The sequence below is a fragment of the Oncorhynchus mykiss genome, chromosome 10 (assembly GCF_013265735.2).
Source record: "Oncorhynchus mykiss isolate Arlee chromosome 10, USDA_OmykA_1.1, whole genome shotgun sequence".
Taxonomy (NCBI): domain Eukaryota; kingdom Metazoa; phylum Chordata; class Actinopteri; order Salmoniformes; family Salmonidae; genus Oncorhynchus; species Oncorhynchus mykiss.
In genome coordinates, this window is record NC_048574.1 from 52,068,090 (window position 1) to 52,126,524 (window position 58,435).

Consider the following 58,435-nt stretch of genomic DNA (forward strand, 5'->3'; position numbering starts at 1 on the left):
CCTAACGCTGAGGGCGTGTCCTGGAGCGAACCACACAAAACTCTATACTGTTTTAAGCAAGAATTTAGCTTACCTTTTTAAGTTGCCACTTTCTGTAGTTTGTCCAACACTGCAGATTTTCACAGTTTATGGTCCCTTTTTACCACTCCTAGCAAGCTCACCATTTATGTTGTGGAAATATTCGCTCAATCATATTTCTCAGATACCGGAACTTGTGAATTCAAATAGACTTTATTACAAAGCAACAAGCCGAGAGGGCCCATGGACCAACTCCCGGACTCAGTCTCAGTCCATTCCTTTTATACAGGTTCATGCTTATACAAGATTCATAGTCCCTCCACTTTATGCTAATTACCATATCCCCTTGGTTTTACTCCACCATTGTTTCTAAATCTAAATGATTTCCTATAGGAGGGGTTTCCCCTCCCCTCTAGTTCGTTGGATCAATTAAATTGGTGGCGCGGCTATACATTATTTCCAGAAAATAATATGTACAGATTACTATAGGCAATTATAATATTGCTACATGCCATTATCAGACTATTATATTACTACGGGCCATTATAGGATTAAGCACAGATAACTATAGGCCATTATAGAATTGTACCATTAAGTACACTTAATCCCAGGATTACACATGGTGCCTTTGCTTACTCCCTTTAATGCTATTTAGCCTTTTAACAAGAAACACATTCTCTTAACAGAAAACACCCATAGCCTACCTTGTTGCCTGCTTTGTCACCAAGAAGATATTTCTCATCAAATGCGGTGAGTGTTATGGCTTGGATAGGTTTTAGCCTGGTCGAGGCAGAGGATAATGAGAACAGGGTGGTGGACAAAGTCATGTAAGCAACAAAGTGAGTTAGTTTGTGCAGGCGATCAGATTGAATGGTACATGCGTGTAATCAGCTATATTGTATGCAGAGAACGTGGCATGAGTGAAGCGAGGTTGTAGATATAATGGGTTATCGTAAACTATGGAGCTAGACAGGATTATCTAGGTTTATGCTTTGGCGCCATCTATGTGCTGAATGTTACGTGGGTGGACCAGTTATCACTCTCCTTCCAAAACGTGGTTACATTTATATCAACTTCAGTCACCCACGTGGGTATAACCAATGAGGAGATGGCACATGGGTACCTGCTTCTATAAACCAATGAGGAGATGGGAGAGGCAGGCTTTGCAATGAAATCTGCGTCAGAAATAGAACTGTCTTCTATTTTAGCCCTTACTGATTTTTAGAACAGATTCTTTTTTAGCCCTTTTTTAGCAGACGCTCATTGGCGCCCGCGAGCATTGTGGGTGCAATAATTGAATAACATAGATTTCTAAATTTAGTTTGCAACGCTCGCGCACGCGATGCGAGAGGTGTGGTCAGCCTGTAATTGTGTCTTGACGTGACTTATTTCATCTAATGACTGTTATGTATCGAATCAACTAACTATGTTTAATTGTTACTCGATTAAATTAATCATGTAACAATTAACTCATTAGGAATTTGGTGCACCACAGAAAAGTTGGTTAACGAGTTACGGTCTCCCGAATTAAACTCAAGATTATATATATTGATATCAGTCATTGATTAATCATTACCTCATATCAGTCTCATTCTGATCATCGCAGACGTCTTGAATCCGCAAGAACACAAACACAAATACACTTCTCGTCGTCCGTCTGCTTGGGTCCAGCCTGCCTCTGACAATCCTCTATGCCTCACTGGACGCCACATTCCAAGTGATGTCCCTCAGACCACCCTGCAAGGAAAACGCACAAGGAGGCATTGCAAGGTCTGTCTATAATCTACCCGACAAAGAAATTTGACCAAGTATCTGTGTGAGCCATGTGACACAGCCTTGTGTGCAGTTACCACACCCTGAAGCACTACTAAGTGGAAAGTAGGCTGATACAATTGTTGCTTTATGCTGATATTTTTAAATATACAATTGTAAAATGTATTGAAATGTATGACTTGAGGTGTTTGATGGGGGGGATTGTGGAAATAAATAGGACAAATTAGCTAGTAAGTGCAAGCTAACTAGCTCAATTGCCATAAATGTTTAATGCTTTTCGTGCTGTCCCCAAACTAATATACAGTGCCTTGCGAAAGTATTCGACCCCCTTGAACTTTGCGACCTTTTGCCACATTTCAGGCTTCAAACATACAGATATAAAACTGTATTTTTTTGTGTAGAATCAACAACAAGTGGGACACAATCATGAAGTGGAACGACATTTATTAGATATTTCAAACTTTTTTAACAAATCAAAAACTGAAAAATTGGGCGTGCAAAATTAGTCAGCCCCCTTAAGTTAATACTTTGTAGCGCCACCTTTTGCTGCGATTACAGCTGTAAGTCGCTTGGGGTATGTCTCTATCAGTTTTGCACATCGAGAGACTGACATTTTTTCCCATTCCTCCTTGCAAAACAGCTCGAGCTCAGTGAGGTTGGATGGAGAGCATTTGTGAACAGCAGTTTTCAGTTCTTTCCACAGATTCTCGATTGGATTCAGGTCTGGACTTTGACTTGGCCATTCTAACACCTGGATATGTTTATTTTTGAACCATTCCATTGTAGATTTTGCTTTATGTTTTGGATCATTGTCTTGTTGGAAGACAAATCTCCGTCCCAGTCTCAGGTCTTTTGCAGACTCCATCAGGTTTTCTTCCAGAATGGTCCTGTATTTGGCTCCGTCCATCTTCCCATCAATTTAACCATCTTCCCTGTCCCTGCTGAAGAAAAGCAGGCCCAAACCATGATGCTGCCACCACCATGTTTGACAGTGGGGATGGTGTGTTCAGGGTGATGAGCTGTGTTGCTTTTACGCCAAACATAACGTTTTGCTTTGTTGCCAAAAAGTTCAATTTTGGTTTCATCTGACCAGAGCACCTTCTTCCACATGTTTGGTGTGTCTCCCAGGTGGCTTGTGGCAAACTTTAAACAACACTTTTTATGGATATCTTTAAGAAATGGCTTTCTTCTTGCCACTCTTCCATAAAGGCCAGATTTGTGCAATATACGACTGATTGTTGTCCTATGGACAGAGTCTCCCACCTCAGCTGTAGATCTCTGCAGTTCATCCAGAGTGATCATGGGCCTCTTGGCTGCATCTCTGATCAGTCTTCTCCTTGTATGAGCTGAAAGTTTAGAGGGACGGCCAGGTCTTGGTAGATTTGCAGTGGTCTGATACTCCTTCCATTTCAATATTATCGCTTGCACAGTGCTCCTTGGGATGTTTAAAGATTGGGAAATCTTTTTGTATCCAAATCCGGCTTTAAACTTCTTCACAACAGTATCTCGGACCTGCCTGGTGTGTTCCTTGTTCTTCATGATGCTCTCTGCGCCTTTAACGGACCTCTGAGACCATCACAGTGCAGGTGCATTTATACGAAGACTTGATTACACACAGGTGGATTGTATTTGTCATCATTAGTCATTTAGGTCAACATTGGATCATTCAGAGATCCTCACTGAACTTCTGGAGAGAGTTTGCTGCACTGAAAGTAAAGGGGCTGAATAATTTTGCACGCCCAATTGTTCAGTTTTTGATTTGTTAAAAAAGTTTGAAATATCCAATAAATGTCGTTCCACTTCATGATTGTGTCCCACTTGTTGTTGATTCTTCACAAAAAAATACAGTTTTATATCTTTATGTTTGAAGCCTGAAATGTGGCAAAAGGTCGCAAAGTTCAAGGGGGCAGAATACTTTCGCAAGGCACTGTATATGGTTCAGAGTTTGTTTTAATATTTTAACCTGCGTGTCATGATCGCGTTTGGTGTGGGTGAACAAAAAACACAAGCAAACAAATTAGCAGACGTGCATGAAACATGCAGGTTCAGCTGCCGTCTTGGTGGGAGGAGATCTGAACCTATGCTTCTTATAAAAAATGTTGTCCATGTTGCCTGTTGCCGAGCATTGCTCCAGTGACCCATACCCCGTAGCCTATGAAATTGCATGGCAATATTGGGACAACAATTTGGCATAATGAGCTATATTGAAAAGAGCCTGTGCTAAGCAGAATTGTGCATGAATGTCATAAAGAAAAGGAGTGCTGTTGCCGGTCTCCTACCTACAATTAAAGATTACATGCCATTTTGAGATCCCTGATTTTCACTACTTTCTTTCTACTTGACACTTTATTATGTCTGCCCATGAGGATATTGTATGTGTGGGATTGCAACCTTGTTCGCAGCAGCAAAAGTGTAACAGAGGACAGCAGAGCACTTCCAACACTGTTTTCAGTCAGTAGCTTTACTGAAACCTATCTACTATTGATACACTTTAATTGACTCCTAGCGTCATAACATGTTATGACACGGTCATAGCTATGTCAGAATTATGTCATAACAGCTTACATAAACTGTCATAATATGGTCATAACACTGTCATGACACCTAACACTGTCAAGACAGGTATATTGCGTTATTTTATGGCTAGTTATGACACCTACATAAGCATGTCAAAACCAGGGGCAGTTTTTTTTTTCGCATGTTGGCAACAGTTGTCATATATGCCATCTTTGTATTTGTATTTGCTATTATTATGGATCCCCTTCCTGGATACTCTTCCTGGAGTCCAGCAAAATTAAGGCAGTTTATACTATTTTAAAACACCACAATACATTCACAGATTTCACAACACACTGTGTGCCCTCAGGCCCCTACTCCACCAATACCACATCTACAGTACTAAATCTGTGTGTGTGTGTGTGTGTGTGTGTGTGTGTGTGTGTGTGTGTGTGTGTGTGTGTGTGTGTGTGTGTGTGTGTGTGTGTGTGTGTGTGTGTGTGTGTGTGTCTATGCCAATGTTAGTGTGTGTGTGCGCGTGTCTATGCCAATGTTAGTCCCCGCTGTTCCATAAGGTGGTTTTTTTTTTATCTCTTTTTAAATCAAATTTTACTGCTTGCGTCAGTTACTTGATGTGGAATAGAGTTCCATGTAGTCATGGCTCTATGTAGTACTGTGTGCCTCCCATAGTCTGTTCTGGACTTGGGGACTGTGAAGAGACCTCTTGTGGCATGTCTTGTGGTGTATGCATGGGTGTCTGAGCCGTGTGCCAGTAGTTTAGACAGACAACTCAGACAACAATACCTCTCATAAATAAAAGTAGTGATGAAGTCAATCTCTCCTCCACTTTCACTTGCCCCCTATCCCAAAAAGGTTAAGAAGGCAGAGCATCACTTAATTATAGACAGACTTCTCCACATCTTAGCTACTACTGCATCAATATGTTTAGACCATGAGAGTTTACAATCTAGTATTTCTCCAAGCAGTTTAGTCATATCAACTTGCTCAATTTCCACATTATTTATTACAAGATTTAGTTGAGGTTTAGGGTTTAGTGAGTGTTTTGTTCCAAATACAATGCTTTAAGTTTTAGAAATATTTAGGGCTAACTAATTCCGTGCCCCCCACTCTGAAACTAACTGCAGCTCTTTGTTGAGTGTTGCAGTCATTTCAGTCGCTGAAGTAACTGAGGTATATAGTGTTGAGTCATCCGCATTCATAGAAACTCTGGCTTTACTCAAAGTCAGCGGCATGTCATTAGTAAAAATTGAAAAAAGCAAGGGGCCTAAATAGCTACCCTGGGGAATTCCTGATTCTAACTGGATTATTTTTGACAGGCTTCAATTAAAGAACTGTGTTCTGTTAGACAAGTAACTCTTTGTCCATATTATAGCAGGGGGTGTAAAGCCATAACACAAGTTTTTCCAGCAGTAGACTATGATCAATAATGTCAAAAGCTGCACTGAAGTCTAACAAGACAGCACCCGCAGTCATTTCATCATAATTTTCTCTCAGAAAATCATTAGTCATTTGTGTAAGTGCTGTGCTTGTTGAGTGTCCTTCCCTATAAGCATGCCGAAATTTGGTTGTCAGTTTGTTTACTTTAAAATAGCATTGTATCTGGTCAAACACCATTTTTCCCAGAAGTTTACTAAGGGTCGGTAACAGGCTGATTGGTCGGCTATTTGACCCAGTAAAGGGGGCTTTACTATTCTTGGGTAGAGGAATGACTTAAGCTTCCCCCCAGGCCTGAGGGCACACGCTCTCTAGTAGGGTTAAATTCTTCGGGCTATGGGGCATTTGGGGGGAAAAAAAGGCAATTCGGCTCCTTCATTCATTCAATCAGATGGCTCAAATCACAAAGCCCACTGATATTGCAAACTACTCGGAAGTTTGGATGAATGAGGTGCCCAAAGTAAACTTCCTGTTACTCAGGCCCAGAAGCTAGGATATGCATATAATTGGTAGTATTGGATAGAAGACACTCTAACGTTTCCAAAACTGTTAAAATATTGTCGATGAATATAACAGAACTGATATGGCAGGTGAAAACCCGAGGACAATCCATCCATTTTCTTATTTTTTCAGCTCACCTCTGATTACAATGGCTGGGAATGAGAATATAAAAGGAAGTCCTCCCAGATTGCAGTTCCTAGGGCTTTCACTAGATGTCAACAGTCTTTGGAAAGAATTTCAGGCTTGTTTTTTGAAAAATGAGCTAGAATTTGTAGTTTTTCTAAGTGGCTCCCATTTTGGCTGTAGTGTTTGTAGCGAATGCGCGTACTTCGTTATTTATCTCCGATAATGGTCTCCGGTATTCTCCGTCTTAAATTGTAGCGTTTATTTACATAATAGGGTACCTGAGGATTGATTAGGAATGTTGTTTGACTTGTTTAGAAGAAGATTATTGGTAACTTACGGGATTCATTTTGTATGCATTTTGAACGAGGGAAACCGGTGGATTACGGAGTCAAGCGTGCCATTGAAACTTACTTTTTTGGGATATAAGAAGGACTTTATCAAATAAAAGGACAATTTCTTATGTAGCTGGCACCCTTGTGATTGTGACCAGATGAAGATCTTCAAATGTAAGTGATTTATTTAACTTTTGTGACGCATCTGCTTGGTTGGAATGTAATGTATGTAATGCTTTTGTGTGCGGGGCGCTGTCCACAGCGCATGGTGTGCTTTCGCCGTAAAGCCTTTTTGAAGTCAAACAATGTGGCTGGATTAACAAGACGTTGAGCTTTTAAATGATGTATGACACTTTTATTTTCATGAATGTTTAATGTTACAATTTCTGTAATTTGAATTTGGCGCTCTGCAATTTCACCGGATGTTGACCAGGTGGGACAGTCGCGTCCCACTGATCTGTAAGAAGTCAATTGAAGATGTGGCAAATAGGAGTGGAAATATCGTCTGCTACCATCCTCAGTAATTTTCCGTCTAGATTGTCAAACCCCGGTGGCTTGTCAGTGTTGATAGACAACTATTTTTTCACCTCTTCCACACTGACTTTACGGAATTCCAAAGTACAATTCTTGTCTTTCATTTGGTCCGATATACTTGGATGTGTAGTGTCAACATTTGTTGCTGGCATGACATCCCTAAGTTTGCTTATCTTGCCAATTAAAAAGTATTTCAAGTAGTTTGCAATATCAGTGGGCTTTTTGATTTGAGCCATCTGATTGAATGAATGAAGGAGCCGAGTTGGGTTTTTTCCCCAAAATGTCATTTAAGGTGCCCAAAAGCTTTTTAGTGTCATTCTTTACATAATTTATATTTGTTTCATAGTGTAGTTTATTTTTATTTAGTTTAGTCACATGATTTCTTAATTTGCAGTACGTTTGCAAATCAGTTGGGCTTACTAGACTTAATTGCCATACCTTTTGCCTCATCCCTCTCAACCATACAATTTTTAAATTCCTCATCAATCCAAGAGGATTTAACAGTTTTTACAGTCATTTTCGTGCTTATTAGTAACTGGAATAAGTAGTTTCATAAATGCATCAAGTGGAGCGTCTGGTTGCTCCTCATTACACACCACAGACCAGCAAATATTATTAACATCATCAACATATGAATCACTACAAAACTTCTTGTATGACCTCTTATACACTATATTAGCCCCAGCCTTTTGAACTTTGGTTTTGCTAGATATGGCTATTATATTAGGATCACTACATTCTACAAATTTTTAATAGGGCTTTAAAGCAAATATCTGCAGCGTTAGTAAAAATGTGATCAATACATGTTTATGATTTAATTCCTGTGCTGTTTGTAACTACCCTGGTAGGTTGACTGACAACCTGATCCAGGTTGCAGCCACTGGTTACAGTTTAATGTTTTTGATGATAGCCAGTCATTATTTAAATCACCTAGAAAATATGTTTCTCTGTTTATATCACATACGTTATCAAGCATTTCACACATGTTATCCAGATACTGACTGTTAGCACTTGGTGGTCTATAGCAGCTTCCCACAAGAATGGGCTTTAAGTGAGGCAGATGAACCTGTAGCCATATTATTTCAACAGTATTTAACATTAGATTGTCTCTAAGCTTTACAGGAATGTGGTTCTGAATATATCACTGCCTCCGTTGGCATTTCTGTCTTTTTGGTAGATGTTATAACCATGTATTGCTACCACTGTATCATCAAAGGGATTTTCAGAGATAGTCAGAATATGAATGTCATCTGTTACAAGCAAGTTATTGACTTAATGGACCTTGTTTCTTAGGCTACATATGCTAATGGGCTATTTTTAGCACTTTTCTGGGTTGCTTGTTATTAATGCTTTACTGGGAAGCTTATCAGAGGTAGACTTACTCATGTTATTTACATTGGAGCTGATAGTGCAGGGTGAGCTGGATAAAGTGGCCTTCCTACTATTGGCCACCGCCTCCAGGAAGGTATACTGATAGTAGTGTTCACCCATTTTGAGAGCTTCCCTTTTACGCCATGGGCAGTCTTCTCTTTCAGTTCATCAGAACATCCTACAAACAAATATGCATATTTAGTAGGCTAAAGGCATTCTGAATTTTGATACATTAGAAGAGAGCCTTGGATTTTCCTGTAATAGGATAATGGACATACCTGTTGGTTTCCTGCACGACAATCTCCATCAATTCCTCATCATGGAATCAAGGACCAGTTTAAAACATTCTGACACTGAGGGGGTAGGCAGGGTGCTTTGTACGCCAGACAGGGTGTCATTGAAGTCTATCTCTGATGGTGTGAAGTGACAGGATCTCCAGCAGCTGGGACAGTCCTCCTCAACTTCAACCTCTTCTCCCTCACAGCCTACAACATTGACAGCAGCACCAGCATCTTGGGGAAGTGAATGATGTTCATTGCCTGCAAGGTTGGGGTGGGCACCATTTACCTCACGCTCACAGTCCAGAAGGTTGGAGGGCAGATATCCCTCGTCACTATTGATACAACTCAATCTCAGACTCAGACTCCGTTTCCAGGGGGTTTAATTGTATTTAGTTTATAAACTTCTCCCGTGTTTGCCCATTTATTGATAAATCCCTCATGATAGTACTATTTCCTCCGTTATAGCCACCCCACGATACCTTCCCCCATTTCCCCCCATGTACCTGAAAACCCCCCACAAATTAAATTAACATTTCCACCCCACTAAAATGGTTTCAACTAAATCTGTCAACCCTGTTCGTGCTACGGCTAGGCAGTAGGCTTGTATTTTCGTGATGATCTGTGAGGTAATAACATTTTATTTGCTTTGTGATTGGTCAAAAACTGTAAATAACTTGTCAAGTCATGTGCTCCGGTTCTTGTATACAAGCTCATGCAGATTTGTAATATGCTGAAAAGTGACCAAACTAAGTTGATTTTTTCCGGGCAATGGGCACAGCCATCTTTGACTTTGTTTATTTGCGTCTTATGCCGCGTTCAAAACAACTTGGAAATATGAAAAATACATGGTAAAATATTTGACATCAGTGATCTTCATGTTGTAAAGCCAGAGCTCTAGAAAGAGGCCCCGAGTTGTATTTCCGAGTTGGACGACCTTTCAAATCTATTTTTCCAAGTCTGAGCTCATTATTTTCAGTTACCAGTGGTTTTCAAAACACTGAAGTCGGAAGTCAGAGATTTCTGAGTTCCACGCTGTTTTGAATGTGACATTATACTGAATTCGCATTCTGGGATTAGGTAGTTTTCGCAAAAGTATACAACCATGGCTGCCATTATAAAGACTTTAGCTGCTGTTAGCTTAGCTGACACGCATTTATTTTCTAAACCACATTACATTAGTTTCTTCTGCTCACCAGAGATGTGATACATTGTAAACTCGTCTAGCTGTTAGGTTGCTAACTTATGTTTTGTTTTTTGTCAGTGCAACCTGTTATTTAGACTGGTTTATTGAATGAGTTTGGCTGTGGATGCTTCTGTGTGATGCTTGGATGATGAAGTTTGCATTTATCTATTACAGTAAAAGGTCAAATTGAGGAATAAAGTTTAAGACCTTTTTTTCCATCCATACAAAAAATATTTAGATACTGTTCTGACAACACTGGTGTTTAGACGTGATTGTTGCGTCATACTTTCTGTTGCTACTGTTCCAATCACGTATTTGAGATCGTACGCAAATCATACGTGATCATTGTACGCAGATCGTACAATGATCACAAATATGTGATTGTACGCGTCAAAGGGTTAATATTAGGAATATTGAGAAATAAATATAGTAGGCCTAGCCTATAGAAAGCTGATGGCATCCTCCTCTTTTTAATAGAGGCCATCACTCTGTTTTCTCACACGGGCTCTCATGAAGTGTTTGATTAGATTTCAATTACACTTGCATTGGATGTCAGAGTGATTAGAGGGACAAAAGAATGCTGAGTACCAGGCAGTTAGCAAGTTTGGGAGGCTATTAATGACCAGCAGCAGCATCAGAGCTCAGAGAAGTCTAATTACCATGACTTAACGGTAACGTGGAATTTAACTGCCTTCATGGCTCGTGACCGCCGGTGTGGTGGTAATACGGTCACTGCAACAGCCCTAATTCAGACACGATACCCCATAATGACAAAGCAAAAACAGGTTTTTAGAAATGTTTGCTAATCAAAACAGAAATACCTTATTTACATAAGTATTCAAGTCCTTTGCTATGAGACTCGAAATTGAGCTCAGGTGCATCCTTTTTCTATTGATCATCCTTGAGATAGTTCTACAACTTATTTGAAGTCCACTTGTGTTAAATTCAATTCATTTAAGATGATTTGGGAAGGCATACACCTGTCAATATAAGGTCCCACAGTTGACAGCACATGTCAGATCAAAAACCAAGCCATTAGGGCGAAAGAATTGTCTGAAGAAAAAAATAAATGCCACTTATAGGTTAGCTATGTCAGTCAGGTGCAGGGGTGCAAGTAAGACGGTACAGTCTGGTACCGCGTGTCCGCAAAATAATAGTGGGGGTACGCTGTACTGGTAAAACATTAGCCAGATGGTGCGGGCCACTTGGTGCTTTGTGTCTCTTTCCAATCACCGCTGTTTTTGAGTCTGGAAATATGTTGTGAGTGGATGAACGTGTGAGGGTAGTCTAGTAAAGGAGCCCTTTGAAGTGATTGTTTGACAATCAGATGAAAACATCACGACTGGTTGTGTTAATGCCACAATAAAAGGTCATGCATTTTAAAAGTTAAATGACAAATCTTTACTTTTAGGTCCACAGAGATCCTATTGAATTAATAGGGATTCTATATGTAATTCTATGATTAGGCCCATACACATTTTTAGTGCACGCGCAAACATATAGTAGGTACTAAAATAATTACACTTTCACCCCTGGTCAGGTGACTAGCTACCGGCAGAGACTTTAAGCTAACGTTAACTGGAGCCAGAGAGTAGGCTACTGAAACAGACAGTGATGTGGTGCTCAGTGGTGAGGCTGAGGCAGGATACAATGCATGCTGACATAACTTGTCATAATATGGTCATAGCACTGTCATGACACATGCTGTGTATTTAGACCTGTTGTGACAGATATTGCATTATTTTATGGCTGGTTATGACACCTACATAAGCATATCAAAACCCATAAAACCTACCATGGTTAGTTATTTTATGGCTGGTTATGACACCTACATAAATAGTGCCAAAACCCACAAAACCTACCACACAAAGCAAAACATTCCATTACACCATAGCCTACTTGTCAAGAGTATGTTTATGTTATACAACATTTTCTGAAATTGACCATATAAAATTATAATTGTAATTGCGCACCAAATTAAGTCAGACATGCACCTTCTTCCAGCTCTGTTGCTGCTGATTGGGATGAATGCAGGAGCAGATTTCAGGACCAGGAAAAGACACCCTCTTTTTGATTTATGACTGACATAAGGGTATGTATGTGATAGGCCTGTCTGGGTTATATGATTATTATGGTCATAATGCTTCTTGACATTGTCATAAAGTGTATTTTTTCTTAGTCCAATTAAAGTGACGCAGGATGTTCATAATGCTTCTTGTCAGGGTCATAAATCTTATTTTCTGCAAGTTATTTAAAATATGATGCACAAAAAAAAGGAATAAAGAAACACATTTTCAAACGAAAGGAAACTTCCTTACAGGGAAAAAACACATTGAATAAATCTGGGTTTTGTCATAACCAGCCATAAAATGACATAATATATGTCGCAACAGGTGTAAATATATGGGTCATGACAGTGTTATGACAGGTTATGTAAGCTATTTTGACAAAATGACATAGTTATGACTGTCATAAAGTCTTATGACGATGGGTGTCAAGTAAAGTGTTACAATCTTATCAAACAAGTTAGGACAAGTTAGAAGATATGTTTCAATATGAACATATCCACATGCCCTATCTTCCCTATAGGCCTACATCCGAATGCAATCAAAATGCAAACAATGCAGTTCTAAAAATGTAATTTGTTTTGTTTTGTCGCTGATGCTATGTGTCAGTGTGAAACAGTTCTCATATTTCCCCCCTTTCAGGGGTAGAACGTTACAGTTGTATAGCTAATAGTGCTGAGTGATTAACCAACATTTCGGTTATGTTTCGGTTTTTAAACAACTAATGGACCATCTTCAGTTCAATTATTTTAATTCCATTTGGTTCAGTTTTTTTCTGGGCGCAATGTTCAGTGGAATTATTGTAATTCCATTTCGTTTTTTTCTGCATGCTCAATGAGCACATTTTGCAGTTTCTCTAGAGATAAATCAGATCAAGTTGTAGTTTCCAAAAGGCCAATATTCTACATAGTTTAGCACAGAAAATGTGGTAATTAATATAATGACCAAAATACATTGCACGCCTACTTGTCAGATCTGTGTTTTATGACTGCTACATAAGAGACAGAAGAATGTTAGATTGAGAGCAGTTGCTTCTCGGCGTATCTCTACCTGAAAATACATGATCTAAGTGATTGATAGTTGGTATTCAGCAGTACGCCTTTATTGACTTTGAAGAACTACTAAAATAGTGATTTTTTTATCAGACAGTATAGGCAGCAGCTGAGATGATGACTTTCAAATTCAATAATAAAGTAATCAAATAAAACCAATGTAATATACACAACTTTAAATAAATTAATTTATGTAAATAAATGATGGTTAATAAGTCATAAACAGTAATGGGAAGTTACTACGATCATTTGTTGTTTTTTTCTGTGTAGTTACAGCAAACAACCCACATAATTCAAAGTGCATTTAATGTTTTAAAAAATTATCAAAAGCAAAAAACGTGATATATTTTTTTTTAATATAACCGAAACTGAACCGATCTCAAAAACCAATAATGTGATTACGCTTTTTTGCCGACATTTACTGACGCTGGCCATATTGAGTGTTCATAAATTCATCAGTTATTCTGTGCTCTGGCACACTCAGACGAGAGTGCTCTGAAATAGTTGTTTATATATACTGTCTGCTATGTATTATAGGTATCTTTCTTACAGATCTTAACCTTATGACCCCCCAAGGGGTATATTTTGGCTATAAAAGACCTTTGTACTTTTGTCTTGGGGTACTCAACAAATCATCAGAGCGTGAATCGTCGACCAGCCATGACCAGCCATCATTATCGTAGAGCACTCAATCGATTCACTTTATATGTGTGCGTTGTATTGACCTGCTTCCTCATTTGATAGAAAAGAAATTAACCACCGCCTACTATACATTATGAGACTTTTGGAACTTTTGGAAAATATGCAGGGCTTGACCATTAACCTGTTCATCCACTTATCCTTCAGACAAGGAGATGACTGAAAATGTGTTGTTTGATACAAGAAACCACTTTACAAATTAAAGTTAATTATTATTCTCATTACATTATTACAGAGAATTAGACAAATGCACATGTTTTGAGCTCTTGTAGGAAGCAACCACTCCCCAATTGCTGACTAGAAATTAGCTATAACTGGGCTAATAACACACTTACTAGCAGAAAATATGAACAAATGTGCACAAGTGGCTACATGCAGCTCTCGCTTTGATCTCAAAACAGGCGTAACCACTCATGCTGTAAACGCAGTTCAGTTCAAAGTGAATGGCACAGATCCATATATGGCAATGGTCTATTTGCATTGATAAACTGGGTGGTTCGACCAGGGAATGCTGATTTGGCTGACAGCCATGGTATATCAGAGTGTATACCACAGGTATGATAAAACATTTATTTTTACTGTCCTAATAACGTTAGTAACCAGTTCATAATAGCAATAAGGCACCTCAGGTTTGTGGTATAAGGCCAATATACCATGGCTATGGGCTGTGTCCAGGCACTCCACAATGCGTCATGCCTAAGAACAGCCTTAGCCATGGTTTATTGGCCATATACCACACCACCTCGTGCCTTGTTGCTTAAATAGAGATGCTGCAGTTCTGAGTGGTTATGCCACACAGGTTTGTAGAGTATGGGCTGAGTTGTGCCTGTCATTGCAACAGAATCCTACTCCGGTGCATTCTGCCTACAAGAAAATCTCTTGCATAGTAAAAAAACACCTCTCTCCAGATTACATCTTCAAACTAAGGGCAACCATGGCACCCGACAGGAGATGCGTCCATCTATGATATGTACGGGTAAGAAAGTAGTTTAATTTGAAGTTAAAGTGTACTGTTAGCTAGCTAACGTTAGCTGGCTTGCTAGCTAACGTTACATTCATACAGGGTAGTAACAGGATTATGGTTCATTGTTTAGCTAGCTAGCTAGCTAGCTAAATATTTTAACAAAAGACTCCACTATGCAAGTATCCATTTCAATTGAATTTCACTGTGACAACTGTTGATAGACATTGGTTAGCTACCTGCAGATTCATGCAGGGTAGCAACATCATGAATTGTGATTGCGGTTCATTGCTTAGCTAGCTAGCTAGCTACATGTCTTAACAAAAGACTCCACTATGCAAGTAACCATTTCAGGTGCATTCGTAAATTCCGTCTGGCCATCTACTACGATTTCAGAGCAATCTCATCTGAGTGTGCCAGAGCGCAGAATAAGTGATGAATTTGTGAACACTCAACACCAGTTGAATATGGCTGGTGTCAGAAAATGTTGGCAAAAAAGCGTGATTAAATTGTTGCCAGCAGTACAGTTACAGTCACCAATGCTCTGGATAACATGAAACCAGCCTAACCAGCTCTGCTAGGGCGAGTAAAATGGTCAGAGTGGGGTTTTCTCTCATTATGTGTCTGGAAGTAGCTAGTAAGCTAGCCAATGTTAGCCAGTTAGCTTGGGTGCTTGACTGCCGTTTTGATGTCAGAATGTTCGGATCAGCCCTACTCATCGGCCAGAGGGTCCAGTGTGTGCTCTGAATGCTCGGAGAGCGGAATGCTCTGAATTTACGAAAGGACAATTTAACAGCACAGTTGTAGTCACCAACGCTCTGGATAACATAACAGCCTAACCAGCTCGGCTAGGGAGAGTAATGTTCAGTGAACATTCTGTTCTCTCATTTGTGCCTGGAAGTAGCTAGCAAGTTAGCTTGGGTGCTTGACTGCTATTTTTATTTATGTTTTATATATTTATTATTATTATTATGAACAAAACAAATAGAAAAACAGAAATATACATAAACCTACATATCGAGATACATTTTCATTTTGTCAAAACGTTTTATGGTACGTATTGCTTTTTTGTTTTTATACTTAATTTCAAAATAATATTTAAATCAATCTTAACAATGTGAAGAGGGGTTTGTTCTCCGCCCACTTCATTTTATGGATAAAGAATCGGCCATGAAAAATTAACAAATCAACAATGAACGTTAAATCAGGGTCCATATAATTTGATTCAAAATAAAACATAATATCAGAGTCTTTCAAATGAACATTAATAGGAACATAAAAATAAAAAAATATCTACTACGAAATCTTCTGAAATAAGAACAGTCTCAAAATAAATGGTCAGGGAGTCTCTGGGTCACAATCAACAAATACACATTTGTGTATCAAAGCAAAATTACTTTCCCATTGTTCCTCAAATAGAGTGTATGATATACCATTTTTGTAGCTCTGAGTCTCTAGATTTATCCAATGTAAAAAACACAATTTCAAATGTTGCTACTTAAGAACGATTTGATCCTGTCGTTCACAAATACTAAACGACCCTAAGGAATGACTCTTGTTGGAGCTACAATGTCATCAAGAGAGTGTTTTATAGGATATCCCACTTCTGACACCATGTATTGGTTAGAAGATACCATTATGTTATCCTTCATTAACATATTTACTCAGATAAAACAGCATTATGGGTATTGAAGTATTTCATCCTACAAGTGTGGCCTGAGGGGACTTTTGGGGAACTTTTGGCCTGTGTTTACTGACAGTTGAAGAAACTCCATCTATTCCGTAACACAGAGTGTATTAACAACAGACATTCAATTGAACAATCACTGAACCTTAGACACACAGAACCCCTTTGGGCCGAATGACTTCAAATGTTATATGCACTGGAGAAGAGGGGTGACATTTGTTGTTATGAGTAGTATAGCCTAGTCCCAGATCTGTTTGTGATGTCTTTCCAACTCCTATAGCCATTATCCAGACTCCTATAACCATTGGACCAGGCTACAGTAGACCCTTTCTCCAGGTCAGCAATATTGTTCCCAGATGTATCATATTCTATTCCCTGACTTAGCACCCAGCAGACCTCCTCAGAGTTGAGATGTGCTGATGTGGGCCCTAAGGGCTCTTCTGATAAGCCCTTTAATTTAACATTCACCATATAGGCCTACCCTCATTCAGTACCATATGATACTGGTACAAAGCACTTTTTATTCCACAGCGATTATCCTTTAAACTGTCTCCAGAGAGAGCAGTTTGTCTGATTCAGTGATTCCGTGTTCAACCACAAAAACAGGAATCTGTTGCTGATCAGACGGAACCCAGAGAGAGAGAAGAGAGAACTGAGTCATCTGCTGACTCTTCTCATTCTAATTAGCTCCAGAGTTCTAGAACGGTTAAAAAAAATGTCTGTGGTCGTTGAAGAAACTAAAAATGATGGGGGAAAGAAAAGAAAGAGGAGGAAAGAAAGAAAGAAAAAAGCTTGGATTTATGGGTCAGTTGGTTTAAACAGGAAATAAGGTGATGAGGTCGGATTTTCCTCCTCCTCCAAAGACTTCCCCCTCTTCCCATTCTATTGGGCCCAATAGATCCTAGGTTTAGATTCCAGGGCCTGTATTCAAAAAGCATCTCAGAGTAGCAGTGCTGATCTAGGATCAGTTCTGATTTGAGATCATAATGAATACGATTTTATGGACGCAGGGACCTAATCTTAGATTAGCACTCCTACTCTGAAGCAGAAGGTGGATGAGTTCATGATAAGAATGGCGCCGGAGGAGAAGGCTGCGATTTACGGGCTGCTGACCAACGAGTGGGTAAGCCGCCTCTACCATCCACCCTATTAGCCAACGTACAATCACTGGATAATAAACTGCATGAGCTGCGATCAAGACTATCCTACCATCGGGACATGAAGAACTGTAATATCTTATGTTTCACCGAGTCGTGGCTGAATGACGACATCGATATCATACAGCTGACTAGATTTTCAAATGGTTATGCTCACCTGAGGAAGAGTATCTCATGATAAGCTGTAGACCACACTATTTACCAAGAGATTTTCATCTATATTTTTCGTAGCTGTCTATTTACCACCACAAACCGATGCTCGCACTAAGACCGCACTCAATGAGCTGTATGCGGCCATAAGCAAACAAGAAAATACTCATCCAGATACAGCGATCTTAGTGGCCGGGGACTTTAATGCAGGGAAACTTAAATCAGTTTTCCTAATTTCTACAAGCATGTCACATATACCACCAGAGGAAAAAAAACTAAATTAAGCTAAAACTACATTAAAACTATTTTTAGCTACAGGGCTGTTTAACTAGCAGACTAGAATATGTTCCGGGATTCTTCCGAAGGCATTGAGGAGTACACCACATCAGTCACTGGCTTCATCAATAATTGCATCAATGATGTCCCCACAGTGGGGTACATACCCCAACCAGAAACCATGGATTACAGGCAACATCCGCATCAAGCTGAAGGGTAGAGCAGCAGCCTTCAAGGAGCGGGACTCTAACCTGGACGCTTATAGGAAATCCCACTATGCCCTTCGACGAACCATCAAACAGGCAAAGCGTCAATACAGGACCACGATTGAATCCTACTACACCGGCAACGACGCTTGTCGGATGTGGCAGGGCATTGAAACTTTTAAGGACTACAAAGGGAAGCATAGCCACGAGCTGCCCAGTTACACAAGACTACCAGATGAGCTAAATGACTTCTATGCGCGTGTCGAAGCAAGCAACAGTGAAGCATGCATGAGAGCACCAGCTGCTCTGGACGACTGTATGATCAAGCTCTCCATGGTCGATGTGAGTAAGACTTTTAAACAGGTCAACATTCACAAGGCCGCAGGGCCAGACGGATTACCGGGACGTGTATTCCGAGTATGCGCTAACCAACTGGCAAGTGTCTTCACTGACATTTTAAACCTGTCACTGACCGAGTTTGTAATACCAACGTGTTTCAAGCCGACCACCATAGTCCCTGTGCCCAAGAACCCCAAGGTAACCTGCATAAATGACCACCGACCCATTGCACTGTCTGTAGCCATGAAGTGCTTTCAAAGGCTGGTCATGGCTCACAACACCATTATCCCAGAAACCCCTAGTTTGCATACCGCCCCAACAGATCCACAGATGACGCGATCTCTATTGCACTCCACACTGCCTGTTCCCAACTAGAAAAAAGGAACATCTATGTGAGAACGCTATTCATTGACTATAGCTCAGCGTTCAACACCATAGTGCCCTCAAAGCTCATCACTAATGTAAGGGAATAGTATGTAAGGACCCTGGGACTAAACACTTCCCTCTGCAACTGGATCCTGGCCTTCCTGATGGGCCACCCCCAGGTGGTAAGGCTAGTTAACAACACATCTGCCACGCTGATCTTCAACACAGGGGCCCCTCAGGGGTGCGTGCCCAGTCCACACCTGTACTCCCTGTTCACCCATGACTGCATGGCCAAGCATGACTCCAACACCATCATTAAGTTTGCCGACGACACAACAGTGGTAGTCCTGATCACCGACAGCCTATAGGGGGGAGGCCAGAGACCTGGCAGTGTGGTGCCAGGATAACAACCTCTCCCTCACCGTGATCAAGACAAAGGAGATGATCGTGGACTACAGGGTTGTAGTGGAGCAGGTTGAGAACTTCAAGTTCCTTGGTGTCCACATCACCAACAAACTATCATGGTCCAAACACTAAGTGAGTCGTGAAGAGGGCACCCCCTCGGGAGACTAAAAAGATTTGGCATGGGTCCACATATAATCAAAAAGTTCTAAAGTTGTACCATCGAGAGCATGGTTGCATCACCGCCTGGTATGGCAGCTGCTCGGCATCTGACCGCAAGGATCTACAGAGGGTAGTGCGTACGGCCCAGTACATGACTTGGGCCAAGTATCCTGCCATCCAGGACATATATCCCAGGCGGTGTTAGAGGAAGGCCCTAAAAATGGCCAAAGACTCCAGCCACCCTAGTCATGAACTGTTCTTTCTGCTACCGCACGGCATGTGGTACCGGAACGCCAAGTCTAGGTCCAAAAGGCTTCTTAACAGCTCTTACGCCCAAGCCATAAGACTCCTGAACATCTAATCAAATGGCTACCCAGACCAGTCAAAAGTTTGGACAGACCTACTCATTCAAGGGTTTTTCTTTATTTCTACTATTGTTCTACATCAGAACTATGAAATAACACATATGGAATCATGTAGTATCCAGAAAAGGACCCTTGATAAAGAGCTCTGATGGAGTTGGGGCCCCCAAAAGAATGCCCCAGATTTATTGAGAAGATGTTGTTACTAAAGCATCTGTATCTCCCAAGATGTGTCTCCCTGGAACAAGCGGTTCTTCAAACTGCTCAACGTTTTTTTTATCTTCTGTGAAGTGCATGCTGCACTGCTCAGAATTTCTCTAGATACAGTTGAGAGTTATTTGGCTGTTCCAGAGGAGCCTTCAACCAAACTCCATCATCCTGGACTGAAGCTAAGAAGCCAAGAACAAAACAATTCCGTCAGGTTTTTCTATTCCCTTAGCTTTTTTTCTCTTTCTTTATTTCGATCTACTTTTATGTAGGTCAGTTTAATCAAACTTTCTTCCTACTGACATAACAATACCTTCAGCTTGATGTAATAGTCCTCTCTGCAGCCTGGAACAATACCTCCCTCCTGGCTGACTGGCTGTACTAGCTAGCCTCTGACCCCTTTCTCTGTTTCTCTTTCTCTCTCTTTCTCTCAGTGAGAGCCGAGAGCCTGCCTATATATAACAGAGTAATAATGAAGTCAAACTGCCATACATGGCTTTGCTTTGGGAGGCTCCAGATGTAACATTTTCCTGCTTGCAATTTGGTTCCTTCCACACTCCCTTTCTCTTCCTCTCTCTCTCTGTTTGCCCTCTTTTTTGGATGATGATCCATATTTTTGACTTGCCCCACATTTCTTAAACAATGCCTGGAAAATGATATGCTATAAACATATGACTAACAGACACAACTACAAGAGAGAGAGAGAAAAAAAAACTTTGTATATTGTATACATATCCCACTGGGCATATGTCATTTCAAAGTGGATAATATTTGACAGCAAAGTTCAAATGGGAATACAATGTCAGATCTTTGTTTATTTATAAAACAGATTCATGTGTTATCACTGTGCTTGGTCAGAACCAAATGACCTGGATTGGAGTTGAGATTACATTAAAAGTACATGGTGCAAGTGATCAATGCCGTTTGAGATTCTGCACAGATTATTACAACAATTGTAAAGATCTCCCTAGACCTGCAACGACCTATGCATGCTATCTTGAACATGCACGCTTTATATGATTCATAAGAAGAAATGCATAGTTAGACAGTAGCCTCAATGTGGCTATGAATGTGTTCATCATTTTAAGGTTGAATGTTACATTAGTTTGAAAGAGATGTATCTTCTGCTTGGATAGTTCCATCTGTGCCACTCGGTCTACACTTGGTCTACAAATTAATAATTTATATGTTGAATTCATGTCTCCATCTCAACCAAAAATCGAAGTTAAATAATATGACTAAATCAAATCAAACTTAAAATGCACTTTAAATGAAGTTTGATTTGATTTAGTCCCATTCTTTAACTTGTATTTTTGGTTGAGATGGATTTGTGTATGTTTACCATGATGACATAATCCTGTGGTTTAAATTTTACCCCCAAAACAACAGTTTACATTGATTACTTTTTCAAATCTAATGTATTTTTCACATAGATTCCATGTCACAAAACATTGACAAATTACATTGAGTCAACCAGTTTGTACCCAGTGGGAAGCTTTTTCATTTATCGTTGGCAACAAGCCTGAGGACGACTGTGAGAACCAAAGATATTTTGAAGAGGGGAAAAGGGGGAGTGAACAGATGTGTAAATGTTTTTATTTGGAATAAATATCTTGATGTCAAATACAATTTAAAAAATTGCCAGCGTAGATAAACCCCCCCCAAAAAAACATGAAAAAGTATTTACAATACTTATTTTGCGCAAAGCGGAATGGATGTATACATAGTATACAAAGACAGCCCATGCAAGGACATGACATTGCACTCTTTTGCTGTACAAAGTGCAAAAGATAAATGACAAATAAAATATTCCAAGTAATACAGGAACCATCGGGTAGATGGACAATGTGGTCCCTCTGAAGAACCAAAACAAGAAGCATATAATGGATTACAGGGGGTTTCATTAACTGTGTACAAAGAACAGCTTGCCTCTCGCCTTAGGGCTCCGGCTGTGGACAGGATGGAACAGAGAGCTCCAACAGAACACACATTCTGTCAGTCTCAGAAAGATTAGGACATTTTTCTATACCAGTTTGATGATTTAATTTCAACGATAATAACTTGGCTATTGCAACTAAGCCAAACACTTTGACAGGATTTCAGAAGCTGCACCGCTGGCTCAACAATTGGAATGATAAGGGCAACAATGAACACACAATCAAACCCAGTGATAAAGATGCTTACATGCTTGCTATGTCCTAGTACAAGTTCAAATACTGCATCTATACTAGCACACTACTTGGAAGAATGCATGCCCGACACCCACTGCTTAATTCCTGGTGGTCTGCCAGTGCAGATATTGGAACACACTGTCTGTCCATGTGCATGTGTGGAGGGGACGGTGGGGAAAGGGAGAATGAAAGGGGAAAGGTATCTGCAAGTTAGCATTTCGTTGGACGGTGTACACTGAGTGTACAAAACATCATGAACACCTGCTCTTTCCATGACATAGACTGGCCAGGGGAATCTAGGTGAAAGCTATGATCCCTTATTGATTTAACTTGTTAAATCCACTTCAATCCGTGTAGAGGGAGGGAGAATCAAACAGGCTTAGTCAACATCAGTCTCTGCTAAACTGAACTGAACAACGTGGTAACGGCCGGTGAAGTCAGGGGCTGGGGGCGCAGCCTAACGTAGAGGATGATGACATCGCTGAAAGCTCTCTCTCTCTCGCTAACACACTGGTGTGGTGGTGACAGAGTGCAGACTACTACAGAGGCGTCGGTAGCGAGTTTCCTTTTTCCTGTCCCAGTTCGCTTCTAGGGACTGACTACACTACTGTATGGGGCTTTTTCTAAAGCAGCCAATAGGACGATTTTTGCATCTATTTCTGTAACAGTTTCCGTTACTGAAGTTCTGCTGTCTGTCAAAGTTCTGTAGAAAGTTAATGTCTTATGCTGCATCCAAGGACAGGTTTATTTCTGCTCTTCTGTATTGTTTGCAAGAGGAACACAAGGGAAACAGATATGATATCCCCATTGCACTACCCCTTTTTGTCATTACTAAAAAAACGTGTAGGCATATTTTCATGTCGTGGAGGATCAGAACACCATAGGAAAACAATTATTTTCATGGATCACGGAACAGACATCCTATCATCACATTCTATGCTTCCCAAATTAATTCCTAATAAGAACATGTGAATTCTAGAACCAGGTGTGGAATAATTACCATGATACTGTATCTACTGGTAATATCCGGTGCAATAATACTCAGTACAATGCTCTGTATAGTACAACCATTTCTCCTGATTCTTATTCTACCTCTGGACGTAAAGGGGATACAATAAGTATTTTTGCAGTATAAAGTATTCTCATGCAGTACAAGGGCATTATGATCTTGGTCCAGTTAGCAGATGGTTTTTCCATACTGTATGTTTTCTTTATATTTTCCCACAATGTCTGGCTTCAGGATAAGTAGGTGAGAAAGCTGTGTGGACAGTTGGCTCGCAAGCAACTTAGAGTTCTGCTATGTCCCACAGAACCTGAACTTTACAACACCAGAGAGGGACAAGATGGTGCATTGGTTCCAGATTCATCAGGTCAACTGGATGGATTGCTGGTATATGGACATTCTAGAATACAATCTAGAATACATTGGGATTGTAACAAAAAATACAAACAACACCAACTGTTTCTGTAATATTGGCTCTTCAAAAGTGTTACCGGTAACCAACTAACCAATGACCTAAAGATTACAGCACAGTTCCCTCTCAGTCTCTCTGTCTTTCCAACAACATTGGGTCCTTCATTCTTCACATTTGTCCCATTCTGCAGGCAGATGCCAGATACACCAGAAACAAAGTTCAGGATCATTTTTGGGATTGTTTATTCTTGTTGGTTTTGTCTTTTCTTTGTCAAATGCATTTTTGAAAAACACACCAGTCCATTGAGGAGGGATAGTACTGTAGACTAGGAGGCAACAAAAGGAGGGTTCATGGTGTGTTAACAGGGCTTTAGGTGACAGAAGTCCAGTTCCTGTGGCTTACGTTTCCCCGCACTGCAGTGGTCCCGGGGCAGCTGCAACCCCGTCTGCGTGGTACAGCGCAGCGGCCGCCTCTTGAAGCCTTTCCCGCAACTCCTGGAGCAGGGCGACCACTCCCCAATCTCCCACACCGGACAAGGGTCCCCACACACCCTGGTAGCCGAGGGCCTCACGATGGAGTCACAGTCCAGCCCTGGCTCTCCGTCCTGCCCCAGGCACTGCACCAGCCTCCCTTGCACCCCTCTCCCACACGTCACCGAACACTCGTCCCACATGGCCGCAGACCACTTACCTGGAATGGGTCCCTCAATACTGTATGAGGACTTCTTCAGGAGATCCCCTCCTTCTCCTCCCTTCTGCCCCCCGCCCACGTCCTCTGCTAGAACACTGTTATGTGACCTCGCCCGTTCCTCTTTCTTCTTGTCCTTGCTCTCGCGGGCTAGGTAGAAGGAGTAGCGGATGCGGGGAGGGGTCATTTGACCGACAGACAGGACCTCCACAGTGAGGGCCTCGCGGAGCGGCTTCACAGCCAGCAAGGTCTCTGCCAGGCCGGCCGTACCGCTGTACCTCAGCAGGCTACCCTTCACGATGATGTCCCTCTCCACGGCAGAAACCACGTAGTTCCCGTTAAGCAGGTACTGACCCTGGCTGTTCTTCACCGCCAGGTAGTTGTCATCACTCACCAGGCCCTTGTAGCCGCGCTGCCGTACGTCTATGTTGGATGCCCCCACCGGAAGCATAACCACAAAGTTGTAACCGTGTCTTTGGGGGAAAATAGAATACATTCATAAATCAGTAAAACCACTGTTATTAAACTGTTACAGTAATGTTAACAAAACCATTCCTTTTACATGGAATTCATCCAATCCATTCCTGTTATAGGAATTTGTGTCACTTGTAAACAATGACGACTTCCATGCAATACAAGATGGTTCTCTAAACACCTATGAGAAATTGCATAAATGGTCCGAGAACTCACATGGGTTTGGTGAAGAGTCCTGACACCTTCTTGCAGCTCTTGTTGTCACCTCCACAGGTGCCACACTTGTCAAACTTCTTGTTGGAGCCCAGCTTGCCGTCACAACCAGCCTTGATACACTTCCCCTGGACACACACTGCTGAGGAGTCTGGAGAACATGGGGTCCCATCCACCACCTGGCATACAGAGATAGATATATTTTATTACTCAACAAATGTTATGCAACATCAATAGCGGCAGGTAGCCTAGTGGTTTGAGCGTTGGACTAGTAACCAAAAGGTTGCAAGATCGAATACCTAAGCTGACAAGGTAAAAATATGTCGTTTTGCCCCAGTCAACCCACTGTTCTTAGGCTGTCATGTTAATAAGAATTTGTTCTTAACTGAATTGCCTAGTTAAATAAAGGTAAAATAATAAATAAATAAAATTAAGTTCTGGGCTCTGAGATTAGTGTACATAACATACACAAACTATACATGCAAAATACCACACCTGAGGGGTATTTGAACGAAGCAGGTTTGAGGAGTTAGCGAGATAACTTTGGTCAACTCAGGATAACTGGTCATACGAAAGTGGAAAACCTTTTAGCCAGGTAAATTTCTATGCCCACGAATTCTTCAGAACTAACCTGCACCGGGCAGGCTAACTCCCGGAAAACTTACCCTGAGTGAAATGACTGAGCCGCGAGTTGAGGACCAAATGCAATCAGATTCTGTCCCTGTTGTAAAGATTGCGTCATCATTCCCTTCATTTGAGGAAGACGACTGATTAAATACTGTATTATTCAATAGTTTTTTTGCGTGTTAAAAAAAACAGTAATGTTAAAATATCACATTGCACATTTAGTAAGAACACAATTAATTTAAAACATCACGCAACGTAACCCTTTTGTATGACTTAATAAAGAAATAAAAAATATCGATAGGAGTGGGGGAAAAATGATTGTGTGTTGATAAATAAGCACACCAAAGCACACAAAAGACGGCATTAACAATAAGTAATACAAAATAAAAAGTCTATTTCACACCATCAAAAAATCATTTTGATTTCGGCACAAATGAAAATGTGGCACTGACTCGCACATAGATTGATATTTCAGCATTGTCTCAATGAAGAGTTTGTTGTTCGACTTGCCAAGTGCGACATGCACGTGCAGTTAAACGCCTGCTAGAGTTAGCGGCAGGCGGACGAGCAATATCCACTGTCATAGTATGGATGAACCCTGAGCTGGAAAGCGAAGCTAACTGAAGCTGGTTAGCTTTAGAAAACCCTAAGTAGATGTAGCTTGTTTTGTGGGATACCCCTCTGTTCTGTCCTACTGTGATCATTTTAGACACGCTTAGACTGAGCAAAATATGTAGTTTTACATACAGCCTTATAGTTGGTTCTCACACCCTGAACATGACCCTACTAACGCATGATCAGCCTGTCTGGAGTGGAAGCAGTCGACCAGGTCAGTATGCTCAACAGTCTGTGTCGGCAGAGTCGGGACCATGGTGGAATATGTAGCTGATAACTCAACATGGTGTCTGTGAGTACTGCCTCAACTGAACTCAACTGCCTTTTTCCCATGACCCGGTCAAAACTGGGACCCAATTGAAGTCCCAATTTTTTAACCCTCCTGGTGTGTTCCGATCGAATTGGACCGATTTACAAGTATTCTCTCTGACAAATATAGTTAATTTAATCTTGTTGTCATAAGATTCCATGACTTTGTCCACACAGGGCATCTGAACACACAAAATACATTTAGATAATTTTCATAACATTTTGGGTGTTTTATTTAACTTTTGTACACCTGTGGTGTTCCTAGTCAAAAATTACCGATCATTATAAATGAATGGGTGAGACTACAATTACTGTATAAAATTGAGTGGCAACCCCAACGGGAACCTTTCCCCAATAGAATCTTTCTGCCACTGGAACCACACCTGTTGGCATTCTCACAAACATTCACAACATTGTTTCAATAATATATATAACTTTTCTCGCAGCTCTAGTATATGAAACCTTTTTGAGGCCTTGCTCACAATTCATTCTGTGGCAGCACAATGACCAAACGATATACTGTATGTGAGGCTCTTGATCATATATTTGGTCATGACACTGGTGAGGAAGAGAGAGGCCTTGTTAAACTTTGACACAAAGTAGTCTGTGATAAATAGCACAATATGTTTCATCTGAGTATTTGTTAGAGTCAAAATAATCCATACATTATGCTTTTTTTACTCAAAAACTAGTTGTGTGAGCTCAGGTCAATGAGGCCTACAGGCCTTGTAATGTTCACAATAACTTAAGTTGATAAAAAGATCTAACACAACATTAGGTGATAACATTAGCTATAATGGGGTGGTCATTTTGGACAGGGAACACAGAATTAATTAACATGAAACGAACACAACAGGAGGGTTAAATAAACATACTTGTTCTCAGAAACTCTGTTCCAGTATTGACCAGTAAGAGCTCTTACCCCTTCATGTCTCTCTGCATATCTGAAAGCCTGATAGTGTGACGGCAATGTGAAGTGGAGTTTGTGGACTGTGGAACCCGCAACTCCATGCCGTGACTGAGGCTCCTGCTCTGTCTCACTCCACACCACTCTATCTGAACAAGATAAGCCTTGTCTCCATGCCCTCCTTCTCTCTCTACATTCCCTCCTCATTCCTTTCTTCTTAGACGCTGCTCTCTTAGGTCAGTTCATCTGCATGTACGTGTGTGTGTGTGTGGGGGGGGGGGGGGGGGGGGGGGGGGTTGTCACATCATCTCATAATGCTTGACTGCCTGCAATTGTTCTTTTCATGTCTTTACTACTGATACTGTACTGTAACATCTGCAATACCAGTAAAACATTATGCTTTAGTAATTCTGGACAAAAACATATCTCAGGTGGTCTGGCCATGTGTAGGAGAGGTCTTCACGGATATACCCTAACCCGATTACCCGAGATCCGACACGATATTCGAACAGGTCAGATATTCTGTAGTTGACCCTTGGATCCCGGGTTTGATCACGCTCGGTCGCCAGGGATTTCGGATCTGTCTGACAATATGTGAAATACCGACCAGATCCAAAACTGTATTTGAAGAAGAAAATATCCTGATGAAAATAAATATTCCCCATGAATCACGTTTGCTACACATGGCAGTTGTCAAAAGCATGAATCTCTCTCCTCTGCCTGTCTGCCTCTTTCTCTGACTGGCTTGATCTCTCACTGTAGAGGACATGCTACATTGTTTCAACTGGGCCCTCCCAAGGGGGAAGTGTTCAGGTAGCATATTCCATGATGTTTCCACTGGAGATATGAAATCAGCAATATGTTGTTATTTCATACCAAGGCGCAGTGGTTACTTACGCCTATCGAGAAGGAGAGTGTTGGAAAGATCTTTCAAACCCAGTGAGGAACTACTGCTTACATTTACACACAGACCAGGTACTTTTTTATGTGTTATTTTTATGCGTGGCTGCTAACTAACCTTGGGTGCAAGAACGTAGAAGTATCCAGTGCCGTTGGCCCTGCAAATGAGCTTGCACTTGTCCTTGGGGGAGACCCCGGAGTACTTGGGGACCCAGACCACCGAGGGGGTAAGCCGGTTGGTGTTGAGGCTGAACCCGTTAAATGCCTCACACTGCTCCTCGCGGTAGCTTTTACCTAAGACAGGGAGAGAGAGGTCAGATGTTAGAGGTGAGGAACAACCATACAGTCATGTTGATTTAATGTGTACTGTCCCAGTAAAACAAAATGTAACAAAGTAAAAGTAATAGAGTAAAGTAGTTATAGGTTTTGAGAGATGACCTGGCAGGGATCACCTCTCTTGAAGCAAGGTACAACATGTTGCCATGGTCCGGAAGAAGTGGAGTGAGCTCATTGACCTTACAAAATGTCCCAAAGGGAATAGAGAGGATTAAGTAATTAAATATAGGTCTTGGGCCGACTCTTACCTGTGTCAGAGCAGGGGTTCAGGCTACAGGAGCGGTACTTGACCCGGACCCCTTGGCAGTATTTGCCCCCGTTGGAGGGCACTGGGTTGTTACACTCCCTCTTGGCCAGTTGGACACCCCCGCCACACGTACGGGAGCAGGAGCCAAACGAACCCCACCTCCCCCACCGCCCGTCCACCTAGGGTGAAGTTATAACAGGTTATTATACGGCTATAACAGTTATTAAAGTGTTATTACATGGTTCTTATAAGCGATATGACAACATGGCCTATGTCAGTGGCCAATGCTCCAGCGTGAGTAAAATACCTAAATAAGTATGTTTGACAACATGGGGCTTGCGTCATTCACACCACAGTGGAAGGGCATTCACATCTCTACTGACATGACATATCTCACACTGGTGTGAGAATTGCTTGAAAGCTTGAAGTGTTTGAAGTGTGTTGACGTGTGTTGGACGAGCGAGTGTGTGTGTGTATGTGTGTGTGTGTGTGTGCGTGCCTGCCCACCTGCATGTGCATGCATGTGCATATCTCACAGCCTTACCTTAGTCTTGTGTATATCCATCTTATCCATGCAGACGCCCCTCATACACAACTTTCCATCCCCACAGGCGGTGCCATCAGCCCAGGGGAAGTGACGTGTCTGACACACCAGCTGGCCCCGGGACTTCCCTGTACACCAGAGCCGACCACAGGGCGGCTGCATGAAGGGACAGGGCTTGGAGCCATCTCCGAAGGCCAGCTCACACTGCCGGTCCAGGCTGTAGGAGGATCCAGGGAGGACTTCAGGCAGGGCCAGAGGCTTCAGGGGCTGATCCAGCAGACACTCACCTAGTGAACAGAGAGAGAGAAATACAGGCCATGAGTTACACAGCTACACCAACAGAGGTTTTTTTACTCCAACTCTTAGTAAGGCTGAGCTTACTGTATTTCAAGTGCCTTCAATTCAAGTGTTTAACTGCTCTGTCTTTTTGCATCCTTTCTCTATTTTTCTGTAGTGAAACACTTTGCACGTGAGGATTAGGATTTTCAAAAGTTTGTGTGAGTAGGTACGTGTGTATCTCTGCGTGTGTGCACGTGTGTGCAGATTAAACAAGTGCACAGCCTCTCAGCCAGTCACCCAGTTGTGACCCTGTGACGTCGACCCCTTTGAAGACGGCGCTTCAGAAACTGCTGATGGTTCATTACACTTAGCTGTTAAAGACCAAACACACACACAGGAGGTGATACGTCTACCTCCTAAAACATACACACGCAATTTCTTGACTCGGCCAAGTCTAGTTTAACCCATTAGTGTGCTGTTCCATAGACGTCTGCCTAGTGTCTGCCTAATGTCTGCCTCTGCCCTGCTGAGTAGAGTAACGATCACACACACACACAAGCACACAGACATGCACACACACATGTGAACGCACAGACATATACAGAGACACATGACCACACACACACACAAACAGATATATGCAAATTCATTGACCTAAGGCTAGGGTTGCAAAGGGTCGGAATCTTTCTGGTGAAATAGCAGCTTACAGCAAAGTGTGTTTAAATGATTTCCAACTTGTTAACAATTTCTGCTAGTTAGTTTTTGCTACCATGTGGGTTTTAGCTTGCTAACTGAGGAGTGTGCTAACTGCTAACTGAGGAGTGTGTTAATTCACCTGTTTCCATACATCCCATTCATTTTAAAACATTTATCTTACAAAGCAGTTGTTTAATCTAACTGCTGAACTATTTATCTATACATGGAATTGTATTTGTTGTTTTTTTTACTCATTTTTTTCTAATCTTTACAGGAAAATCCACAGGCACTATCTGATTGATGTGTGGAGACATTTCACTGCAGCTAATGTAGAAGGAAAAGCTGTGTACATTTGCAAATACTGTGCCAAATCATATGTGAAGAATGCAACAAAGATGCAGAATCATCTGGTGAAGTGCATAAAGTTCCCTCAGCGCTCACAACAAGCAACCTCTGACAAAAGTCCCTCTACTTATATTTGAAGGGGAAATTATGAATCGGACATCTTATCGATAGCAACAGCTCATGGTCCTCCTGGAATCAGATATTTTTTTGACTCAATGGAGGAATGTAGTCAGAGAAATGCTGATGAATGTCTTGCTCGAGATGTGTATGCAACTGGTTCACCTCTGATACTCACAGGCAATGTGTATTGGAAGAGATTTCTGAATGTTCTTCGCCCAGCATACACCCCTCCAACCAGACATGCTTTATCCACTCATTTGCTGACTTCAACAGAGTTCAAGTGAAGGTCAAGCAAATCATAGAGAAAGCAAACTGTATTGCATTCATCTCTGATAGGTGGTTGAATGTTCGTGGGCAAGGAATAATTAACTACATCATCTCCACCCCTCAACCAGTATTCTACAAGAGCACAGACACAAGGTACAACAGACACACCGGTCTCTACATAGCAGATGAGCTGAAGGCAGTCATCAATGACCTTGGACCACAGAAGGTATTTGCACAGGTGACAGACAATGCTGCGAACATGAAGGCTGCTTGGTCTAGAGAGGAGGAGTCCTACCCTCACATCATACCCATTCGCTGTGCTGCTCATGTATTGAATCTGCTCCTCAAGGACATCATGGCACTGAAAACAATGGATACACTCTACAAGAGAACCAAGGAAATAATTAGGTATGTGAAGGGTCATCAATTAGAGCAGCAATCTACCTCACTAAGCAAAGTGAGAAGAATAAGAGCACCACATTGAAGCTTCCCAGCAACACCCATTGGGGTGAAGTTGTCATCATGTTTGACAGTCTCCTGGAGGGGAAAGAGTATCTCCAAGAAATGGCCATATCACAGTCTGCCGATATGGACAGCCCCATCAAGAGGATCCTCCTGGATGATATATTTTGGGAGAGAGTGGTAAGCAGCCTGAAACTCCTGAAACCTATAGCAGTAGCCATTGCACGGATTGAGGGAGACAATGCCATCCTGTCTGATGTTCAGACTCTACTTGCAGATGTAAGAGAAGAAATCCATACTGCCCTGCCCACTTCACTGTTGCTCCAAGCAGAGGACACTGCTGTTCTGAAATACATCAAAAAGCGTGACGACTTCTGCCTGAAGCCCATGCACGCCACAGCGTACATGTTGGACCCCAAGTTTACTGGTTAAAGCATCCTGTCTGGTGCAGAGATCAACAAGGCCTATGGTGTCATCACTACCGTGTCTCGCCACCTTTGCCTGGATAAGGGCAAGGTTCTTGGCAGTCTGGCGAAGTACACTTCCAAACAAGGGCTTTGGGATGGAGATGCAATATAGCAGTCGTGCCAACATATCTCATCAGCCACCTGGTGGAAGGGACTTTATGGATCTGAGGCTCTTTCCCCTGTGGCCTCCATCATCCTCCAAATCCTACCAACATCAGTCGCCTCAGAGCACAACTGGTTCTTGTTTGGGAACACACACACCAAAGCACGCAACAGGCTGACCAACACAAGGGTTGAACAATTGGTGGCCATCCAGGCAAATTTGAGGCTTTTTGAGCCTGACAATGAGCCATCCTCGACAAAGTTGGAAAGTGACAGTGAAGATGAGGCCTCAGAGTCTGATGTTCAAGAGGTGGACATTGAGGAGGTCCAGGGAGAAGACATGGAAGTCTGAGAGGAAAACAACCAAAGTTTTTGTTTCTAAACTATCATTTTACAGATGTATGTTGAAAACATTTTTGGGAGATGCGATGGATCATTGGGGATCATTCAATATTCCCTTTCTTTTGTTGTTCAGTGAAATCATCCCACGTGTGAAGAGTCAACTAATTTAATTAAAGTCCAATTTGTTTCTTTCTATTGGAAGCATTTATCATTTGCAATTATGTCAACTTATGATAAGGTAAAAGGTTTATGTTTCTGTCTCCATGTGATATGGTAAATATATCCAATACAAAAAAAATCTAAATTTAAATGGTATTAATATTAATGTGCATATATTTCCAATAATTCCCATATATTACCGATAATTCCTATATATTCCCGTTAATTCCCATGGAATCTTTCCACCTCTGAATATTCCCCAAAATGTGCAACCCTACCTAAGACAGCACACCTGAGTGACAAAAGCCCTGCAGAGTGGAGTTACGATAAGAAGAAGAAGCACAGAGCAGAGGGCCTAGCTGTTTCCAGGAAAAGTCTAATAATAACTCAGGTTTGACAGGCCTGTGTTACACAACATCAAAAGGCCAGACTGAATTGGAAGTGTCGGACGGTCTGTGACTTAGCACTCAGTGAGACTCTCCTAACTTCTCAATACACTCAAATCTAATTTTATTTGTCACATGCTTCGTAAACAAAAGGGGCATAATAACAGTGAAAGGCTTACTTACAGGACCTTCCCAACAATGCAGAGAGAAAGATTTAAAAAAAACATATATACAGTGCCTTGCGAAAGTATTCGGCCCCCTTGAACTTTGCGACCTTTTGCCACATTTCAGGCTTCAAACATAAATATATAAAACTGTATTTTTTTGTGAAGAATCAACAACAAGTGGGACACAATCATGAAGTGGAACAACATTTATTGGATATTTCAAACTTTTTTAACAAGTCAAAAACAGAAAAATTGGGCGTGCAAAATTATTCAGCCCCCTTAAGTTAATACTTTGTAGCGCCACCTTTTGCTGCGATTACAGCTGTAAGTCGCTTGGGGTATGTCTCTATCAGTTTTGCACATCGAGAGACTGACATTTTTTCCCATTCCTCCTTGCAAAACAGCTCGAGCTCAGTGAGGTTGGATGGAGAGCATTTGTGAACAGCAGTTTTCAGTTCTTTCCACAGATTCTCGATTGGATTCAGGTCTGGACTTTGACTTGGCCATTCTAACACCTGGATATGTTTATTTTTGAACCATTCCAATGTAGATTTTGCTTTATGTTTTGGATCATTGTCTTGTTGGAAGACAAATCTCCGTCCCAGTCTCAGGTCTTTTGCAGACTCCATCAGGTTTTCTTCCAGAATGATCCTGTATTTGGCTCCATCCATCTTCCCATCAATTTTAACCATCTTCCCTGTCCCTGCTGAAGAAAAGCAGGCCCAAACCATGATGCTGCCACCACCATGTTTGACAGTGGGGATGGTGTGTTCAGCTGTGTTGCTTTTACGCCAAACATAACGTTTTGCATTGTTGCCAAAAAGTTAAATTTTGGTTTCATCTGACCAGAGCACCTTCTTCCACATGTTTGGTGTGTCTCCCAGGTGGCTTGTGGCAAACTTTAAACAACACTTTTTATGGATATCTTTAAGAAATGGCTTTCTTCTTGCCACTCTTCCATAAAGGCCAGATTTGTGCAATATACAACTGATTGTTGTCCTATGGACAGAGTCTCCCACCTCAGCTGTAGATCTCTGCAGTTCATCCAGAGTGATCATGGGCCTCTTGGCTGCATCTCTGATCAGTCTTCTCCTTGTATGAGCTGAAAGTTTAGAGGGACGGCCAGGTCTTGGTAGATTTGCAGTGGTCTGATACTCCTTCCATTTCAATATTATCGCTTGCACAGTGCTCCTTGGGATGTTTAAAGCTTGGGAAATCTTTTTGTATCCAAATCCGGCTTTAAACTTCTTCACAACAGTATCTCGGACCTGCCTGGTGTGTTCCTTGTTCTTCATGTTGCCCTCTGCGCTTTTAACCGACCTCTTAGACTATCACAGTGCAGGTGCATTTATACGGAGACTTGATTACACACAGGTGGATTGTATTTATCATCATTAGTCATTTAGGTCAACATTGGATCATTCAGAGATCCTCACTGAACTACTGGAGAGAGTTTGCTGCACTGAAAGTAAAGGGGCTGAATAATTTTGCACGCCCAATTTTTCCGTTTTTGATTTGTTAAAAAAGTTTGAAATATCCAATAAATGTCGTTCCACTTCATGATTGTGTCCCACTTGTTGTTGATTCTTCACAAAAAAATACAGTTTTATATCTTTATGTTTGAAGCCTGAAATGTGGCAAAAGGTCGCAAAGTTCAAGGGGGCCGAATACTTTCGCAAGGCACTGTATATACATTATCATTCAAAAGTTTGGACACACCTACTCATTCAAGGCTTTTTCTTTATTTCACTATTTTCTACATTGTAGAATAATAGTGAAGACATCAAAACAATGAAATAACACATATGGAATCATGTAGTAACCAAAAAGGTGTTAAACAAAGGTTATAAAGTAGTCACTAGCCTTTCTTGATAATTCCTGCAATACAGCCTGTTCAGAACTTTGGTGAAGGTTTAAACCAGTTTGCAAGTGTTTTATTTCATTCTCTTCAGCCATTTTCTTTGGCCAAATGAAGTTCCAAATGCAATGTTGTGTTTGCTGTGATATTTTCCCTTTACCAATAACTTGACTTATGATATTACATTACCTTAAGTTTAGAAACGGTTTTGACAGTTTGGTGTGGTGTGATATGAAGGCAGTGTGAACTGGCACTCCAACTGTCTATGACAGTAGAACTTGAGGAAGAACATTTTAGGCCTACCAAAGATTCTCCTATAATCTAACATACAATGCTTATCTTTATTAAAAAATATTAGGATAATACATTTACGAATTTAGCCTCCTATGTCTATATCTGTATAGCAGACGCAGTAGCCTATCTGACAAGGATAAATAAATGCATGTCGGTGTCATAGCATGCCACTGGCATATCTGTATCTCTCTCTCTGGGGCTAGGCCTAAGCATCTCTTCCTTTTACATTTTATTTAAAAATATTAATATCATAGAGTGGATGCATAAGTCTATAGGCCTATATGCATGCAATTCTCTGATGCATTTAGTGCTCAAATCTAACGGCTGAACCGTTAGGTGGACAATAATTATTTTAGGAAAGTAAAACTCAATAAAACCATTTGCTATAGTTTTGCATATGCTACACATTGAATATCAAAACATATAGAATAGTGTTTTTGTCATGGGGGATAAGGGTACCTAAGTATGGTTCTCAATCAGACACAACGATAGACAGCTGTCCCTGATGGAGAACCATACCAGGCCAATACATAGAAATACAAAACATAGAAAAGAGGTCATAGAATGCCCACCCTAGTCACACCCTGGCCTAACCAAAATAGAGAATAAAAAGTCTCTCTATGGCCAGGGCGTGACATTTGGCCAATAGCCCTAGGTTTTTGATGCCGCTGGCTGCGTGTGTGGATGCCCTAATGGGTTACTCCCCAATGCACATAGATGACCAATACATTTTTCAAATGAAAATGAAAATCGTCACTTGTCCAGCGCAGAGTTTCTGTTAGAAGGTAATAGCCGGCTTTTGGACGATAAAAACAATAGAAAAGGTGATAAATACAATTAGCACTGGCCAATTGTCCTGGAGAAGAAAAAAAATCACATTGCAAAAATAATCATTTTTAGCCTATTCATTGATGGAAAAACCAGTCAATACATTTGACCGGTCATGCTTATCGGTCTATGGGTTAATTTGCATAATTTTGTGGAATAAAATTGGCATGCAGTGGTTCCTCGATTAAAAGTTGTGTCATACTGCAGCACACCTTGCTGCAGCATTCTATGGCATGTTATTTAATTGTCAGCCATTTTTTATGTTAATGCAAGTTAGTGCTAGTTTGACCACCAGAGGGCAAGTTAGTGCTAGTTTGACCACCGAGGAAAATAAAAACGAAACCCTCAGGGTTTCCTTTAGGATGGAATGGAAAATATTGCACTGTACAACGTGACGGTCGGGAGTAGGCTACAGCATAAGAAGATTGTAGGATTCTAAATTAATATCTAAGGGGCATAACATTTCCGCACCCTAATTGTAGTGTGACCAATACTCCTTTCGCCTATGATAAGCCTACAGTATATCTAAAAAGATATATCTTAAGAATATCATGGAATATAATTGAACATTTTCGTTTCTCCATGCTTGTCTCATAGCAGCGAGAAACGGTGCTGAAATAGACGTCCACAGAGGGAAGGCTATTTATAATGATATTTTGTCGATTTTTTTTAATTTAAAACAACAGTGAGCGATTGTAATCTGAATAAAGGACAAAATATATAGCACTGCTAATGGCCATAACGATGATGTACAACGTAACCATGTGCGTTTGAAAGAGTATTTTCCAGTAAGCAACAATTTGTTTGCCTTCATTAGACAAATTTGTTCCAATATTTCTGTAATTCAGTGATTTATTCTCATAGTAATTCGTTATGGATCCAAAGCTAAATCAACATCTGCATTTTGAAAAAGTATTTTTATCATTATTTTATTAATGAAAGCATAAAGATGCTGATGAGGAAATACAGTACTGTAAAGTATATGCTTTTACATTTGGATAATAAAGCATTTAAAGCATTTTGAAGATATAAGCCACCTGCATTTGTTTATTAGGCCAATGTGCAGTCTGACAAGTAAGCATAGCCTACAATACATACTGTAGTAAACATGGGTAAGTGCCTAATTCCTTACATAAGGGAGAGCAGGCCATGTCCAGACTTTCTCGGTGACCTCAAGTACCTTCAATGATGGCTGTACTAGAGAATGCAGGCACAGGGAGACTGGGGTTCAATTCCCTGACGGGGAGGAAGGAGTAGGCTGTCCTTGTAAATAAGAATTTGTTCTTAACTGATTCCATATGTGTTATTTCATAGTTGTGATGTCTTCACTATTATTCTACAATGTAGAAAATAGTCAAAATAAAGAAACATCCTGGAATGATTAGGTGTGTCAAATTTAGATTGTTACTTGCTTAGTTAATTAGATTAATATTATGGTGTTTCTATTTCAAGAAAAAACAAAAAACCCTCTGGGTTTCCGTTAGGAAGGAATGGAGAATATGGCGCTGTACAACGTGACGGTCGGCAGTACAGTACTTGGCTATTTAGCTAAACAATCCCCATGTCATGTGGACAGGGCACGCGGGAGACCGGGGTTCAATACCCAGACGGGGAGGAAGGAATAGGCTGTTCTTGTAAATAAGAATTTGTTCTTACCTGACTTGCCTAGTTAAATAAAGGTTACACTAACAGCATAACACATCTGCAACCTAATTCTTTATTATAGTCTAACCAATATCCAAACGGAGATTAAGTGAAAATAAAAACCTCAACTGATTTATCAAGACCAGTCCCCATGCTTGTCTCAGAGCAGCGCAAAACGGTGCTAAAATAGTTGTAGGCTTTTGCTTCAAATCCTATATTGCTTCTAACTCCAATATGTTCTTTAAATAAATAAGACCTACACCACTTTAACAGCAAATTACTCAACACTAGTGAGACTCATGTCGCCTACGGTAGGCCTACACTAGATCGAAAAATATGACGTGACTCTCCGCCAATAATTACATATAGAGAGTTGAAGGATTCTAAGTTAAAACTAAAAGCCACCTCATGGGTCTCCTGGTGGCGGCCGGCACAGGTATCAAACCTGCATCTGTAGCAACGCATTTTACAATGTGGGAGCCCCCATCCACTCCGGAGCTCCCATCTACAAAGTATCAAAATACAGAGAGGTGTTGGTTAAGGTATATTGTCCTGCTAATAGCCCATAATGGTAGGCTCAAATAAAAAGTAATAATAAAAAGTAACACAATAAGAATAACAATAACAAGGCTATATACAGGGGGCACTGGTACCAAGTCAGTGTGCAGGGTACAGGCTACTTGAGGTCATCTGTAGGTGGGGGCGAAGTGACTATGCATAGGTAACAAACAAACTGCAAGTAGCAGCAGTGTACAAGATGTAAATTGTCCAGTGGGGATTTTTATGAATTGTTCAGCTGTCTAATGTCTTGGGGGTAGAAGCTGTTGAGTGTTGAGGAGCCTTTTGGTCCTAGACTTGGCGCTCCGGTGCCATTTGCCGTGCTGTAGCAGAGAAAGCGGTCTATAACTTGGGTGACTGGAGTCTCTGCCAATTTAATGGGCTTTCCTCTGACACTGCCTATTATATAGGTCCTGGATGGCAGGCAGTTTAGCCCCAGTGATGTACTGTGCTGTACACACTACCCTCTGTAGTGCCTTGCGTTCGGAAGCCGAGCAGTTGCCGTACCAGGCAGTGATGCAACCAGTCAGGATGTTCTCGAAGTTGCAGCTGTAGAACCTTTTGAGGATCTGAGGACCAATGCCAAATATGTTCAGTTTCCTGAGGGGGAATAGGCTTTGCCGTGCCCTCTTCAAGACTGTCTTGGTGTGTTTGGACCATTCTAGTTTGTTGGTGATGTGGACACCAACGAACTTGAAGCTCTCAACCTGCTCCACTACAGCCCCTTCGATGAGAATAGGGGCGCCCCACCCTCCTTTTCCTGTAGTCCACAATCATCTCCTTAGTCTTGGTTAAGTTGAGGGATAGACTGTTATTCTGGCACCACCCAGCCAGGTCTCTGACCGCCTCCCTATAGGCTGTCTAGTCGTTGTCGATGATCAGGCCTACCACTGTTGTGTCGTCTGCAAACTTAATGATGGTGTTGGAGTCGTGCCTGGCCACGCAGTCATGGGTGAACAAGGAGTACAGGAGGGGACTGAGCACGCACTCGAGGGGCTCCAGTGATGAGGATCAGCGTGGCAGATGTGTTTCTACCTACCCTCACCACCTGGGGCGGCCCGTTAGGAAGTCCAGGATCCAGTTGCAGACAGAGGTGTTTAGTGCTAGGATCTTAGCTTAGTGATGAGCTTTGAGGGTACTATGGTGTTGAACACTGAGCTGTAGTCAATTAATAGCATTCTTACGTAGGTGTTCCTTTTGTCCAGGTGGGAAAGGACAGTGTGGAGTGCAACTTGGAGTGGGTCTAGGGTTTCTGGGATAATGGTGTTAATGTGAGCCATTACCAGCCTTTCAAAGCACTTCATGGCTACGGATGTGAGTGCTACGGGTCTGTAGTCATTTAAGCAGGTTGCCTTAGTGTTCTTGGGCAGAGGGACTATGGTGGTCTGCTTGAAACAGTGCCATGGAGATTTTCTGCCCATTAAAATAACATAAAATTGAAAGAAGGCCCATTTTATTGCTTCTTTAATCAGAACAACAGTTTTCAGCTGTGCTAACATAATTGCAAAAAGGTTTTCTAATGATCAATTAGCGTTTTAAAATGACAAACTTGGATTAGCTAGCACAACGTGCCATTGGAACACATGAGTAATGGTTGCTGATAATGGGCCTCTGTACACCTACGTAGATATTCCATTTAAAAAAATCCAGCTACAATAGTCATTTACAACATTAACAATGTCTACACTGTATTTCCAATCAATTTGATGTTATTTTAATGGACAAAAAATTTGCTTTTCTTTCAAAAACAAGGACATTTCTAGGTGACCCCAAACTTTTGAACGGTAGTGTATATTTGTTATGTAGGGTATCTTATTTATCACACGCGCACAGCTTTTATAAGCCCAATCGTTGCTCAATAATTTGAAATGCAATCGCATGTTGAAAATCATTTTTCTGGCCACGATTAAAAACAGCAACAGAAAAATCTCATCTTGTAATTGTAGCGCGATTCCCTTTTGCCTTTCAAATGCATAGGCAATGGAAGGTAGGCTTCATCAGCGCGCCACACAACACTTTGCAATGTGCTGGAGGCAATACACATTTTGAAAAAGTATAGCTATTTGTTTGAAACCTGAAAGTTTTACTACATATTGTACTTTGCTTCAAGGTAGTCCCGGCAAAATCCGACCATATCTGTATAGGCAATTATATTATAAAGACTTCCATATGCCATTGAAACCAGTAGCCTATTTTTCTCATGTTCTATTGGTTTTCAACTTTCTTTAATTGTCCAGTAACCAAAGAAACAGTCCTAGTCATATTAGCAACCCATGCTAGTTGTTGCATCTTTAGATCTCCCCTCTTTCTAAATTTCGAAAGGATATTTTCATATCTGTCACTTTGACAATGGTATTTTCATGCTAATTGCATTATGAAACGAACATTCACGCGTAGCCTACTGTCTTGTGCACATTGTTGCGCTTATAATGTGAAGACACAGACTAATAGTGCATCAACATTTTCTGATCTGTTGCATCAGACTCATTGATTTTTGTATTTTTTTATGTAGCCTAGGCCCAGTGTTGTGTTCGAGACCACCTAAAGCGAGACAAATTCAAGACCAAGACCGGAGAAAATTGAGTCCTGAGTCAAGACCAAGACCGGAGGGAGGTCGAGTCTGAGTTGACACCGAGACCGGGAGAGGGACAAGCAGGTTCGAGACCAATTCAATTCCAAGAACATAAAAAAGCGAGTCCCATTCAAGACCATAATTGGAATTATTTGTCCAGTATTTCTGCATATTTCAGAAGAACATATGGATTCTATAGACATTCAGAATGGTAAACAAATGCATGCTGAGGGCAATTATTACTAACCCAAACACAGCGGGGAACAATGAGGACCTTCTACGCCTTCAGAGGGCTAAGGATTTCTAATATAATAAAAACAACAATAATTACAATTGTATTATTATTTTCAATCATGTTCTGATTTAATCTCTTCAGTTCAGATTTAGTCTTTGGTGAGATAAATCTACCTAGCTAATTCAGCCATTAGCTAGGCCATGGGAAGCTGGATAGAAGGCACATGCCATTCAACTGTATTAGGGCAACATTTGGGAGTGACAGTGGAATTGTCACGTTCTGACCTTTATTTCCTTTGTTTTGTATTTATTTAGTATGGTCAGGGCGTGAGTTGGGTGGGCAGTCTATGTTTGTTTTTCTATGATTTGGGTATTTCTATGTTTCGGCCTAGTATGGTTCTCAATCAGAGGCAGGTGTCATTAGTTGTCTCTGATTGAGAATCATACTTAGGTAGCCTTGGTTTCACTGTGTGTTTGTGGGTGATCTGTTCCTGTCTCTGTGTTTGCACCAGATAGGACTGTTTAGGTTTTCACTTTTCTTGTTTTGTTTAGTCTGTTCATGTATAGTTGTCTTTATTAAAAACATAAATAACCACCACGCTGCATTTTGGTCCGCTTCTCCTTCACCACAGGAAAACCCTTACAGGAATAAACCAATCACATTTTAATTTGTAATGGGTGGGACAGTTTTTACCAAAAATACGTATGGAAACTTCTGCCTTATCAAAGGCCAACAGATCACTGTGCAATAGCGAGCAGTAGTTTTCCCAGGGTCTAGCTAGCTATCCTTTGTTGTTGGCTAGTTTGCAGCGGCTGCAACAGGTGTTATCGAAGAGGATGTTGTTGCTAATTTGTTAGCTTCTCCCTTTTCAAGAATAACTTTTAACAAGAAGTTAACCTTTAACTGCAGTGGGCTAAATCAGGGTCACACAGAGTGATTCTTAGTAGTCTTAAAAAAAATGCATTTAAAAAAAGTATACACCTCACACATGGTTATGGACTTAAAAAAAAGACACTTATACCATGTCAGATATAGAACTAAAATGTATTCAAATTGTTGTTCGCATCCCAATATTACACTTTATTTACATCACAGAAGACTGAAATATAACAAAACTGTTTGACATAGAAACACTTTATCTTAATTTTATATTTATAATCTTTACTAATTACACAATTATTAAAATTATTAATATCCTTCCACCTTTGAAGGCACTTTTGGTCATTGACTGCAGGGAAGGGTTGTTTCAAATGATTATCATCTGGTGAGTGGAACTGTGTTGTTGTTTTTTTGCTCAATCTGATTGGGTGGGCCTGGCAGGGCCCCAGTGGTTGGGCCTGTGTCCAACCAGGCCCACTCATGCCTATGCCCCTGATGCAAACAGCACATGATAACTGAAATCACAAATAGCCTACTAACCAAGACATCAGACTAACATTTTTTAATACCTGGTTTGCATACCCATTGTTGCCTTAGTTAGCATTTATTGGTAGATATCATAAGTTGAAACGTCTTTCCTACCTACCAGCTGTGGGTGATATTCTTCTGTGAGCTGCTCCATACCAAAACCAGTTAAGAGCTGCGCGCTCTTGCTGCCTGCCTGCAGATGATATTTTGCTGAAACTAGGCTATGTGAGCAGCGTGCATGTGAATATATTTCACGTGTTTTGCAATTGTGTAGGCAGGATTCCACTATTGTATTACATGCTTGATATTGTATACCTCTACTACACTACTTTGTTACACATAACTGGGGATTAAGAAGTGAGTAAATGCAATGCCCACTGAAAGAAAAGTGGGTATACGGCATATACCTGCATTTAAAAACTGGATGGTTTGAGCCCTGACAGCCTTGATATATCAGGCCATATACCACGGGTATGACAAAAACATGTATTTTTACTGCTCTAATTACATTGGTAACCAGTTTATAAAAGCAATAAGGCACCTCGGGGGTTTGTGATATATGGCCAATATACCACGGCTAAGGGCTGTTGAGTCCACCCCCCACCCTGTTGAGTCCACCTGTCTTATTGCTTAAATATCCCCCACTACACCACTGGCTTAAATAGCCCCTGCTATCCATACATTTTTTTTATTCTTCACCTGGGGATCATCTGTTTTACAAAATGTGCACTCTCCTACGTACATGAGTGCGCTGGTATTACCGTTGCTGTCTTTTCAGCATCACCAACCTGTCACACAATGAAGGCCTAGGTCCAATAGGTTCGCCACTGCGCAAACATGTCTATAATAGATATAAAGACTGCAGGAATTAATGTTTCAAGAAAGGAGTGTGTATATTTGGCCTGGCAAAGCGGTTGTATGCGCTTATTAAATGGAGGCTGATAATTATGTGTTTTTTACTCGCTGGTCTCCGCTGACTGAGTACAAATGTCTCTGACAGGACAAGACCGAGACACCAAAAATGTGGTCTCAAGAACGGTCACAGTCTCCAGTATTACAACACTGCCTAGACCTACTGATTGTATGAATTTGGGTTCTATTGTCCAACATGTGTCCCAGTGTCTGCTGGGGTCTTTGACAACTTTTAGGACCTTTCTCCACTGCCTGGTATAGAGGTCCTTGAAGGTCTTAACCTGCTCCACTACAGCCCCGTCGATGTGGATGGGGGCATGATCAGCCCTCCGTTTCCTGTAGTCCACGATCAGCGCTCTTGTCTTGCTGACATTTTTTTCTTTTTTTATTTAACCTTTAACTAGGCAAGGAGAGGTAAGGTTCTCCTGATACCACACTTCCAGGTCACTGACCTCCTCCTTATAGGCTGTCTCATCATCTTTGGTGATCAGAGCTGCCACCGTTGTGTAGTCATCATCAGTAAACTTAATGATGGTGTTGAAGTCATGCATGGCCACGCAGTCATGGGTGAACAGGGAGTACAGGAGGTGACTAAGCACATACCCCTGAGGAGCCCATGTGTTGAGGGTCAGTGTGGCGGTTGTACTGTTGCCTATGCTCATCACCTGCGGGCGGCCTGTCAGGAAGTCCAGGATCAAGTTGCAGAGGGAGGTGTTCAGTCCCAGGGTCCTGAGCTTAGTGATGAGCTTGAAGGGCACCATGGTGTTTTAGTCGATGAACAACATTTGCACATAGGTGTTCCTCTTGTCCAGGTGGGAGAAGGCAGTGTGGAGTGCAATAGAGATTGAATCATCTGTGAATCTGTTGGGGCGGTATGCAAAGTGGGTCCAGGGTGTCTCAGATGATGGTGTTGATGTGAGCCATGCATTTCATGGCTACAGATGTGAGTGCTACGGGGCGATAGTCAATTAGACAGGTTACCTTGGCGTTCTTGGGCACAGGGAATATGGTGGTCTGCATGAAACATGTAGGTATTATAGACTTTGTCAGGGAGAGTTTGAAAATGTCAGTGAAGACACTTGCCAGCTAGTCAGCCCATGCTCTGAGTACACATCCTGGTAATCCGGCCTTGTGAATGTTAATCTGTTTAAAGGAATTACTCATATTGGCTACGGAGAGTGAGATCACACAGCCGTCTGGAACAGCTGGTGCTCTCATGCATGTTTCAGTGTTGCTTGCCTTGAAGCGAGCATAGAAGACGTTTAGCTCATCTGGTAGGCTCGTGTCACGGGGCAGTTCGCGGCTGGTTTTCCCTTTGTAATCCGTGATAGTTTGCAAGCCCTGCCAAGTCCGACGTGCGTCAGAGCCGGCGTAGTAGGATTCGATCTTAGTCTTGTATTGATGCTTTTCCTGTTTGATGGCTCATCAAAGGTTGAAGAGGGATTTCTTATGAGCGTCCGGATAATGTCCCACTCCTTGAAAGCGGCAGCTCTAGCCTTTAGCTCAGTGAGGTCGTACAAGAATCCATGGCATGCCTGTAATCCATGGTTTCTGGTTGGGATATGTACGTACGGTGGGGACGACGTCATTGATGCACTTATTAATGAAGCTGGTGACTGATGTGGTACACTCATCAATGTCATTGGATGAATACCGGAATATATTTCAGTCTGTGCTAGCGAAACAGTCCTGCTGTGTTTCATCCGCTTCATCGGACCACTTCCACATTGGTTCTTCCTGTTTGAGTTTTTTGCTTGTAAGTAGGAATCAGGGAGGGCGAGGGAGAGCCTTGTATATGTTTCTGTGTGTCGAGTAAAGGTGATCTAGAATTTTGTGGCCTCTAGTTGCACAGGTGACATGCTGGTAAAAATTAGGTAAACGTATTTCAGTTTCCTTGCATTAAAATCACCGGCCACGAAAATCGCCACTTCTGGGTGTACATTTTCTTGTTTGAATATGGCCCTATACAGGTTGTTGAGTGCAGTCTTGATGCTAGCATCGGTTTGTGGTTGTAAATAGACGGCTACCAAAAATATAGATGAAAACTCTTTTGGTAAATAGTATGGTCTGCAGCTTACCATAAGGTATTCTAACTCAGGCGAGCAAAAACTTGAGACTTCCTTAACATTAGAGAACACGCACCAGCTGTTTTTAACAAAGAGACACACACTCCTAATGTCTCAAGGCACTCCTAACTTGCGTGCGTGCTTGTGCTACTTTGAACCAGCCATTGTCGTTGTCTACTTTTCTCTGTCCTGAGGAAAAATGTCATGTAACGGCCATGAAAACAGAATGGAACGAACAGAGCATTTTTCTTCTATTCTATTTTAACCTATGTGGAAAGTATTGAGGACTACACCTAGCTGCCCAAACCACTGTGGTGGTTCTTCGTATAACAGCCTCTCTAATTTGGGACAGATGGTCAGGATAGCAGGCCTTGAAATAACAGTTTGTCACTGATCTGGGTCCAGACCTTGTGGTTTGCCCTGCTTGGCACAAGCTCCATATTCAAGAGAGTAGGATTAGGATGTCTGCAGAGAGAGTTCTCTCTCTCATTGTCTGTAATGTAACATTTTGTGAGTGCCTCCAACGTTACAGTGAGTGTAGGCTGTCTGGTCTGTGCACATGTCCCATTTAGAGTTATCTGATACGTGATTCGTCTTTACGACAGAGATAACTATAGCTGTTGTTACCCCATCAGGTCATATTCATGGCTGAGAGGTTATTATATTCTTGGACTATTTGAAGACTTATAATCATTATGTTAAGCAGTATGTATATATGTCTAAAACACATTTCCCTTTCAGGGACAATAACTACCATCTTTATCTATTTGATCTTATCAGGCGGAATTTAGAAAAATAAAGAGACAAATGTCTGCTTTGCGAAGTAAGTCAGCCTGCTCCTTGACAACCGCAGGCTTCATAGCCCCTTAGTTACTGACCCTGTGGCCACAGATAACAGGCTACACTGTGTGACTCTGTTTGTGACAGGGACACAACAGGAACAGAACAGGCTCTGTGATTATGTGCTCAGCAGCACGTAAGGATGGGCATGTGTTCTCTCAATGTGATCAGCCATCAGCAGTCCTGGTGCCAACACAACACAAGATGTTTGTACTGTATGTTGTCAACCAATGAGTGTGTTATAAGGGGTGCCTGAAGCACCACAGTGAGACTGAGTTCAGCTGAGTCTCACTCACACCTCTTTATCAAACACTCTCCCTACATTCCTTCCTCTTGTTCTACACAACAAGGGTCAGGGGTTAGGGGTCAGAAGGTAAGAGTCACGATGACTCACCATTTCCACTGTCCAGGCAGTTTACCAACCTTGTAGGGTTTTCCCACATATTACACAAGATAAATGGGTTAAGGGTTTGCCCACTTTTTTACCGGCAGCACTCAAGGGTTACCCAAATATCTCTTTACCACTACCACACCTTAGTAAGGGTCAGGTATGTGCTGTGCGTACATGCCTATGTGTGTGCGTCAGGGGTCAGAGGTTCTGCTGACTCACCATGTCCGCTGTCCAGGAAGTCAGTGATGATGGCTGCGCTGCAGTGGGACCAGGGGCTGGTCCTGTTGATCTGGATCAGGGTAGGGGACATCATGTGGTTGTCCTTCAGCTTCCCAAACGTCTCCTCACACGCCTTCACATTGTCATGCGGCATGTTGAACACGTGGCCTATAGCAGGAAGAGGAAGAAGGGAGACAGTAATGTCTCATTCATCTTTGTTATTCAATAAATTACTTACTGGATTTACTTGGGCAGCATAGGTCATATACCTTGCCGTCAACTGGCTTGTTGTTTTTGTCAGTCAATAAACACTGGACATTTACAAAAATTATTTTATGGTTGCTCAGGTATTGTGAAAGGAGGTGATACCGTCAACAGTTTTGTCTTTGTTTGACCGTTTTTACAGCTTTACATTCACATAAAAATACAATGAGAATCTGCATAGATATCGGTCTTCCTTTCCTTCAAACTAAAAAGTGGAAATCTGGAACATTTTTAGTAACTATTCTTGTCACACTGACAAAACAGCAACTTTGGGTTCTCAATTACTGTGCCAGGGGGGTTTGGAGAGGACAGCAGGTTTGGGTGAATGGGTTCACCCCATTGAGTCAATTCAGTCAATTCAGGAAGTAAACTGAACGTTCAATTCCAACCCTGGAGGACGGACTAAGGTGATGGGACAGAGCACTCACCAAGCTCGTGAGCAGTGGTGAAGGCGGAGGGCAGACCGTCGTCTTCTATCACAGAGCAGCTTCTCTTTGGGTCACACATGGTGCCCACGTCAGCCATGCCCAGGGTGTCACAGGTGGAGGCTCCACACAGGTCCTGGACAGGAGATAACACACACACCACACACTGGTCAGACAAACACACTCATCTCTCCCATTACACATGGTAATAACATTTCTATTGCTGTTCTGAGATTTAACTAGGATATTCACTTGCTGTCAAGCTAATTTGACCCTCTTACTTGTCGTGCTTTTAATACCTTGAAAGAGGTAGACCACAGTACTATATATAGTGATTATACGGTGTGTCATCAAATCAAATTGTATTTGTCACATACACATGGTTAGCAGATGTTAATGCTGTGACAAACCATTCTAATATGTCTGCTTTGGCTTGCCATACGTTCTCCCAATAGGCATTGCTTTCTGGAAACCCCCACTACACATTCAATCTACCTGTACTTGAGTTAATGAAAATGCCTCCAATTGTTCTGCCAAGTAGCAAAGTTTACAATTTACCTATATTTCTGCACCACACTGTTTTAAACACAATGTATGTTAGTGAGTAAGGACCCTTTGGGACCTCATTAACACAGGCCTCACTGACAACCAGGCAGTACCTAAACAACCCATGGAGCAATGCCTTTCTGCCCAGTTTGTATTATTCTGTAAATACATCTGTGAAACTAAATTTAGTATGATACAGTATGTTACGTTATGTCGGGTTACATAATGAATGGAAAAGCAATCGTACAATATCATACAAATTAGAGGATGTATAGTATCATACATTTTACCTGGTCGTACAGTAGCATACGAATTGGATGACGGAAGTTATCACACATCTGGGAGGACATATAGTATTATACATCTTTCTCTGAGACCAGGTTGATTGTTGCATGTAACAACAAAGTAGAAATACGGGGAGAATTTACGTTGTTGGTTTGGGGAACTAACAACAAAGGTTAGGATAAATTACGTGAAAGGTTAGGGGAACTAAAACAAAACTGTAAGGTGAATTTAAGTAGTAGTTTAGGTGAATTGGTTTAAAGTTTAGAATAAAGGTTAGGGGAAGGGTTAGCTAAAATAATACAGTTGTTCCCGACATGACTCAAACACACAACCTTTAAATTGCTACGTCCAACCAATCTCCCTACTTTTGTTTCAGTCTAAAGTAACTAGATCATTAGTAGGTATCATACATCTTGGAGATGCTCAGAAATACATTAAGTATGTTTCATATTGCTCTGATGCCAGGCTGTGCACACTAGAGTAGAATCTTTGACAAACACAAAGTAAAAACCATCAATCCCCAAGCTCCTCTTAGCTTTGATCTGGTGTTTAAAAGTATATCCAAACTGAAGCCTTAAAGTACTGTGACAAATTATTTGAAGTATCTACCACAATTGCTTGACAATGAAAATCCAATCCAGATGTGTGTGTGTGTGTGTGTGTGTGTGTGTGTGTGTGTGTGTGTGTGTGTGTGTGTGTGTGTGTGTGTGTGTGTGTGTGTGTGTGTGTGTGTGTGTGTGTGTGTTTGTGTTTTAACTCAATATCAAATAATAAAGTACCTGGGATTCTTTTCAATTAAAATGGTCAAAAATTGTAATTTCTCAAGCAATCATTTTCTACGACTATCTGGGAGTGGTTTGAGTGGGGAGGGAAAAACTGAGAACTGTCTTTTCGAACAGATCTTACACTAAAAGGCCATTATCATCATATTCACAATTTCAAATTATTATTCCAACCTCATAGTGTGGAAATATATATAAAACACAGGACAATCACATTTTTTGATTGCGCTAGGCCTATGAGAAGGTATACTAAACTGCAATGAGCTGCTGTGTTTTCATCTGCCATTGACCTACTTTTCCCATCCGCCATCTGCCATATCTTTCCATGGTGTGGACTCACTCACCCAGCTGTTTAACACACACACAGACACGCACGCACGCACACAAACACAACTGCCAATCCTGACTCTCCATCCTATCCATCTTTCCACGGTGTGGACTCACTCACCCAGCTGTTTAATGACAATGACCAATAATATCGTTCCAATCCTGACTAATCATAATTAAAAGACCCACTGCTTTTGGTGACCTTGTTTTTGCATGTTACTTCCTATTTTCACTGAACCAGGCATAGAACAGAGTAGGATTTGGGATGGCCTATTGGTTAGAGTGTGGGGCCAGTAACCGAAAGGTTGCTGGATTGAATCCCCGAGCTGACAAGGTAAAAATCTGTCGTTCTAAACAAGGCAGTTAACCCACTGTTCCCCGTTAGGCTGTCATTGTAAATAATAATTTGTTCTTAACTGACTTGCCTAGTTAAATAAAGGTTAAATAAAAAAATACTCTCCCCTCCATAACATAAGTCATGTTGCTAGTGATGGCTCAGTAGGGCCTGGGGGGACATTCAAAAGCAACATGTTGTTAAACAGAACTGCAACAGAACAGAGTAGGGCCGGGAACCAATCAAAGTTGTAGTGATTCAATCAATCAGCCGGTGGCTGATTAGTAGGGGCCTGGCGGCATATTCAAAAGCAACATGTTGTTGCAAAATGTTAAAAGAGCAACAGCGAGAAAGAATTAGGCTAGGCACTAAACAAGTTACACAACAACAACTGCAGCAGCTTGCAACGACAACTGGAAACCTTGGTCTGATACACCAGTATCACCGGGAAGGGTTTTATAAGATCTGGAAATACTTAGCTAGGTGTGTCCTTCCCCCCTTGTTACCCTGGTGTGTATCTGTCTATCATGGAAGTTAATAGCAAACTTAGTGTAGAGTTACTCTCCCATCCAGCCCTCTCTGGGGAAATATGAATCTGGCAGGTTTATGGTCAGAATCCATTACTAATCTTTTGGAAAAGGGGTTTTCACATACACTGCACATTCTGTGGACGTTACTGTGCGATCTCAGCAAGCTGCAGAGCAGTAAGGAAGGAGCCATGGGGAGAACTGAGGCTCCCTGTGAGAGCTGAGTGGTCTATATAAAACACATAAGTATAGTACATTAAACTCAGCATAAGTAAACATCACATCAGGCGCAATCTGTGCCTTTACTCATGCCATTGTGCTGTTGATTGCAAACCATTTCAAGACCCTTTCACAGGCGTCTAAGTCTAATGTGCCTAACCAGCTGGGGGGAAATGGTTGAAATGGCATTAGAAACTGATTGAAATTACGTCATTGTGATGTCATGCCCTCTGGGTATTTAGAATGAGAATTCCTATGCCACAAGCATGGAAAGTGTCCCATGACTGTCTCCTGCTATGGACCAAGGTCGGCTGAGTGCATCATCAGCATCACCACCAGCCCATGTCTGTCAAAACCTATTCATTTTCACTGTGTCAAAGACGACTCCTCTCCTCAAGCAACACTGACCCAATTGGCACCCGGTGGTACAAACAGCAGACTTTCATTAGGCTTTTATAACATCCAAACTGTTCCATGTGTGCATTCCCCCTCCTTCTCTTTCCATTTCTCTCTCTTCCTCTCTGCCTCTATCTCACTCCAACTCCCTCTCAATTTGTCTACTTTCTCCCACTCTCCAGTTCTCGCACTCTCCCCCATCTCTCTCTCTCTCTCAATTTCTCCCTCTCTTTTTCTCTCTAGTTCTCCCACTCTCCCCGTCCTCTCTTTCTCTCTCTCTCTCTGAGTCACAGACTACATACCAGTGTCCACCACAACTCAGCTTTAACATGTTTAATCAGACTTGTTATTATTATAGACAGAAACGAGCGGAAATGGAAAGGAGAGCTGGAGAGAATGGGATTGGGGTGAGAGGAGGAAGTTAGGATTACTGCCAATGAAAGACAGTAAAGAAATTAGCTCACACAAGGGTCTGCTGTGTGGTAGTTGTAAGGGCCCATTGGGAGTATTGGGTCTCATAATGACAGCTTCACAGCTGAAGGTGAGATATGTTAGTCTTTCACGTCCACTCCAATGTTCAGGAACAGTAAGACTCATTTGTCATGAGGAATAATCTGAATGCCTGAGGGAGCTAAATTTAAACTGAAACTGATTGTTTCAAGTCTTTCTTTCTCCCACTTCCTTTACAAGTCCCCATGGCAGTATCTTTTAAATGATGAGCCCAAGCCCGTGCTTTGGAAGGTTTTACCCTCACAGAACTGCATAGTATCTCAGTGGTCATAACAAATCCTGTTGCCAATGGTCTGTATGGTTACCAAGATTACTGCAAAGGCAATGACTGCAGAGTGTAATTCTAGAGATAAAATATTCATCCAACTTGTTGAATTAAGTTTTATCAATCTACTCCTCTTCTAGTAGGCCTATTATCATTGACATTACTTTTTAAGCCTACATTCAGCCTATACAGCTGCCAACTAAGCCAACAAAAGTGTTGCCTGGAGAGATATGATTCTGACACATTCAATTTTCTAATAGTGATGCTGATCCATATTGCCATTCTTTGCCACTCTTTACCACAGCGAATGTTCTGACACACACAACAGTCAGTCTCTGTTATGTTATTCATGTGTAATTACTTGGTTATAGCCTGGCGTGAGACTGTTTATATTTAGTGGTTTTAGGATGACAGGCTCATATGGTGCTACTTAAAATGACTTGCAAGGCTTCTTTGTCACTTTTGGGGTTTTGAGAGGAAAGCGTGTGACTGATGATGGCCAACTGTGCCACACCACACTGCCAGTGCTACTAAGCCTCTTTTATTAGGTGTAAATCTGAGGGACTCGATAAAGTTGGGCTTTATTAAAGGTAAGGTTTAGCCAACTGGAAACCACTATGGTAAATTAAAAAGCAACAAGACGTGTAATAGTGTAGTTATTGTGCAGTTGTTTAAAATCTCCAGTGTATTTTCAATACTCAACAATAAATTCGCAATCAATTTTCAGAATGACTTTCACATAATGTGTAGGTGAACAACCCTGACGAGTGACAGGTAAAAAAAATAATTGCTGTAGAGGTCACATGGTAGAAACGCAGGAGTGAATGGAAATACACACAAACAGATCTAAATCAAAATGCTAAAACTGAGCCAACAACCCAGATGAGAAATGTGCACTAGGCAGAGGAGAGGTGTGCTGAATCCTGTCCCTTGCGGCTGGCTGCAGCTGTGAGGCTCTCCCTCCTCTAGTGCTGCTGTGGTTTCAGACTGGGGGCAAGCAAGTGGGCCAGGGCCAGAGACATGGCGGGAGGGAGGGAAGGATAGGGGAATTTCTGACATGTTCATGGTGATCTTCCCCAGGGGCATATTTAATGGGGAGCAGGCAAGGCATCCTCAGAGGGGGAAGGGGGAGGTGGGGAGGGACAAGCCAGCGCATTTACAGCTGGAGGCAAGGCAGGGTGGGAAAGGTCCACATAAAACAAGACACTTCCGATTGCTGCATCCCTCGGGGTACTGACAGACTGACTGACACTCCCTTGTCACAGAGCACAAATAACTAAGCTAGTTGTTAGTTTATTGTTACATTTTCTATTGGATAATTATGTTCAGTATGTTTGCTGGAAAGTACAGTGACTTGGTCATGAAGAGATTGGCCATGACATAATGTGCTATATGACATGATCCGGAATTATTTCAATTACATCTGCCAAGTAAGGGTGGTTGAGTACAGCACTGCACTGACATTAAGTTTGGCTCTGCCAATCTATTTATTGCATGAAAGCTCTGAGACTAAAGTAGCTAACTGCATGGTAACTGTATTCCTTGCTACTATTGGAGGTGTCTGAATCTCTCTCCCCACTAAATGCTTGCCTACCTTCAAGACAGTAAACCATGGACAACCTTCTTTACTAAGGAAAACAAAGGACTGTATAACGTCTGTGTCTGTCTGTCATATCACGGCTGTCTGAAACTTGGCTGAGAAGTGAGTGTTCACATGTCTCTTCATGGGTCAAAGAGCTACACCTTCTCTAATAATGGTTGGAATGTAAGGAGGGACTTCAACTCTGACCTTGTCTGAAATTTAGAAATGAATCAAAAAGAAAATATGTCAGCATAACAGAAACAAATAACTGACACTCTGCTCTGAGTGATTATTTTTGGTTGTAATGGTAAACTTGGACCATGACAATCCCTGACCTTACTTCAGTGTTAGGGCTGACCAGCCGGTTGGCCACGTGGCATGTAGAGTCTTGTTGTTTGGCTGTGTGAGTAATGAGTGGTCTGGTCTGTCGACACTGTGCTGTGGGCGCGGCCCTCCATTTCACTCTCTCTCCCTCTTCCTCTCTGTCTACCTCTCCCTCCCAACAGGTGGGGATTGTCTCAGAGTTCATCAGAGGTGGAAAGTGTGTTTGAGTGCAAATCAATTAATGTTTAAGGGCAGGGACAACCCACTGAACCCAGCCTTTTATAAATAAGCATTGTGATTTGTGAACAAGCATAAATCAAGTCAGTGTCTACTTTATGAGACCTGGGGTTGGGTTGGTTTAGCTAGTTTTATGTCTACGACTATGTCTCGTGTGCCATTGGGTTTACATGGACTTATGCCAAGGCTCCCATACCTCCTTGTGACACAAGTTCTATTATATGGCATCTATGTCACCATAGACAAACACACTGATGACTAATAGAAGATGCTGGTCAGCATTATAGACTGGTTTAGACTACTTATGTGGTGCATTCAATTATATTCCCATTTTCAAACTATTGCAATGATCCAATGCATCACAATCATCCTCATTCTGCATACAGATTACACAGTAATTCTAATTGCACAGATGCATACATACTTGCAAACCAAGGTAAAATAGAGGGTGCTTAAATCTATCCAGTTTCACGGCATGTACAAGTGTGAGGTGTAAAATGGAAATTTGCTTTTTGCTTATTGCAACTCCCCCTGAGAGTGGGGTCATTGGCCGGAATAAACGATTATTGACAGAGACCCTGAAACATTTAGAGTTATAGGGAAGATTTTTCATCTTGTGGAATTCAAACTAGCAACCTTTCGGTTACTGCCCCAACACCTTTGCAATAAGCTACCTGCCATCCCATGCTCCTATGGTGATTGCAAGGTGACAGAGAGAGAGCACCCCATGTTGACAGAATGAAGCTCAACTTTACCTGCTTGGTGAACAGTATGGCAGTATCCCAATAGTCTGGATGCTTGTCGTTATTCTTATTCATCTTTTTTTGCCAAGTGCAGAAGTTACGCAGCGTCATTGCTGCATTGCCTGAGACTTTGGGTCCTTTGTCATCATCAGTTAGCACAATGAACTTGACAACAACAATGTTGATGGAGTTGAGAATACTGGGGTGTTTGTAGAGCCTAGCTGCCACAGACATGAGTGTCAAGAGGTAATGTTTAAGGTCATCTCCATGGAAACTAGCCATGGACTCATCAGCAACAACCAACGTCTCCACGTATCTGGGGATGGAGGCAAATCTCTTGGATCTACCTTGGATACCTTTTAACATTGTTTCAGTCACATTGTGCCCTTTGTATAAGTGCTTGTATTTCTCCAAAGACGCCGCGACGTCGGGACTCAGACCCGTGTCCACCGCGCACCTGGAGGTCGAGTTACCGTTGAAGTTATCGTTGCTACGGCGCCGGATAACATGCACGCTCTCGGCGCTCCTGGTATTTCCTGAAGTGGTGTCATTGTGGACAGGGTTGATGAAATATTCCCAGCCTTTGAAACCGAATGCGCCTTGCAAGCCCTTGCACAGACTCAGCGCTGCGTATGAGAGCCGGTCTGAGTTGACATAACCAGAGTAAAAACACCTGCTCAGGTCCCCGCTTGCAGCTGGACTGGAGGCAGAGACCGTGGGGGTAAGGAAATTTGAATCTGGATGCAAATCAAGCACTAGCTCCTGCTGGAAGGCGCTTATTTTAAGAACAATTATCCCCGTAAGAATATCCTCGCCGTTGTCAAAAACATTATGCTCATATTGTTTGTCATCCAGTATAATGGGGTAGCAAAGTTCACTTTCACTCTCCATGCAATTAACGGATCTGGAGTGTAGAATCACGAAACAATAGAGCAATATTGTCCTTATGAACATCACCATGATTGATTTTATTGAGTAACCTAATGTAATGATCAGGAATTGAAATGAACAACAAAAGTAGCCTGCAAGGAGCCGTAAACGTTCCCTCTAATGCAGTCGTAATGAGTGATCGATACAACAGAGAATAATCCAAGGTGCAAATGGAAGGCTATTCTAAAACATTGCCGTTACAAGTCCGCTCAGTGCAAAATCCTTCAGTATCTGACCCGTTCCCATCATCTACCTGTCTGCTGAGCCGATTGCTGCCTTCTGTGGACTTTATGCTTTTGCGTCATGAGTAGCCTAAATATTGAGAAATTGTAATCAGAGTTTTTGGGGTCGTAACTAGTTACCACAGCCGCAAAGTCATAATTATGGTTTAACCCCGCCTATTTCTACAATTTCTCTTAAAGTCTGATTTTAAACCTAACGTTAAATTCATCCATAACCTTAACCACACTGCAAACCTTATGCCTAACCATAACCTTAAATTAAGACTATAAAGCACATTTTGTTTTAATGAATTTTTACGATATAGACCATTTTTACTTTGTGGCTGCGGTAACTAGTGACAACAGAGTTTTTGGGGAGGCGCTCGGGAAAGCTCATTGGTTATGCGTCTCAGTTCAAGGTTTACTCTGCGACCACTTGAAACTCTGTACTGTATTAGCATCACCACTTCCGCGCAGCACACGAAAAACAGGGTTTCCTCACACTTACCCCTCGAGCTGGGTCTGTGCTATGCTATGCAGTGCATAGCGCGCAGCCTGCCTCCATACACATTTGTATCCAACGCAACATCCAAAGCAAAGTAGCACAACACCAAATGAGTGATATATTTTGCATATGTTTACTAGCCAGTGCCTATACTCTACAAAATGTCATTTTATAACATGGCTTTGTGAATTAGTAAGATGTATCTAGGGGTTAGGCTATGCTTCAACACCCACTGATGATACAAATATGATCATCTTATTGGCATACGAGCTCAGAGACAAACATCAGTGGCCGTGGATAGTGTGTATAATTTCAGTCTTGTGCTCAATATACCCAATCTTCTTGGGGTTTATAATTAACTGAAACCAGTGGGCTACATGCCTATGCGCTGTAGTATAATTGAGCCAGTGAGACAGGGTTTAGGCTATATCTGATTATAAAGTAATCATGCTGTCACAATCATCATACTAATCATCATCATCAGATCATTGGGGAAAAGTCCATTCAAGTTCAACACTAGTTTATAGCCTACAATGTAACACAGTAGCCTAATGTTACTATGGAACTGTGAAAATAATAATACAACTCCCCCTTGATAAAGTGAAACAATGTGATGTGTTGGGTACTTTTACTTGATGTTTTTGCTCTTTCAAGATTGTTCAGAACTGATGCCTGGCGGTGTCCAGACAGTCCTCTTTTCAGATACAATATTCTGGAGGCTGATACAAGTGCGGCATCTTTTGGCTAATAGGCATAATCATGTACACCGCTTCCGTCTAACTAAACAAGACTAATCAAATAAATTAAATACAATTAGCTGCTATCATCCATTAATTGTTACGTTTTAATTGTGTGCATCATTTGTTTGATTTCTTTCCATTTAAATGCATTTTTTGTAACATACATGGGCTTCAACTCCATCACTAGAAGCGCCTACATTTGAATTGTGAAACAACACTGCCACATCGTGGTTAAAAGACGGTGATTTAATAATACTCTTGTGTTATCATTGGTCATTATGATAATTTAGCTGACGCCTGATAGAGACTTCAAAGTAGCCTATTGTAATGTGGCCAAAATGGGAAATACGTAATAGACATCGAAGCATTTTAAAAGTCCCAAAGTGAATGTGATGCGATTGCATTTTTTTTCATTGTAATTTTGGAAATGTTATTTAACTCCACATTTGTGTGTTAGGTGTGGGCGTGTTTTAACTTAATTTAATGTGTCTAACGAAAACACAATTATTACATTATTATTGTTGTGTAACAAATAGCCATTTTACATTTTTACTACCAGGCTATTACTGTCAATGGCTATAGCCATAAACTGCCTACTGATCCTAAATAATGTGCACGAGCTCGACACGAGCTCAGTCAATCACTGAGAATGAATAAGCAGCACAAGCACAGCCTACAAAATTATTCCAGAGAAAGAAAAATGTGCTCAAGTCTTTCCTCTATGTATCACTCACGGCTTTATTATGTAATCTATGTAAGCGCTTCCTTTGAGCTGAAATCAAGTATTTGGTGGTAAACAGTCCAGCCACAGAGGTTCTAAATACTGTACTGTCTTCGGTCCAGTCTTGTCAGATGGAACGTGAAGATGAGACTCGAGCCTTAAGTGTGTGCATGCAGTTCTGGAAGATATTTGATTATATTTTCAGACTTATGCTGCAGTTTGACGCTGAAATAGAGAGCTAAGCGTAATGGAGTGAGTTGAGCCAACGGTTTGCTGCTATTACTTCGACCTTACTCGGTCCAGGGACGTTCCAAGGATCCCGTTTAGAC

General features: G+C 41.5%; 1 protein-coding gene across 1 annotated transcript; it reads right to left on the minus strand.

Annotated features, from left to right (window-relative positions):
• Positions 1 to 21,741: 21,741 nt before the first annotated feature.
• Positions 21,742 to 56,240, minus strand: adamts15a (ADAM metallopeptidase with thrombospondin type 1 motif, 15a). Its single transcript, XM_021618976.2, has 8 exons — positions 55,002 to 56,240; positions 47,916 to 48,048; positions 47,224 to 47,391; positions 29,608 to 29,894; positions 29,065 to 29,242; positions 28,599 to 28,774; positions 25,126 to 25,301; positions 21,742 to 24,908 (listed from the first exon to the last, which is right to left on the minus strand). The coding sequence occupies exons 1-8, from the start codon at positions 55,947 to 55,949 to the stop codon at positions 24,107 to 24,109; spliced, it is 2,868 nt and encodes a 955-aa protein (XP_021474651.2). The 5' UTR covers positions 55,950 to 56,240; the 3' UTR covers positions 21,742 to 24,106.
• Between the last annotated feature and the right edge of the window lie 2,195 nt (positions 56,241 to 58,435).

Coding starts and splice junctions, on each gene's coding strand:
- adamts15a (XM_021618976.2), bottom strand. CDS start 55,949: ATGGTGATGTTCATAAGGACAATATTGCTCTATTGTTTCGTGATTCTA. Junction 25,302..28,598: donor TCTACGTTCTTGCACCCAAG/GTTAGTTAGCAG, acceptor TCTGTATGCCAG/GTGGTGGATGGGACCCCATG. Junction 24,909..25,125: donor GGACTCTTCACCAAACCCAT/GTGAGTTCTCGG, acceptor TTTCCCCCAAAG/ACACGGTTACAACTTTGTGG.